Genomic DNA, 70,806 nt, shown 5'->3' with positions numbered 1-70,806 from the left:
GCATCCGCAGTTATTTCAGTTTTCAATTCACCAGGCAGTCAGTAACATCAAATGGTTGTGTATCACATATTTACCAGTCAGACTCAAACACGCCAAACTCGTTCGCTCACGTGGTCTGAGAGAACAAGGTGTCGAGCCGGATGAACACAGCAGGCCAAGCAGCAGGAAGGCTGACGGTTCGGGCCGAGACCCTTCTTCAGAAAAGTGGTCACTTGTTAATCTTGTAATCTTTGCCCCTGAATATCCTGTGGTCTGCCCTGTTTACTCATATCGGTTAGCACTCAACAAGGCTTCCGGAGGCTGGCTGGTGTGTCTTTAGTGATACAGGGCCAATCGCCTTCAAATATCCTTTTGTGTGGTTTTTGTGTGACATTATATCATAAGCCTCTTTACTGTTGCACTAAAGGTCCTCTTGACCGAAGCACCCACAGCGCTCCATGTGACCACTATCGCGCTCTCATTCATTCATAACTTTACTGGCCACTCACTAGGGTCCTCTGTTTACTGTCAGCGCATTTCATTCATTCATTCATAAAATTGCGATCTTGCCATACTTTTCACTAATAAAGGGAGACTATAAATTAAAATGTTCCTTCCACGCATTACTGCCTTTTCACAGTTTGAACTCGTGTTGCTGACAGTGTCCAAACCTGTGTCTACATCAGAGTCAATCCCTGACTATGTGTTAATTTTCTAATCTATTCAGAACAATATCTTCCCATCCATCGTGTCACCCGAAACTATGAATAATTATAATATTAATCAGCCCTCAACAAACGTCTCCCAGGACTTGAATAGCTGGCGGGACATCAAACAAGTTTCTGCTTTACCTGTTTCTCTGTTAGATACATATTGACTAGGGCCCGCGATCACTTTCAGAAAGTTCCGACTCTCTCTCAAAACAGCTCTTCCGTGAAATTGAGCGAGAAGAATGAGAAGGTCGGCAATAGTGAAATCTCAAGTCCCGGCCGCGGTAATCAGGCCACTGACCTTTCTGCTGTCATCAACTGATTGTCAGCCCAATCACATCACATCGGGTTGATAATCTTTCTGGTGTCGTCTAATTTTTAAAAAATAAAAAGGATCCACACCAGTCATTGCCCTATTTCAAATACCTCAGTCCTGTCCCTGTAATAGCCCTCAATCCTGACCCGATTGGCCGTCAGACAACACTGCACGTCTACGGTACTGACCCTCTGACGATGAGGTACTCTCACAATGAGATGTTATTGTATAACATCCCATTGATTTCGATACTTCTACAAATTAAAGTCTTTCATCTGCCTACGCACAGGGATGCAGGCACTGCCCTGAAGCTTCCTGCCCAGCTAGGAATTCAGTGTAAAACTTTTGTAACTCTTTGTCTTCCCACACATCGGTATGCAGACACTGTCTTAAGCTTCCTGACTGAATACAATTAGAATTAAACTGTGTCAAATAGGGTTCGGTGGGGAACATTTGTAAAGGTGTGAAACTTCTAAAGCATGCAATTTCTGTCGCTGACAAAGGGGTCAGGGCACTGAATTTGTGATTTCAAGTTGCCAGTGTGTCTGGCTGGCTGGAACAATCTGTCCGGATAACTACTTGAAATCGCCTCATGCCATCTGCAGCCACTTCAAGAGCAATCGATACTATATCCTGTGAAAATGGGAACTGCAGATGCTGGAGAATCCAAGATAATAAAATGCGAGGCTGGACGAACACAGCAAGTCCAGCAGCATCCTGAGATGTGCTGTGTTCATCCAGCCTCACGTTTTATTATCTTCGGGACTATATCCTGGTCTTTTATGTTCTTGATATAATAATTGTTTGGTATCCTGTCTTTGTCTGTTGTAGTAATTGTTTTATGTATCATGTCATTGTAAAATGTGTAATTATTTTATGTATCATGTATTTTGTAAAGTTTGAAGAGCGGGTCTGTCCGCTGCTCGGGGAGAATTACCTGCGAGACTCTGCGCTCTGTGCCGGGTTAAGTGCTGTGATTCTCCACAGCTTGTACTTGCTTGGTAATAAAAGGATTCGTGTTTTTCTAAACAGGTCAGTGTCTTGTTATTGCAACAAATCCGTGAGGGTCTCCGAAAACGAACATGACAACAGTACTGATTCTCTGACAGTGAGGTCCTCCATCAGTACTGACCCTCTGACAGTGAGGTTCTCCCTCAGTACTGACCCTCTGACAGTGAGGTTCTCCCTCAGTACTGACCCTCTGACAGTGAGGTTCTCCCTCAGTAGTGACCCTCTGACAGTGAGGTACTCCCTCAGTACTGATTCTCTGACAGTGAGGTACTCCCTCAGTACTGACCGTCTGACAGTGAGGTACTCCCTCAGTACTGATTCTCTGACAGTGAGGTACCCCCTCAGTACTGACCCTCTGACAGTGAGGTGCTCTCTCACTCCAGTACTCTCACAGTGCTGCAATAACCATCATCCAATGGTACTCCCTCAAATCTGACTCTTTGACAAAGAGGCCCTGCCTCAGAACTGACTTGCTGACTGAGGTACTAACTCAATCCGACTAATTCGCAGTGCTGCAGTGGGAGCTGTGTTTTTTCATGTTGATTTACAGTGGGCCTTCTGTTTTAGGCTTTATTAACTGGATGTCCTGTGTTTTGGGGTTTGTTTGCAGTCGCCTCTGCGAGTTTATTTGCAGGAGGCTTAGTTGAAGGGAGGATTTGCTGGGGGCACTGTGTTTCAGGATTTATTTACTTGGAGCTCTATGTTTTACACTTTATTTACAGGGACTCTGGCTTTTATGGTTTCTTTTACATTTTATTTCCTGAATGACCCTTCTTAGGATTTATTTAAAGGGGTGTCTGTGCTTGAGAGCATATTTACAGGGTTAACAAGGTGTAGAGCTGGATAAACACAGCAGGCCAAGCAGCAGCAAAGGAGCAGTCAGGCTGGCGTTTTGGGCGAGACCCTTCTTCAGAAATGGTAGGGGGAGGGGGATCTGAAATATATAGGGAGAGGGGGGAGGCAGACAGAAAATGGATAGAGGAGAAGATTGTTGGAGAGGAGACAGACAAGCCAAAGAGGCAGGGATGGAGCCAGTAAAGGTGAATGCAGGTGGGAGTTAGGGAGGAGATAGGTCAGTCCAGGGAGGATGGACAGGCCAAGGGGGCAGGATGAGGTTAGTAGGTAGGAGATGGGGCTGGGTTTTGAGGTGGGAGGAATGACAGGTTAGGGACCCTGTACCCCACTGGTGTCAATGTGGACTTGACAAACTTCAAAATCTCCCCTCCCCTGACCGCATTCCAAAACCAGCCCAGCTGGTCCCTGCCTCCCTAACCTGTCCTTCCTCCCACCTATCCCGTCCTCCCACTTAATTTCTCCTCTATCCGCCTTCTATCGGCCTCTCCTCTCTCCCTATTTATTCCACAACCCCCTTCCCCTCCCCCATTTCTGAAGAAGGCTCTCGGCCCGAAACGTCAGCTTTCCTGCTCCTCTGGTGCTGCTTTTCCTGCTGCGTTCATCCAGCTCTTCACCTTGTGACCACAGTCACAATGATCTTTAATTGTAAACTAATCTGTCATATAATTTGATCTGTTAAGGTTACAATGGTTCCCGTGCCTCCTATGGAATACACAAATGCTCTCCCTCAGCTCTGTCGCTGGGAATGCAAAGCTGCTTTCTTCCACGCTCCCCTCAGAGATAACACCAGCTTTAAACCTAAGCCTAGCCTCAGCCCTAATGTTCACACTTGCATAAACATGAAGCCTAGCCTCAGCCCTAAATCTTATTGACTGGGGGCTGTGCCTTTCTGGTTATGTACTTTATGTACTTGAGCTCTGTGCTTTAGGTTTTATCTAATGTGGGTTCCGTGTTTAATAAGAACCAAAAGAACTGTGGATGCTGTAAATCAGGAACAAAAACAAAGTTGCTGGAAAAGCTCAGCAGGTCTGGCAGCATCTGTGGAGGAGAAAAACGAGTTAACTTTTCAGGTCCAGCAACCCTTCCTCAGAATGGAAGGGTACCCAGGCTCGAAAAGTTAACTCATTTTACTCCTCCACAGATGCTGCCAGACCTGCTGAGCTTTTCCAGCAACTTTGTTTCTGTGTTTAATAGTTTATTTACAGAAGGTTCTGTGTTCTAGGTTTTATTTACAGGAGGTGCTGTGTTTTCGGGCTTTTTACAAGGCACTCTGTGTTTGAGGAAAATTTACGAGCGGCTCTTTGTTCTGAGTTTCTTTTTTACAGTGATCTCCGTGTCTTCGGGAATATTTACAGTGAGCTCTGATTGAGAGCTTGTTTACAGAGGGCACAGTGTTTTAGGGTTTATTTACAGCTAGCTTTGTGTTAGGGTTTATTTACAGGGAGCTCTCTGATTGAGGGTTTGTCGGTAGTGAGATCTGTGTTTAGGGTTTATTTACAGTGAGATCTGTGTTTTTAGAGTTTATTCACAGGGTTTTCTGTATTTCATGGTTTATTTACAGGGTTTTCTGTGTCTTTGGGTTTGTTTACAGTGATCTGTGTTTTAGGGTTTATTTACAGTGAACTCAGCGTTACAGGGCTTATCTTCAGGGCCCTCTCTATTTTGGGCTGATTTACACGGTACTCTGTGTTTTAGGGCATATTTACCGGAAACTCTGTGTTTTAGGGTGTACATAGATATTCGAGGGTCAGTATGGAGGGAGTGCCAGGCATCAGCCCTCACCCTAACCTCAGCCCAAACCCTAACCTTCACCATCGGCCTAACCCTAACCAGAACAGGAAAGAGCCTGAGGGGCCAAATTGTGGGTACGCACCCTTCAATGGAAGGAGAGGGGCACCTTCTTCCCCCTCTCCCCCAACTCGACCTACACCCCCACCCCCACACCCTATCCCATCCCCCATCCCAAAACCCTATTCACACTCCCCCTCTACTTTTTATTCGAAAGAGGAATCCAAAATTAGCGGTGTGCACCCATAATCCCTATTTCTGGGGGCGCGGGGGTGCTAGATAACCCCCAGATTAGGGTTGCGCCAAAATAAATGCAGCCTCTGGCACCCTCTCGCCGTGCCCCCCAACCCCGCAACCTGACCTTTATGATAAGGGGGTGGGTGCCTTCCGCCTTTAAAGGGTTGGTTTGTCGGGAGGGCGGGGATGGGGAACCGATGCTGCCTTTCGGGGACCGAGCCGGCAGATCGCAGCAAAGATGAGCACCACCACGGGCGGGCCGCCAGGGGGCTGCAGTCAGAAGAAACATCGCATGGGCCCAAGCTGTGCCTGCCTTTTTGTGGGTTGCATGGAACAGTCCCTCTTCCGAAGTAACACTGGCCCGAAACCCACCTCTTCCTCCATAACATTAACGACTGTATCGGCGCCGCCTCGTGCTCCCACCAGGAGCTTGAACATTTCATCCCATTCACCAACACCTTCCACTCCAACCAGAAGTTGGAAGTATTTCTAATAGCTGTTCACCTGGACTATTTCTAATACCTGTCTCACCTTCCTGGACCTCTCTGTTTCCATCTCCGGCAACCACCTAGAAACTGATATCTATTTCACCGACTCCCACAGCTACCTAGAATACATCTCCTCCCACCCACCTTCCTGCAAAAATAACATCCCCTGTTCTCAATTCCTTCACCTCCGCCACACCTGCTCCCAGGATGAGGGCATTCCACTCCAATACATCTCAGGTTTCCGAATATTTCAAGGACCGCAAATCCTCCCCCCGACCCCCACAGTGGTCGAGAACGCCTTTGACCGCGTCTCCCACATTTCCCGTAATTCGTGCCCCCTCTCCGCAATAACAACCAAAACACAATCCCCCTCATCCTCACGTACCACGCCACCAACCTCTGGATCTAACGTATCATCCTCCAACCATCATCTGCAATCCGACTCCACCAAAGACATTTCTCCCTCCCCACCCTTATCTGCTTTCTGTAGGGACCACTGTCTCTGTGACTGCCTTGTCTGCTCCGCACTCCCCTCCAGCCCCAATACACCTGGCACATTTTTCCCTGCAACTGCAAGAAGTGTTACACCTGCCCCTACACCACTCCCCTCACTCCCCATCCCAGGCCCTAAGAACACTTTCCACCTCAAGCAGATGTTCACTTGCACATCTGCCAATGTGGTATACTGCATCCACTGCTCGCATTGTGGCATCCTCTGCATTGGGGAAACCAAGTGGAGGCTTGGGGACCGCTTTGCAGAATACCTACACTTAGTTCGCACTGAACAACTGCGCCTCCCAGTCGCGAACTGTTTCAACACCCCCTCCCATTCCTCAGACGACATGTCCATCTTGAGCCTCCTGCAGTGCCACAATGATGTCACCCGAAGGTTGCAGGAACAGCATCTCATATTCCGCTTGGAAACCCTGTGGCCCAATGGTGTCAATGTGGGCTTCATAAGCTTCAAAATCTCTCCTCCCCCACCGCATCCCAAAACCAGCCCCGCTCACCCTTGCCTCCCTACCCTTGTCCTTCCTCCTACCTCAAGCCCCAACCTCCGTCTCCTACCTACTAACCTCATCCCGCTCCCTTGACCTGTCCATCCTCCCTGGACTGACCCAGCTCCTTCCTACATCCCCATCTACACTCACCTTTACTGGCTCCATCCCCACCTCTTTGACCTGTCTGTCTCCTCTCCACCTACCTTCTCCTCTGTGTATCTTCTATCCGTCTCCCCCTCTCTCTCGTTATCTCAGAACCTCCTTCCCCTTCCCAATTTCTGAAGAAGCATCTAGGCCTGAAACATCAATCTTCCTGCTCCTCTGATGCTTGATCTGCTGTGTTCATCCACCTCTACACCTTGTCAGCTCAGATTCTCCAGCATCTGCTGTTCCTACTATCTCTGCTAATGCAGAAAACTTGTTTGATATCCTGCAAGCTATTCAAGTCCTGGGAGACGGTTGCTGAGGGCTGATTAATATTATGCTTCTTCAAACGATGACACGATGGTATTGTTCTGAATAGGTTAGAAAATTAACATGTACTCAGGGATAGACACTGATGTAGACACACGTTTTGCAGCTGTCAGCAAAATAAAGCCGTGAGGATTAAAACTGTGAAAGGGCTGTAAAAGAGGTGGAAGGAGCATTTTAATTCAGTCTCCCTTTCATAGTGAAAGGTATGACTAGCTGGCAATTTTTTGAATGAAATGCGGTAATATTAAACAAGCTATGCCAGTAAGAGGTCAGTAAAGTTATGAATGAATGAGAGCGCTAATATGTAGTGCTTGTGGGTACATTGGTAAAGAGGACCTTTAGTACAACAGTATAGTAAAGAGGCTTGCACCAGTAATTATTTACCAAAATTCACTGGAATCTGGGCTGGTTGTAGACTTGTAAACTTCCTTTTTAAACAGTGGTGTCACATTGGCTGTTTTCCAAAAAGCACATAACTATAGGCCAGTTGGCTTAATTTCGGTTGTTGGGAGAATGCGTGAATCCATCATTAAGGAAGATAATAGCAAGACAACTGGATATCAATTGTCTCATTGGGAACAGCCAGCATGGGTTCATGAAGGGGAGGTCATGTTTAATTAATTTGGTGGAATTCTTTGAGGACATACTTGCATGGTGGACAATGGGGAACCTGTGGATATCATGTATCTGGATTTCAAGAAGGCATTTGACTAGATGCCAAGGCTGCGACATGAGATAAAGTTGCATGACATTACAGGTAATGTATTGGCATGGACAGAGGATTGATTGACTAGCAGAAAACAAAGAGTAGGGGTAAATGGGTGTTTATCTGGTTGGCGGTCAGTGGCTAGTAGTGTGTCTCAGGGATCAGTGTTGGGACTGCAATTGTTTACAATTGATACAGATGATTTATAGTCGGGGATGAAGTGTGGTGTGTCAACATTGGCAGATGACACTAAGATGAGCGGTAGAGCAAAGTGTGCAGAAGAACTGAAGGCCTGCAGATGGTTATACAGTCTAAGTGAGTGGGCAATGGTCTGGCAGATGGAGTTCAATGTCAATAAATGTGAGGTCATCCATTTTGATAGGAATAACAACAAAGTAGGCTATGGTTCAAATGGTAAAAAAATTGCAGCATGTTACTGTGCAAAGTGACTTGGGTGTCGTTGTGCAGGAATCGCTAAAAGTAACATTGCAGCAGGTAATTATAAAGGCAAATAGAATTTTGTCTGTCATTGCGAGAAGGATGGAGTTTAAAAACAGGGAGGCTATGCTGCAGCTGTATAGGGCCCTGATGAAGCTCCACCTGGACTACTGTGTGCAGTTTTGGTCTCCTGAATTGAGAAGGGATATACTTTCACTGGAGGGGGCACAGAGGAGACTGACTTGGTTGATTCTAGACTTGAGAGGCTTGGAATATGAGGAGAGACTGAGTTGGCTGGGATGATACTCATTGGAATTCAGAAGAATGAGGGGAGAGCTTATAGAAACATACAAGATTATGAAGGGAATAGATAAGGTGGAGACAGGGAGGTTGTTTCCACTGGCAGGTGAAACGAGGACGAGGCGGGTATAGCTCAAAATAAAAGGAAGCAGATGTCAGACTGAGGACAGGAGGAACTTCTTCACCCAAAGGGTTGTGAATCTGTGGAATATCCTGCCCAGTGAAGCAGTTGAAACTACCTCGCTGAATGTGTTTAAGGCAAGACCAGATCACGTTATGAACATGAAAGGAATTTAGGTTGATGGTGAGCGAGTGGGTGAGCGGAGCTGAGTCTCAAAAAGATCAGCCAGGATCTGGTTGAACAGCGGGGCAGTCTCGAGGGGCCGGATGACCTACTCCTGCTTAGTTCTGATGTTTTTCTATTATAATGTGATAGAGCCTCACAGAAAAAGGATATTTTAAAGCAATTGACCCTGCATGACTGAAGACGCGCCAGCCAGAGGTTCAGAGGAAGGATCACCTGACCCAAAACGTTAACTCTTTCTTTTCCCTCACAGATGCTGTCAGACTTGCTGAGCTCTTCCAGCAACTTTGGATATTTTCCCTGATTTGCAGCATCCGCAGTTCTTCCGGTTTTTACTGTGTGTTTTGGTATTTATTTACAAGGGGCTCTTTACTTACAGCCAGCTCTGTCTTTTAGGGTTTATTTGTAAGGGGCCCTGTTTTATGGATAATATACAGGCCGGCTCGATGTTGGGGTGTATTGACAGGTGCTCTGTGCCTTCGGCTTTGTTCAGAAGGAGCCCGGTATTTCACCTTTTACTTCCTGGGGGATATGTGTTCGTGTTCGTTTAAAGGGGTCTCTGTATTTAAGCGTATAATTACAGGGGGTGAAGTTGATATTGTAGAAGTTTGTTGAAACAGGACTCTGTGTTTTAGGGGTTATTTACAGTGAAGCCCGCTTTTTACGGATTATAGACAGGTGTTTGAGGGCCTCTGTGCAGGCGGCTCCGTGTGTGAGGGCGAGGAGTGCGGCTGAAACTTGGTTTAGTTTGGGCCTGAGGCTATGGTGAGTGTCGGATTGGGCTAGCGTGAGGGCTGAGCTTTTCCAGCAATTTTGTTTTTGTTCCTGATTTTACTGTATCCACAGTTCCTTTTAGTTTTTACTTTTTTTTAGTGTTTATCTACAGGGGGCTCTGAATGTCAGGGTTTATACACTGGGGTTCCTGTGTTTTGGGCTTTATTTCACGGGTGCTGTTTGTTTTAGGAGGCTCTATTCTTTAGTGTTCATTTACAGGGCCATCTGTGTTTGGGGTTTATTCACAGTGAGCTTCGTGTTTTAGGGGTAATTTCGTGGGTTCTGTGTGTTCGGACTTAGATACGGGGGCTCTGTTTTCGGGTTTAGTTAAAGGGGCCTTTTTTTAAGGAGTTATTTACAGGGCGCTCTATGTTTTAGGGTTGGATATCAGCGACCATCTCACAATGATCACTCCCACAGATCTGACCCGCCGACAGTCCTGCAATCTGTTAGTCCTGAGCATCTCATCATGTAGCACTCCCATCAATTCTGACCCTCTGATAAAGAGGCACTTTCTCAGACCAACACAGTGACAATGCCACAATTCCTCACTACTGACAAAGTACGAACTTCTGACAGAGGTAATTCCTCAGTATTGAGCCTCCAATAGAAATGCAATACTTCCGTACTGACCTTGTGAATGTGTTGCTCACCATTAATTCTGAACCCGTTCCAATGAAGCTCCTCCTCTGTGTTCAGTCTCTCATAATAATGCACTCTGGCTGTTCTGATCCTCTGACAATGCTGCAATTATGTATGAATTATTATCTTGTATTATCAGTACAGGACTCCCTCAATGCTTCCTCCATTACACTGAGGTCTATCGTTTACATAGGCTCCAACAAATCTGCTCTTATTTAACGGGCCAGGCATTGCTTCACTTGAACAGATTTTGTCAAGTCCGGCTGATGTTTCTGGCAGGACTTCTTCTGACACCTCAGAATTGACCCCTGACAATGTTGCACTCCCCCCTCACTTATGACCGCACCTGAGCTGCAATACCTCGGGGCTAACCTCCTAATTATGTAGCACCCATGAATTCTAAGCCCCTAAAATGAGATACTGCCTCAGTATTGACCCTCTGTTACTCATGCACTGAGTCAGAACAACCCTCCAGCAATGTGACCCTGCCTCAGAACTGACACTGAGAATGAGGCACTCCTTCAGCACTGCATCTCTAATCGTACATTACATTGAGACATTCCTTGTGTACTGACCCTTTGAACAATCAGGCATTCCCTCAGTACTGACAGTCTGACGATTGTGCACTCCCTCAGGACTGGACCTCTGATAATGAGGCACTCCCGGAGTACTGACCTCTCATCGACCTGGAACACCTCAGCCCTTATGCTCTGACAGTGTTTCAATACCTCAGTGCTGATCTCCTGACAATGAGGAGCTCCATCAGATTTGACCACCTGACAGAACTGCAATACCTCAGTCTTGCCCCTGTAATCAAGTGGCACTCCCTCAATTCTGACCCGATCACAATGAGGCTCTGCCTCTACGGAGTGCCTGAAAATGATGAAATCGCTCAGTGCGGACCCTGTGACAATCAGGCCCTCTCTCATTCTGACCATCTCACAATGCTGCAATACATCATTACTGATTGTGTAATGTGTGGGTCTCTCGCAATTCTAACCCATTTTTCATGAGGCACTGCGTCAGTTTTGACGCTGTGACAATAAAACAGCCCCACAGTTCTGATACGCTGACAGTGATTCAATACCTCCGTACTGACCCTCTGACAACGAGTCAGTGCCTCAGAACTGCCCCCCTGACAATAAGGGAAACCGTCATACTGACCCACTGCTTCTGAGGCCCTCCCTCCACACTGACCTCCCTGTGCAAAACTATTTCAGTCCTGGCCCTTGAAATGTGAGCAACTTCCTTAATTCTGTCCCCCTTAAATGGCAGCACTCCCTCAGCATTGACCCTTTGACAATAACGCACTCCCACATTTCTGACCCTGAGACAATGAGGCACTCCCTCACCCCTGATGCTCAGACAGCGTTTCAATACCTCAGTACTGATACTCTGGCAATGAGGCTCTCTGTCAGGACTGACCCCAGGATAGAACTGTAATATGTCACAACTGACTTGATAATTGTTTAGCAGCCTCTCAGTCTGACCCCACTACAATGAGCCACTGGATCAGTATGGATCGCCTCTGACAAATGCGCTCCATCAGAACTAAACCTCTCACAAAGAGGGACTGCCTCAAGACAATGCTGTGATTGAGTCAATCCCTTCGCCCTGAATCTCTGATCATGTGGCTCTGTCTCAGCTCTGTCACCATTACCTTGAGACTTACCCTCCGTAATGTTCCTGTAACAATGAGGCACTTCCTCAACACTGACCATCCAGCATGGAGTCTCTGCCTCAGCACTGACCACTTGACAACGAGACACTGGTTTAGAACTGACCTGCTCACAGAGCTGCAATACCTCAGTACTGACCCTCTCATCAAGGGACACTATCTGAATTCTGACACCTGCATAATGAGGCACTGCCTCAGCGTTCACCCTCTGACAAACTCCTGACGACCCCCTGTAAAGACTGACAGTCTCCCTGGACGTCCTATAAATACTGACAGTCTCTCCTGGACCCACAATGAACACTGACACACTCCCCAGGGACTCTTTGTAAATACCCACAAACACACACACACACACATACACACACACACAGGGACACTCTGTAAATATTGACACACACACACAACCTGTGACACCCTGTAAATATTGACACACGACCTGGTAATCCCCTGTCAAGACCAACAGAGTCCCCGGGGACACACTGTGAATATTGACACATCTGTGTGACCCCCTGGAAATACTGACAAAGCCCCTGAAATCACCTGTAAAACTGACACACTCCGTGGGACCCCCTGGAAATATTGACACAGTCCCAGCAAATCCTGAAAATACTGACAGTCCCTGGGACCCTCTGCAAAGACTGACGCATTTCCCGGGGCCCCCTTTAAATACTGAAAAATTCCCGCGATGTACAGGGGTTCAGGGACTGTGTCAGTATTGACAGGGGCTCTTGGTGAGAGCGTCAGTAGTTACAGGGGGGCCCGGGGACTTTGTTTTTTCAGCGGGTGCCAGGGAGAGCTACAGTATTTCAAGGTGGTCCCAGGGAGTGTGCCAGTATTTACAGGGATTCCAGGAGTGTGTCAGTATGCACCGAGCCCCTATAAATTCTGACACGCTCCGCAGGACTCCTTGTAAATACTGACATAGTACCTGAGAATCCCTGAAAATGCCACCACACTCCCAGGGACCCTCTGTAAACGCTGACACATTTCCCAGGGCTCGCTTTATACACTGAAAAATTATATAATATATAATTATAACTGGAGGGCATAGGTTTAAAGTAACAGGGGAAAGATCGAAAAGGGATTTAAAGTACATTATTTTCATGCAGAGGGTGGTGTATGTATGAAATGAGCTGCTAGAGAGAGGATTGGAAGCTGGTACAATTTCAACATTTAAAAGCCATCTGGACGGGAAAATGAATAGGAAGAGTTTAGAGGGATATGGGCCAAATGCTGGCAAATGGGACTACATTTATTTAGGATATCGAGTCAGCATGAACAAGTTGGACCAAACGGTCTGTTTCAGTGCTGTCTGTCTCTGACTGTTATTCTCTCTTGCTCCACAGTGCAGACCCTGAACCGCAAGATTATCTTGGAGGCCTCCAAGGCAGAGAGTGGGGCTTCCTGCCTCCACACCTCCTGGGGCTCCTTCGTGACATTGACCCGATTGTCTGGAGTAAGAGTAGGTTTTGCACGGGTTTCTGGAGTTTGAACAGTTTTGCCCAACTCTCTCTCACCTTCTGAACACTTTTCAGGACAAAGAACTTCTTGGTGTTCGCTTTGACTGCCTCCCACCAAGTGCAAAAAGGGTCTTCATCGTTCTCCAACCTGTGTGCTCTCTTTTGAGCTTCTTAATGTTTTTCTGGGGTCAGCTTCCATGTTCCCTTGCCAGCCCGCTGGTCATCCTGTAGGTGACAGTCAGCCAGCAGGAGGCAGTAGTCAGAGAAGAACACCGGCTTGACTTCAATGGATATGATCGAGGACGTGTGGGCGCAAACAGGAAATCTATGCAATGGGTGGATAGACCCGTCTCGCTCTGACCAGGCGTTTCTACTCTATGCTCAGTCTGCAGGGGTGCTGAAGATGTTATGCAGCTTGGCAACTTTAACCGTTTCCATCAGAAATCTGGACATCGAGTCCAGTTCACTGTCATACCCTCCATATTGTTCATTCATGCCGATGATGCAGCTGAAGTCTCTGGCCAGAATGACTGGCCTGGACATCACCAGCAGCAGTGGAAGCAGGACGGCCAACCCGTCACTCTTTCCCAGTGGGGTCTCCATGTTAATTACTCCGGGAAGCGTTTCTCTATGAGCCTGGCCTGATCTACACATCTCCCACAAACTATATGGTAACTGTAAACAGTCTTAAAGTGAGCCCGATTGATTCACCCTCCTATCAGTAACTTGCCAATGATTACTGCCTGTTTCACAGTCAGTCTAGTCTGATCTTCTCTTCCTCTGAGTGAATCCTTTCTGTCCTCTTCCATTCAGCCCGTGCCTTTGAGACTACAGCCAGATTCCCCTTTCATTGCATTTCATTCTCCTCACTGTCTCGGTGCTGCCACATACATCACCTGTCTCTCCATTTCCCTCTGTGATACTTCTTGTGAAACCCATCCCCCTTCCTGCCCCACCTTCCAGCTGCAATGTTGGAAGATCACCACATTGGGCATTGCCATTAGTGCTCCAGCTCATTCATATTTCTTCACCAAACAGAAACACAACTCATCAACAAGACTAAGTGGCAGGCAAATGAGATACATCAGACATCTAAAAGCAGTTTGTTGTTCAAAAGTGGAACTAACTTTAATTTGTATGCGTACAATAGAATCAGGAAGAATAATACATAAATAGCATGCAACTCATTTCACTGAACACATTTGTGCAAATAAATAATATCTCTGCAGTTCAACCAATTCCAACAGCATAACATTAGAGACAGAGCATTTGGAAATGATACAGAAATTTCAGATACTAATGATTTAAAGAGGAGTACAGATTAAGATCGGGGAAACTGAACATGGTGTATACTCAAAAATCCATTTCGCAATTGGAATGCCTCATTCAGGCAATTACATCTCTCTCCCTCAGTCTCAAATGGTCTTCTTCCCATTCGATTTTCTTTTACTCTCTGGGCCACCCCAATAAGCAGTTCCCTTCCCTCCCCAGTTTAGCCTCATGCCTTCCTTTACACTGGTATGGAATGGTATCTTTCTAGTACGTTTGATTTTCGATGAACACACCGCACTGGTTTGTGACCAGGTCGGCCAGTTGAACCTCACAGAATATGAGTTGCCTGATTGTTCCATATTAACAGCCCAAATCAGGGAGCCCTGGCTGACAGATAAGAAGTGTGAGCATCAGAGATGCTGACACCCTGTCAACTATCTCTGAATGAGGCAGTGCTAAAGTTGAAGACAGTTCATTTGTAAATAAAAGTTGAATTGGAGATCGACACTGGCCTCCGTGTATTTAAAATACATCTCCAGCACGAGGTTTGAATATTATTGTTATCCTTTTGTTATCAAACATCTCTGTGTGCAGTGATCAGCAGGGTTATAACATGGAGATGTGGGAACAGGTTTGTTTAGATTCCCTAAAGTGTGGATACAGGCCCTTTGGCCCAACAAGTGCACACCAAACCTTGGAGCATCCCACCCAGGCCCACGCCCCTGAACACTACGGGCAATTTAGCATGGCCAATCCACCTAGCGTGCACATCTTTGGACTGTGGGAGGAGACCGGAGCACCTGGTGGAAACCCACGCAGACACAGGGACAAGGTGCAAATTCCACACAGACAGTTGCCTGAGGCTGGAATTGAACCTGGGTCCCCAGTGCTGTGAGGCTGCAGTGCTAACCGCTGAGCCACCGTGCCGCCCCATATCGTGTTGCTTTTGCACAAACTTTGATGAAGAGGAAAATGCCACTGATAATGGGAACTGCAGATGCTGGAGAATCCAACATAACAAAGTGTGGAGCTGGATGAACACAGCAGGCCAAGCAGCATCTCAGGAGCACAAAAGCTGACATTTCGGGCCTAGACCCTTCATCAGAGAGGGGGATGGGAGAGGGAACTGGAATAAATAGGGAGGGGGGGGATGCGGACCGAAGATGGAGAGAAAACAAGATAGGTAGAGAGGAGAGTACAGGTGAGGAGGTAGGGAGGGCATAGGTCAGTCCAGGGAAGACAGACAGGTCAAGGAGGCAGGATGAGGTGTGGCTTGAGGTGGGAGGAAGGGATGGGTGAGAGGAACAACATGTTAGGGAGGTGGAGACAGGCTGGGCTGGTTTTGGGATGCAGTCGGGGTAAGGGAACAGCTGGGCTGGTTTTGTGATGCAGTAGGGGGAGGGGAAGAACTGGGCTGGTTTTAGGATGCAGTTGGGGAAGGGGAGATTTTGAAGCTGGTGAAGTCCACATGGATACCATTGGGTTGCAGGGTCCCCAAGCGGATTATGAGTTGCTGTTCTTGCAACCTTCGGGTGGCATTATTGTGGCACTGCAGGAGGCCCATGATGGACATGTCGTCTAAGGAATGGGAGGGGGAGTTAAAATGGTTCGCGACTGGGAAGTGCAGTTGTTTGTTGCGAACCGAGTGGAGGTGTTCTGCAAAGCGGTCCCCAAGCCTCTGCTTGGTTTCCTCAATGTAGAGCAGGTCAGGAGTGAGGGGGCAGGTCACTGTAAGGGGGTCAGGACTGCAGGGGCAAGTCACTGTGAGCGGGTAAGGACGGAGAGGGCAAGTCCTTGTGATTGGGACAGGACTGAAGGGGCGAGTCGCTGTGAGCGGGTCAGGACTGCAGGGGCGAGTCGCTGTGAGCGGGTCAGGACTGCAGGGGCGAGTCGCTGTGAGCGGGTCAGGACTGCAGGGGCGAGTCGCTGTGAGCGGGTCAGGACTGCAGGGGCGAGTCGCTGTGAGCGGGTCAGGACTGCAGGGGCGAGTCGCTGTGAGCGGGTCAGGACTGCAGGGGCAAGTCGCTGTGAGCGGGTCAGGACTGCAGGGGCAAGTCGCTGTGAGCGGGTCAGGACTGCAGGGGCAAGTCGCTGTGAGCGGGTCAGGACTGCAGGGGCAAGTCGCTGTGAGCGGGTCAGGACTGCAGGGGCAAGTCGCTGTGAGCATTTCACTCAGTCACTGCGTCCCATTTCACTCAGTCACTGCGTCCCATTTCACTCAGTCACTGCGTCCCATTTCACTCAGTCACTGCGTCCCATTTCACTCAGTCACTGCGTCCCATTTCACTCAGTCACTGCATCCATGCTGCATGGCCCATGCTATGTATAAATGTGGCATAAAATCCTTACTTGTATGTTCATTTCCTCTTGTAATAACATGTGGCATCAGTAGCATCCTTAATCACTTGCATTTCATCGGAAAGCCTGGTACAAACACCAGATATCATGACAGTCCGAACAGAACGCTTTTTCCAATGCTTGAAACATATAGTCATGTGTGTCTCAGTGAATAAAAATCCTCATTTTACCGCAATTAAATCTCATAATAAAGGGAGTATGTCTGAAAGTCGTCTCATCCGAAGGAAAACAGACTTGCTCCAGGAAAGCTGCTAAAATATATCAAGAAAAATACATATGAAATGATTCTAGAAATTTCTGCAACACAAAGATCAAAGGAAACAATAGTTTGATGAACACACTGTTAAGTGTTGCACTTACACATCACATTTTGGAAAACAAACCACACTGATTTTCTACTTTATAAAAAAAAATTGTTCCAAGTCTTCATTATGCAGCAGAGAACTGAAAAGGTGTAGACTTTTAACCTGCATAGAAAGTATGTGCGGAAGTTAAAACAAACAAAAAAAGCCACTTCTGTCCTAAAAAGACAATATTATATGACAAAAAGGCAGGAAAGTTGGAGAATGCAGCATCATGCTTCCTGGAGAGATCAAGTTTTGTCTGTGTCGTAAAAAACAAAAGAACTGTGGGCACTGTAAATCAGCAACAAAAGCAGAAGTTGCTGGAAAAGCTCAGCAGGTCTGGCAGCATCAGTGAAGAGTGAGATCTGAGGAAGGGTCACAGGACGCGAAACATCAACTCTGACATTGTCTACGTCATAGTGAGTTATGTCTATTGCTTCAGCAAAATCCAACCAACTCTGAATGAAAATCAATGCTGAAGAAATATCCAAAACATCCGCTGTCCCCGTTGTGGCTTCCTCTACATTGGGGAAACGATGCAGAGGCTTGGGGACCGCTTTTCAGAACACCTACGCTCAGTTTGCCATAAACAACTGCACCTCCCAGTCACTAACCATTTCAACTCCCCCTCCCATTCCCGAGAGGACATGTCCAACCTGGGCCTCCTGCAGTGCCATAATGACGCCACCCCAAGGTTGCAGGAACAGCAAATCATATTCTGCTTGGGAACCCTGCAGCCCAATGCTATCAGTGTGGATTTCACAAGCTTCCAAATCTCCTGTCCTGCCACTGCATCCCAAAACCAGCCCAGCTCGTCCCCGCCTCCCTAACCTATTCTTCCTTTCACCCATCGCCCCTCCCACCTCATACCGCACCCCTATTTCCCCTCATCCCGCTCCCTTGACCTGTCCGGCCTCCCCAGACTGACCTATCCCCTCCCTGCCTCCCTACCCATACTCTCCTCTCCACCCATCTTCTCCTCCATCCATCTTCCATCCGCCTCCCCCTCTCTCCCTATTTATTTCAGAACCCGCACCCCCTCCCCATTTTCTGAAGAAGGTTCTCGGCCCGAAACGTCAGCTTTTGTGCACCTCAGATGCTGCTTGGCCTGCTGTCTTCATCCAGCTCCACACGTTGTTATCTCGCATTCTCCAGCATCTGCAGTTCCCATTATCTCTCCAAAACAAAGGCTGCTGTCTTTCAAAACCCAATCTCAGATTTTGAAGATAGTCCTGACCCTGAAAAAAATACCAAATATGTATAAAGAGGAAAATTGGAGGTGAAACCATTCAAAAAATTTTCATTGGCACAACAAATGTTCCAACTGTAAAAGCAGGTTAAGCACCTGTATATAAGGAAACTGGACTCAAACTTTAAACAGACACTTACAGCCAACAAATGTGAGAAATATCCATTTCTTGCTGGATTACCAATTTTGCTGTTGGGAAAATAGGCCTAGGCTTAGCAATGTACATTCAAACAAGATAGCACCCTCTCAGAACTCAACACTCACAGTCGTAGAGTTCTGTTTTCACAGGTTGGAGTATAATAGCATCAAGCACAATACACCAAATCTTCTTTGGTGCCTTTTCCTTCCATAAAACTGCTTTTAGTAGATGTGCACAGAATTCATTTTATACACATTGAACAGTTGCTAAGTTCAAGACGCCAGTTCCAGCACTTGGACTTGCATCTGCTTCATCATCAAAACAGAACAAAATAAAGACCCACTCCTTCTAAGTCACGTTTTCCATTTTTAGTGACAAGGTGAAGTGCGAGAACTGCTCACTTGATGTTAAAATCTCTTAAGTATGTACCTATATATTTCAATTCTGTGAAATATGTGGAATGAGTTCGAGAGAAGGATTAATTTTCTTGTGCTGGGAGAGAGCTGGGACAGTTAAAATAGGTTGAATGGCCTCCTCCCATGCTAAAAATGTCCATAACTGTTCTTGGCCCTGCTAAATTGAAGTGGCCATCCTTTCATTGTGACTGTGAGATGCAGCATGTTACCATAGATGGCATAATGAAGAAATCCTTTGTTATTAATGAACTTTTCAGCACTCGGCATTCTTCTGAAGTCAAATGTTCGATATGTACCTGTTGCACTGACTTGGTTCCAAACAGTTATAATGTGGAGGTGCTGGTGTTGGACTCGGATAGACAAAGTCAGAAGTCACATGACATCAGGTTATAATCTGACAGGTTTATTTGAAATCACACAAGCTTTGGGAGTGCAGTCCCTTCATCAGGTGCGGTCAGGGAGGAAAACACACAGTCACACAATTGATCAGCAGACAGATCAAAACATCATACAACTGGTGTGAGTGGAGTGTCAGATAATAAGTCTTCATCCAGGATGTTTGTTGGTTTGCAGATATTTTGAAGAAACATACAACTTGTAGTTACAGTCAGTGTGGTATCTTATAAATTCTTGCTTTTGAAATAAAGGTTAAAACTCTAAGACAGATTCTGAACACAAGCCTCGAAACTACAAGTCAGAGTCTGACCTGAGATGTCACCTTTTGTACATTCCTGTTGCGTTGCCTGATTATCATGACAACACAGCACTGACATGGACTTTATAAACGCTTTACTTGCCTCTCACACTCTTGGTCACCTGCATAGAGTTATTATCTGACACTCCACTCACGCCAATTCTATGATCATTTGATCTCTCTGCTGATAAGCTGTCTCTCTCTGTGGTCACCTCACTAACTGCACCTGATGAAGGGGCTGCACTCCAAAAGCTTGTGTGATTTCACATGAACCTGTTGGACGACAAGCTGGTGTTATGTGACTTCTGACTTCAAACAGTTATAGAATGTGTTTTCAATCCTATCGTGACTTGACAATAAGTCAACTTCTTAAAATTTATAAAATGAGAATGTCAAGTGAACTATGTCTAACCTTGAGCGCTTAAAAAAGGAAATATTACAACCATAGTCTAGTCAGACAGTAAAGACAGAAGGAATGATTTCATCGACTGTGTCTGACACCACACAATTAATCCCCCTGATGGAAGAAAGGTTGGCTGCGTTCTCTTTCTTCAGGAACATCCAGCTAATACCACCTTACTACTGCTTGTTTTATTCATCTGGTGATCCATTGAATTCCTTGCAGTCTTGGTCAAACCTTCATGTAATTTATTTAAATTTTCAATAAAATAAATTTAACTTCATATTCCACAATTTTAACATTTCCTTTTAAGGTTTGAACGGTTCACTTCGTACAGTGCACATGTTGTGTCAATAATTGGAGAACATGGTGGAAAAATCAAGATATATTGACAAGTAAACAAATGGCTAACTTCTGTTTCCTTGTCAGTAATGCCTTTTGAACAGAACATAAAGTTGCGCAACTATGTAGAGATAACAATTTCAAACTGGGAAGACCACTTTGTGGTCCCCACACCAATCTCTATTCACGACCTACTGATTGCATTACTCCGCCTTGGCAACAATGTAATATTACACTTGTCTCAGCACAACCTTGGCATCTTGTTTATCCCATGATGAACGTCCGACCACACATTCATGCAATCCCTAAAGCTGTCTCTTTACATCTTTTCAATCCTGCCTACCTGTCTCTTGTCTCGGCTCATTCGCAGTGAAACCTTCACCTGGAACTACTTCACTTCTGGACCTGACAATTCCAATGCATTCCCTGATGGAGACCCACATTTGTCCATTGAACACTTGAGGTCGTCTAAAACTCCACTGCCTGAGTCTCAACTTGAACCAATTCCTATTCTCTGTACTTTCCACCTGACTGATACCATTAACAGTAATTTTATTAAATTCTAATTTTTGTTTACAAATCGTTACTTGGCTACGCCTATTGCTATTTTGGTCATCTCCACCAGTCCAACCATACTTCAGGATAACTGCACTCGTCTAATTATGTCCTCTTGCCCACTCTTGATTTTAAACGGCCCACTACTAGTTGCCAAACATTTAATTGTGTCGGCTTCAAACCCAACAAGAGACTTCCTACACCTTCAGCGAGCAAACTCACATCCAGAACCTCAACCCAAGCAACAAATCCTCTCAAAACTCGCTAACTTCCTACACCTCTTAGCCTCTGTACATTTCCTCTTTTAAGGCACTTTTTCAAACAATCCTCTTTCATCAAGCTCTTGATCATCTGAACTAACAACTTAATAAGGCTCAGTTGTATTCTGGGATCGTTAACACTCCAATCACACGCCTTCAAAGTTTCCCTCCATTAAAGAGATTTTATAAGTGGTTGAAGTCATTGCCAAGCAGAGGGGGACGAATTGGGGAGTTATTTCAAAGAGCTACGATATGCCAAACGACCTCCTTCCACACTGGCCAACTTTGATTGTACAAAAACAAAAATGATTTTCAGACTTGGGAAGATCCCTCAAAAATGTCACAAGTCACCAGCTTTTGGCAGAGTCGAGCTGCTGAGATGATAGACCAGGATTTCGGGGTACCAGGAGTGATAATATGCTGAACACAATCAAATTTTGAGGTTGTAGAATGATGCGGTCTTCGGCATTTTTGACACTTGGACCATTTTCCTTCCTTTCCACAGAACAAGTCAAATAGTGGCAGCACAATGTTGCATGGCCACTCAAGCTTGCTCCACTGTCGATGATGATTGTGGCTGGTCTTCCACATCAATTCAACTTTTGCTCATATCTCATCCTCTTTTCAAAACATCGATCTATTCACGTGTAGTATCCCTCTCGCTAACTTAATGAGAATTCATTCCAATCAATGAACTCCTAACGCTGACCCACCCCAGGTCAAAAAATTCAGCTGAGATCAGGAACTGATCTCGCCTGGATGGCTGAGCTGGCTTTTAAAAAGTTTCCCGGTGAGAGAGTCCCAGTGAGAAACATTCATTCAAAAAAAATAATTGCATGGATGGCTCTCCAATCCTAAACTCTATTCAAATTCGGTTGGCTTGTGATGCAGACTGATGCCCTGCAGAGAGGGCTCAATTGCCACACCAGTGAGCTGACCACAAAGGGTCTTCGCCTCAACTCCTCTACTTGACTGAGGCATGGTGATCTTCAGGTTAAATCATAACCAGTTGTCTCTCTCTAAGGAGTCGCCAAATGGCCTGCTAAGACTTTACCTTTAACCCTGATAACATGGCAACAAGCAGATAACTCAGCTGATGTCACTGACTAATAGAATCCTCAACTATACTAATATTAATGATGTGATATCAGAAGGCATGCTCAACTAAGTTTTAATTTGCAAATTAAGTTAACAACCATTCAATCAATATTACTGAAGTACTCATATTACTGATCGTCTCGATACAACATTGTGGTTACATCTGTTCATAAGTGAAGTGTAATGTAATTGCACTTACTGTGGTTTTATCAATGTGATCCTGCAATGAGTCAATAAGCAGGTCACTCACAGGTTGCCAATCAGTGTGGACCCCCTCAGCTGTTATCACATGAGCCTCAAGATCATCCAGAACTTTCTCCAGTTCTTGAAGTTTCTCCAACGCCTTTTCCACCTGTTTCTGCCAGTTGCTCGCACGGATTTTCAGTTGTTCCCAATTTTCCTTCACTTCTATTGACTGTTTGCGGACAGCTTTGGCAATTCTCTGGGCTCTCTCTTCCGGGGCAGGTTCTGGAAATATGGAATGCAAATAATTTATCAACTATTCATGATTTTGATCGATAGATTTTCTTTCTAATCCCCTTTCCTTTAAAAGGTCTCTATGGACTTTCTCCTGAAATTGGGATATATAGTGTAAGATGAAAGATTTTGGTACAGGCACATCAATGATAAATTCTGTAATTAGCTGGCAGGTCGCGGAGCCATTAACAGAGAATCACAGAGAACCAATACAAAGCCAAATAAAATTCGGCAGATATTTGAAATTTGTCACTACCATGGAAACTTTAAAGAAGGAAAAGGATTACTGACTAAATGGGTACAATTCTCAACAAAAGATTTGAAAAATCCTTTCAGGATATCTTTCATAGCTATGAGACAAACATCCAACACAAACCAACTTTCATCTTTCAGGACTGGCAAGTTAGAATGATAAACCCAAAGTCTACCCTGCATAGTTCGCTCTGGAACTCACCTCATGAGGTTGTTAAGAGATGTAGAGAAAACAAAGTGTGCAGCTGGATGAACACAGCAGGCCAAGCAGCATCTGAGGAGCACAAAAGCTGACACGTTGGGCCTAGACCTTTCATCAGAAAAGGGGGAGGGGGAGAGAGTTCTGAAATAAATAGTGAGAGAGGGGGAGGCGGATCAAAGATGCATAGAGGACAAGATAGGTGGAGAGGAGACAGACAAGTTAAAGAGGTGGGGATGGAGCCAGCAGAGGTGAGTGTAGGTGGGGAGGGAGGGAGGGGATAGGCCAGTCCGGGGAGGACGAACAGGTCTCCGGGGCGGGAAGAGGTTAGGAGGTAGGAAATGGGGGTGGGGTTTGAGGTGGCAGGATGGGATAGGTGGGCTGGTTTTGGGATGCGGGAGGGCGAGGGGTGATTTTGAACCTTGTCAAGTCCACATTGATACCATGGAGTGCAGGGTTCCCAAGCGCAATATGAGGTGCTGCTCCTGCAACCTTCAGGTGGCATCGTTGTGGCACTGCAGGAGGCCCAGGATGGACATGTTACCTGAGGATTGGTAGGGAGAGTCGAAACAGTTCGCGACTGGGAGGTGCAGTTCTTCAGTGCAAACTGAGCACAGGTGAAGCGGTCCCCAAACCTCTGTTTGGTTTCCCCGATGTAGAGGGGGCCACAATGGCAACAGTGGATACAGTCTACCACATTAGCAGATGTGCAGGTAAACATCTGTTTGATGAGGAAATTCTTCCTGGGGCCTGGGATGGGGGTGAGGGGGGGGGGGGGGGGGTATCGGGACCAGTGAATTTTAAACGTTGTGATGACAACATTTATGGATATGCAGGGAAAAGTGCTGGGTGTAGGGAGTGCTAGAGGGGAGTGTGGAGCGGATAAGGGGGTCACCTAAGGGTGGTGGGAAAAATGTCTTTGGTGGTGGGGTCGGATTGCAGATGGCAGAAGGGTCGGAGGACGACGCATTGAATCCGGATGTTGGTGGGGTGGTACGTGAGGGCGAGGACGACACTGTTTTGGTAGTTATTATGGGGTGCGGGTGTGAGGGATGAGTTGTGGGAAACGCGGGTGACACGGTCGAGGGCGTTTTTGACCACTGAGGAGGGGCAAGTTCCGGTCCTTGAACAACCCTCAACAGTTTCTCTTTCAATTCCTCCCACTAACTACAGACAAAGGGGGTGGCCAGGGTAGCCAAATGGGCCCAAGCTATGCCTGCCTCTTTGTAGGTTACATGGAACGCTCCCTCTTCCGTACCTACACTGGCCCTCAACCCCACCTCTTCCTCCGTTACATTGATGACTGTATCGGCACCGCCTCGTGTTCCCACAAGGGGCTCTAACAGTTCATCCGCTTCACCAACACCTTCCTCCCGAACTTGAAGTTAACCTGGACAATCTCTGATACCTCTCTCTCCTACCTGGACCACTCTATTTCCAACCACTGAGAAACAAATATCCATTTCAACTCCACCAATTCCCACAGCTACCAAGATTACACCTCCTCTCACCATATTCCTGCAACAATTCATCCCCTATTCCCCATTCCTTTGCCTCTGCATCTGCACTCCCAGGATGAGGTATTCTATTCCAGTATATCTCAGATGTCCTCATTTTTCAAGGACCACAACTTGCCCCGCTCTGTGGTTGATAACGCCCTCGACCGTGTCTCCAGCATTTCCTGCAACAAATCCCCTCACCCCACCCCGCAACAACAACCAAAACAAAGTCTCCCTCGTCCTAACGTACCACCCCAACAACCTCCAGATACAACGCATCATCCTTCGAAACTTTCAGATTCTCTGGGAGGCTACGGAGGAGGTGGCGGAGCCTTTGGCCTTGATCTTTGAATCCTCATTGTCTACAGGTTTCGTACCAGAAGGCTGGAGGGTTGCAAATGTTGTGCCCTTGTTCAAAGAGGGCAGTAGAGATGACCCAGGTAATTATAAACCCAGTGAGCCTTCCGTCTGTTGCAGGAAAAGTTTTGGAAACGATTATAAGAGAGAGGATTTATAATCATCGAACAAGCACCAATTTGATGGGAGATAGTCAACATGGATTTGTCACGGGCAGGTCGTGTCTCACAAGCCTCATTGAGTAATTTTGGAAGGTGACCAAGCAAGTGGATGAGGGTCGGGCAGTTGACGTGGTGGACATGGACTTCAGTAAAGCCTTCGATAAGGTTCCACATGGTAGGCTATTGGAGAAAACATGGAGACATGGGATTGAGGGAGATTTAGCAGGTTGGATTAGAAACTGGCTTTGGCTAAGGAGGCAACCAGTGGTGGTTGATAGAAAATATTCAGCCTGGAGTCTGGTTACTACTGGTTTGTCTCAAGGATCTGTTTTGGGACCACTGCTGTTTGTCATTTTTATAAATGACTTGGACGGAGGCATTGGTAGATCGGTTAGTAAGTTTGCAGACTACACTCAAGTCGGTGGAGTGGTGGACAATGTGGAAGAATGTTGCAGGTGACAGGTAGACTTGGATGAACTGCAGAATTGGGCGGAAAGCTGGCAGATGGAGTTCAATGCGGATAAATGTGAGGTGATTCACTTTGGGATGAATAATAGGAAGGCAGAATATTGGGTCAATGGAAAGATGTGCAGAGGGTGTCCATCTATGTCGATCCCTGAAAATTGCCATCCAGGTTGATAGTGCTGTGAAGAAGGCTTACGGTGTTTTAGGTTTTATTGGCAGTGGGATTGAGATCCAGAGCAACTGTCCAAACAGCTGGTGCGGTCTCATTTGGAATATTGCGTACAGTTCTGGTCGCCCCATTACAGGAAGGATGTGGAAGCATTGGAAAAGGTGCAGAGATGATGTTGCCTGGTCCGGAGCGAAGGTCTTCTGAAGAAAGGCTGAGGGACTTGGGTCTGTACTCATTGGAGAGAAGGTGGTTCAGAGGGGATTTAATAGAGACATACAAGATGATCAGTGGATGAGACAGGGTGGACAGTGTGGGTCTTTTTCCGAGGATGATGACGTCAGCTTGTATGAGGAGGCACAGCTCAACAGTGAGGGATAATAGATTTGAGATAGATATCAGAGGCAGGTTCTTTACTCAGAGAGTGGTAAGGATGTGGAACCCCCTGCCTACCAATGCAGTTAGCTCAGCCACATTAGGGGCATTTCAACAGTCCTTGGATAAGCATATGGATGATAATGGGATCGTGTAGGGGGATGGGCTTAGATTAGTTCACTGGTCCATCCACATCATCGCAATGAGCAAAAAAGCACACCGTTGTCTCTACTTCACAGGAGGCTAAGGCAATTCCGTGTGCCCACAAGGGCAACTTTCACTCATGTACCACAGAAAGCATCCTATCTGGATGCATATCACAGCACGGTTCCTCTAGCAAAACAATCCCTAATTATTATGGCTCCTGCCTTTCTTCTTCCAGGCAGAATTGGTTCTGCTTTGTCGTAACTAATTTGGGAGAAAATCCACGCTCAGTCTAAGTTAATTCTTCCAACAATTCAGATACCATGGAAAACTGAGCAATGAGTTGGTATGTGAGAAAAAGAGAGAGAGAGAGACAAAGCCAGAGAGGTTGGGGGGGTGGGGGAGGGAGACAGAGACAGAGAGAGAGCGCGCGCGAGAGCGCGAGAGAGAGAGAGAGAGAGAGAGAGCGCGCGCGAGAGAGAGAGAGAGAGAGAGAGCACGAGAGAGACAGAGCGCAAGCGAGCGAGAGAGAGAGCGCGAGTGAGAGAGAGATGGGCGATGAGGGAGAGAGGGAGAGACAGACAGACAGAATAGGTGACACAATGTGAGTGTGTGAGCGCCTGCATCAGACAGTGAGAGAGATGTTGCTGAGGTGGAGATAGTTGAGAGTGTCGATCACCAACAATCTCTCCTGGTCCACCCAGATCGTCGCAATGGGCAAAAAAGCACACCAAATGTCTCTATTTCCCCAGCAGGCTAAGGTAATTTGGAGTGTCCGCAAGGTCAACTTTCATTCATGTACCAGAGAAAGCATCCTATCTGGATGCATGTCACAGCATGGTTTGGCAACAGCTCTTCCTCAGACCACAAGAAACTACAGAGTCATGAACACAGCATAGTCCATCATGCAAACCAGCCTTCCATTCGTTGATTCCACCTCTACTTCCTGCTGCCTCGGGAAAGAAACTGACATAATCAAAGGCCCTTCTCACCCGCCAATTACACTCTCTTCTCCCTTCTTCTGAAGGGAAGATGTAAAAAAAGTTTGTATACATGCGTGAAAAGATTCAAGAACAGCTTCTTCACCGCTGTTATTGGACATCTGAATAGGACACTGAAAAGCTTCAACCTAATTTTGATCTTGCTCTCTGTGCATCTTCTCTGTAGCTGTCACTATGTTCCGTTTCACTAATGCGCCTTGTTTGATATCACCTGTCTATGCTGCATGCAGAAGAAAACTTTTCACTGTACCTGTGACAATGATGACTCAAATCAAGATAATAAAATGTGAGGCTGGATGAACACAGCAGGCCAAGCAGCATCTCAGGAGCACAAAAGCTGACGTTTCGGGCCAAGACCCTTCATCAGAGATGCTGCTTGGCCTGCTGTGTTCATCCAGCCTCACATTTTATTATCTTGGATTCTCCAGCATCTGCAGTTCCCATGATCTCTGACTCAAATCAAATTGACTGTGTGCAAGAGAGAGGTGAGCATATGATTGTGCTCAAGAGTGCAAAGACAGTGCATGAAAGTGTGTGTGTGCGCACGACAGAATGTGTGTGCCAGTGACTGTGCTTGAGAGTGTGTGAAAGGGAGTTAGCACAAGAAGGGAGTGTTACAGCATGCATGAGGGAGTGAGTGTGTCTGTAAGTGTGAGTGAGCTTGACAGCAAGTGAATTTGCGAACCTAAGTGTGTGAGGGAGAGATTTGTGGTCGTGTGTGTGTACTTGAGAGTAAGAGCATTGGCAAAAGATCCTGCGACAGTGCATGCAAGTGTGCCACAGAATGTGTGCAAGACCGTGTACGACTGTGTGATAGTATGGAGTATGAATGAGTGAGAATGTGACAGAGTGTGTTCGTGAGAGACTGTGTTCCTGACTTTTTTTTGTGTGTGTGTAGTGTGTTTGTGCATGAGGGACAGAATATGCATGTGCAACATAGTGTGACTGTGAACCTCTGAGATAAAGACCGCGAGAGCGAGAGAGCGAGCGAGAGAGCGAGCGAGAGAGCGAGAGAATGAGAGAGAGATGAGATGAGGAATTAGAAATGATGAGTGGTCAATACCTGGAGGAAATAAAGAACAATGTGTGAGTGTCAAGAGAAGCCGCTGGATGTAATATGGAGGCTATTGTTTTATTGATTGTACTAAATGAAAAGCAAGTGTCACCTCTCAGTGTCAGTGGACAGGAGATACGCATTAGAGAAGGAGATATAGTCAGCCTTGTGAGAGACAGCAGACAAGTTGCAAATGCATAGAAACTGACATTAAAGCTTTCTTGTCAATGTGTAAAGAGGTGAGACAAATATGACGAGTCAATATTGTACCTTTGCACTCAGTAAAATCATAGAATCATGAATCAGAGAACCCTTACAGTGTGGAAACAGGTCCGTCAGCCCAACACGTCCACGCTGCCCCTCACAGCATCCCACCCAGACCCATCCACCTATAACTCACCTAACCTACACATCACTGAACACCTTGGGAAATTTTGCATGGCCAATCCACCAACCTTGCACATCTTTTGACTGTGGGAGGAAACTCAAGCACCCAGAGAAAACCCATGCAGGCACATGGAGAATGTGCAAACTCCACACAGAAAGTCACCAAGGGGTGGAATTGAGACAGCGGTGTTAACCAGAGCCACTATGCTCTATATTATGCTCATTCAGCTGCAAGCATTTTTTCTTCAAGAAGGGAAACTTACCAGCGACACAGGACGAGAGTGGTTTCAATCTTCTATCAGCTTTGAGAACCTTATCCATATCTGCCTTCACAAGGGCAAGGTGATGGTAATGGTGTGAGACCGGTTAGTATTCAGCAGCTCGCCGTGCAAAACATGAACGGCACTTTCATTGCTTTTTTCCTAGGGGCATAACAGAAAGACAAGAACATGAAAAAATCATGAAATCTTTCTCCAATTTCAATCTCAAAGGGACCATCCATTCCTCAAAAGACAAAACCAAACTGAACATGGGCCTCCTGCAGTGCCACAAATGATGCCACCCCAAAGTTGCAGGAACAGCAACTCATATTCCGCTTGGGAACCCTGCAGCACAATGGACATGGCTGACAGCTCTGTCAACCACGAATGCAAGGAATGCTCAGTTGAGGAAGAATGTCGACATTTCGGAATCCCTCCAGCAGAAGATGATATCATGAGAACAAATGGATCTGTCTGGACAGTCCTGTTTGTAGATTTTGGGAAGTAAGACTCTATTGTTTGTCATCAAGGATATGGTTGAGTGATCATATTCAGACTGAAGAGACCAAATTTGTGAGGCTGGAGAATGGGTGCAGAACCATGCCTCTCGGAATTCCTGTGCGTGTCTATGCTTGGCTTGGGGACTACGGTTACCTTGTCGCAGTGTCCTCTGAGAGGCGTGATTCTCCATCCAGAATGCAACCAACAAACAGATACAATTGGACCCCCACACACAAACCCATACAGATCAAAACCGGAAATGACAGTACTCATGGTAACAGACTGGACAGTGTCAATTCCAGACAGAGTAGAATAACATCGTTTCATTGGAGGCTGTACCCATGATGTCACCGATCATGGTGACGAAACGTCTGAATGAGAAGAAGCCAGCTCGGCGAGCAAGTTCACAACCTCAATCAGAGAACTGGCTGTTTTGAACTACCTTGTTCAAGAGTTTCAGTTTTGATTTTGAATGTTAAATCTCGCTCCCACATCGGGATGGAGGATTACTGTTAACAGCTGCATTCTGACTAATTCATATCGAATCATTATTCTTTTGACCAGTCTTCGGGTCAGGCTCCCTCGGTGACTGAGTCTCCCAAATTGTTAAGTTCCCTCGTGAAAGACTCCCCTTCTTTACACACCCAATTAGATCCACCTCAGTTGGTACGAATTAAGCTGATTGAAAAGGATCTTGGTCTTGTGGATACCTTCCTATGTTTCAGAAGGAGTCAAGATAACTCAGGGTGACACGGTGACTCAGCAGTTAGTAACGCTACCTCACAGCACCCGGGACCTGAGTTCCATTCCAGCCTCGCATGATTGTCTGTGTGGAGTTTGCACATTCTCCCCTTGTCTGTGTGGGTTTCTGCTGGGTGCTCTGGTTTCCTCCCACAGTCCAGAGATGTGCAGGTTAGGTGGATTGGCAATGCTGAATTACCCACAGTGCCCACGGATGTGTAGGTTAGGTACATTAGCCATGGGAAATGCAGGCTGACAGGGATAGAGTCGGGGAATGGGGATGGGTCTCGGTGGGATGCTCTTTGGAGGGTTGCTGTGGGCTTGTTGAACTGAGTGGCCTGTTTCCACACTGAGGATTCTATAAAACTAGCTTCTCCTGAACTCGTGAGAGAGTGAGTTTATCAATTGCTAAATGCAAGAAGTCATAAAGCACCACAAATATGCACAAGTTAGAAAAAAGAAATTAGCTCAAAAACCATAAAAGTTAAGAGGGATACGGATACTTCAGCCTTTGGATTGTTTGTGAAGAATAGAAAGTGGGATGTTGTGGCCACTAAGTTGGGCGATCCCCGTAATGTTGATATGAATTCAGCAGTTAATTTTGAGGTTCTTGTTGAAATTCTTTTGACCTTGTTTCCCTTTTGACATTGCCCAGGTTTGCAGAGCTCAGAGCAAGAGATTTTCTTTTCTTCTTACCTGCAGCATAGGGCGATGAAACGGCTGTCCCAGAGCCGTGACCTCCGCAACTCCTGAGACCACACGAGCACATTCGCCCGGGAATACACACGGACTGAGACGAAAGAACTATCGGGATAACAATACTCAGCGTGGTACTGGAAAAAACAGCATGTACAAACAGAAAACAGCTGTAAAGAGTGTCAAGAGGTGAAATCAAGTGATAAAGCTAAATTCATGGCTCTTTGCTTGCGTGCTCATTGTATTCAGAACAAAATCAACAAATTAATAGCACATTTCTAGGTTGACGGGCATGATTTTACAGCTATTACAAAGACATGGTTACAAGGAGATCAACACTGGAGCTAAGTGCGCAGGGCTATACGACATTCCAAAAAGACAGGCAGGAGGGAAAGTGACTGTAAGCGAAGAAATTAGTATGAGAGCAAGAAACGATCTTGGATCGGAAGATGTAGAATCCAATTTTATTTATTTGTTAATGGGAGGAGGACATCCCTAGCTACGCAGTGTTTGTTGTCCATCCCTAATTGCCTCGGGGACAGTTCAAAGTCAATCATATTGCTGTGGGTCTGCAGTCACATGTAGGCCAGATCATGTAAGGGTGGCAGTTTCCTTCCCTAAAGCACATCAGTGAACCAGCTGACTTTTTCTGACATTTGGCAATGAATTCATGGTCATCATTATATTCTTAATTCATGATTTTCTTTTGTATTGAATTCAAATTCCACCATCTGCTGTGCTGGAATTTGAACACAGGTCCCCAGAATGTTATCTCAGTCTCTGAATTAACAGTCCAGCAATAATACCACGAGGCCATTTCCTCCCCCATCGTGGAACAAGAAAGCCTGTAGCTGATTCCCACTTGGGAAAAACAGCGAACCAGGAGCTTCTTAAATGGGCGATCGCATCTCCTTACATTTTAAGACAGCCATGGATAATCAGGACCTTGTGGGAAGGGACGAAATTGGGGGAGGGAAAATTACATCAGTGTTAGGTAGGAGCTGAGCAGTATTAATTGGGAGGAGCTTTTATTGAACAAGTCAACATTTGATACGTGGGAGTTATTTAAAGACCTACTCTTCAGTTCAGAACTGGCCGATTCCAGGGAAGGAGGAATGACAAGGATGGCAATCTAAGGACATACGGACATAAGAAATAAAACAGGAGTAGGCCATCTGTCTCTTCCAGCTCGTTCCGCTGATCTTTTTTGCGGACTCAGCTCCACTTACCCTCCCATTCACCATAACCCTCAATTCCTTTCCTGTTCAACGATCTATCTGTTTTGGCTTTCAAAACATTCAACAAGGGAACCTCAACTGTTTCAGTGGGCAGAGAATTCCACAGATTCACAACCCTTTGGATGAAGAAGCTCATCCTCAACTCAGTTTTATATCTGTTCACACTTATTTTGAGGCTGTGCCCCCGAGTTGGAATTTCGCCCATCAGTGGAAACAATTTCCGATCCATTTGTTTCATAATTTTAAAAGTTTCTATTAGATCACCCCTCATTCTTCTAAATTCCAGTGACTGCAATCCTAGTCTACTCAATCTCTCCCCATACAGCAACATTTTTAATTCTGGAATCAACCTCGTGAACCTCCTTTGCACCCCCTCCAGTGCAAGTACATCCTTTCTCAAGTGAGGAGACTAAAACTGTACAAACTACTCCACACCAAGCCTCACCAGCACCCTATACAACTGTAGCATACCCTCCCGATTTTTAAACTGCATCACTCTCGCAATGAAGGACACTATTCCATTTGCTGACTCAATTACCAGCCGCATCTGCAAACTACCTGATTCAGACACAAGGCTGCCCAGCTCACTCTGCGGAGCAGCATGCTACAATTTTTCACCATTTAAGCAAGACTCCATTTTTCCATAATTGCTACCAAAATGGATACCCTCACATCTACCATCATTGGACTCCATCTGCTAGACCCTTGTCCATTCACTTAAACTTTCTGCATCCTTCCGCAGATTTTCATTGTCCTCTTCAGACTTTACACTCTCACTCATTTTAGTGTCATCTGTGAACATAGAAAAATACAGTGCAGAACAGGTCCTTCGGCCCTCCATGTTGCGCCAACCTGTGAACTAATCTAAGCCCGTTCCCTCACACTATCCCATCATCATCTTTCTGCTTATTCAAGGACTGTTCAAATGCCCTGAATGTGGCTGAGTTAACTGCATTGGCAGGCAGGGCATTCCACGCCCTTACCCCTCTCTGGGTAAAGAACCTGCCTCTGACATCTGTCTTCAATCCATCACCCCTCAATTTGTAGCTGAGCCCCCTCGTACAAGCCAACATCATCATCCTAGGAAAAAGACTCTCACCGTCCACCCTGACTCATCTTTCTCTGATCGTCTTGTATGTTTCTATTAAAGGCCCTCTTAGCCTTCTTCTCTCCAATGAGGACAGACTCCAGTCGCTCAGCCTTCTCTCATAAGACCTTCACTCCAGACCAGGCAACATCCTGGTAAATCTCCTCTGCTCCTTTTCCAATCCTTCCGAATTCGTCCCGCAATTGAGCGACCAGAACAGGTCGCACGAGCGTTTTGTGCGGTTGCAGCATGACATCACGGCTCTGGAACTCAATCCCTCTACCAATAAAGTCTAACACACCGTATGCCTTCTTCACAGCACTATGAACATGAGTGGCAACTTTCAGAGATCTATGTACATGGACGCCAAGGTCCCTCTGCACATCCGCACTACCAAGAATCTTTCCATTGGCCCAATATTGTACCTTCCTATTATTCCTCCCAAAGCGAATCACCTCACATTTAACTCCATTTGCCACCTTTCCGCCCAATTTTGCACTTTATCCAAGTCTCCCTGCAACATGCGACATTCTTCCACATTGTCCACCACTCCACCGACTTTAGTGTCATTTGCAAACTTACTAACCCATCCACCTATGCCTGCGTCCAAGTCATTTATAAAAATGACAAACAGCAGTGGGCCAAAAACAGATCCTTGAGGCACACCACTAGTAACCGGACTCCAGGCTGAATATTTTCCATCAAACACCACTGGTTGCCTTTTTACCGAAAGCCAGTTTCTAATCCAAACTGCTAAATCTCCCTCAATCACATGGCTCCGTATTTTCTCCAATAGCCTACCGTGTGGAACCTGATCAAAGGCTTTACTGAAGTCCACGTACACTACGTCAACTGGCCTTCTCTCATCCACATGCTTGGTCACCTCTTCAAAAATCTCCATGACGTTTGTGAGACACGACCTGCCCTTGACAAATCCTTGTTGACTATCTCCAATCAAATTGTTGCTTCCGAGATGATTATAAACCCTATCTCTTATAACCCTTTCCAAAACTTTTCCTGCAACAGACGTAAGGCTCACTGGCTGTAATTGCCTGGCTCACCTCTACTGCCCTTCTTGAACAAGGGCACAACATTTGCAATCCTCAGTCCTCTGGTGTTAAACCTGCAGACAATGAGGACTCAAAGATCAAAACCAAGGGCTCCGCCACCTCCTCCCGAGCTCTCCAGAGAATTCTCGGAAAAATCCTCTCAGGCCCAGGGGATTTATCGAGCTTCACACCTTCGAGAATTGATAACATCTCCTCCTTACTAACCTGAATCCTTTCAAGTCTAATAGCACGTATCTCAGTCGTCTCCTCGATGATATTCTCCTCTTCCTCAGTGAAAACAGATGAGAAATATTCATTTAGCACCTCTCCGATCTCTACCCGGTCCACACACAACTTCCCACTTGTCTTTGATTGGCCCTATTCCTACCCCAGTCATCCTTATATTCCTCACATACCTTGAGAAAACTTTACAGATCTCCTTTATTCTACCTGCGAATGACTGCTCAGGACCCCTCCTTGCTCTTCTTAACTCTCTCTTTAAATCCTTCCTTGCTCATCTGTAACTCTCCATCGCATCAACTGATCCATCTCATCTCAACATCACATAAACCTCGCTCTTCTGCTTAACGCGAGATATCATTTCTTTAGTAAACCAGGGTTCCCCTACCTTATCACTGACCCCTGCCTGACAGGGACGTACCTATCAAGGACACGCAATATCTGTTACTTAAACCAGCTCCCCATTTCGATTGTCCCCATCCCCTGCATTTTGCTGCCCCATTCTTTGCCTCCTCAGTCTTGCCCAATTATAATTGCCTTCCCCCATCTGTAAGTCTTGCCCTGTGGCATGTTCCTCTCCCACTCCATCGCTAAACTAAACGTAACCGAATTATGGTCACTCTCTCCAAAGTGCTCATCTACCACTAAATCAAACACCTGGCCTGGTTCACTGTCAAGTACCAGATCCAGTGTGGCCTCCCCTCTTGTCGGCCCTTCGACGTACCGTGTCGGGAAACGCTCCTGCGTGCATTGGACGAAAACTCATCCATCCGACGTACGAGGGTTACAGCATTTCCAGTCAATGTTTAGCAAGTTAAAGTCTCCCATAATGACGACCCTGTTCCTTTCACTCCTGCCCAGAATCGTTTTGCCAATCCTCTCCTTCAGATCCCTGGAACTTTGCAGAGGCCTATTAAAAAACTCCCAGCAGCGTGGCCTCTCCTCTCCTGTTTCTGACATCAGCCCATACCACCTCAGTAGACCAGTCCTCCTCAAAAGTTTTTTCAGCCTCCGTTATACTGTCCTCGACAAACAAAGCCATACCTCCCCCTTTTTTCCCACCTTACCTGATCTTACTCAAAGATCTGAACCCTGGAACCTGCAACATCCATTCCTGACCCTGCTCTATCCATGTCTCCGTAATGGCCACAACATCGAAGCCCCAGGTACCTATCCATGCTGCAAGCTCACCTCGCTTATTCCGGATACTCCTGGCAGTGAAGTAGACACACTTCAATTCAGCTTGCTGTTTGCCAGCACACTCCTGTGACACTGAGATCCTGTCCATGTCCTCCCTATTCTCTTTCTCCTGTGTACTCAAACTACACCACAGTTTCCCATCCCCTTGCTAAGCTAGTTTAAACCCACCCGAACAGCACTAGCTAATTTCCCGCCCAGGATATTAGTGCCCCTCTGGTTCAAGTGGATACCGTCCTGTTTGTAGAGGTCCCACCTTCCCCAGAATGAGCCCCAATTGTCCATGTACCTGAAGCCCTCCCACCTGCAGCATCCCTGCAGCCACGTGTTCAGCTGAAATCTCTCCCTGTTCTTTGCCTCGCTATCACTTGGCACGGGTAACAAACCAGAGATAACCACTCCATTTGTTTGAGCTCTCAGCTTCCAGCGGAGCTCCCTGAAATCCTGCCTGACATCCCTATCCCTCTTTCTACCTATGTCGTTGGTACCTATGTCGTTGGTACCTATGTGGACCATGGCTTGGGGCTGGTCACCCTCTCCCTTCAGGACCCCAAAGACACTATCCGAGATAACACGGACCCTAGCAACTGGAGGCAACGCACCAATCGTGAGTCTCTTCGGTTCCAAACAAGCCTTCTATCTGTCCCTCTAACTATTCAGTCCCCAATGACTAACACTCTCCTCCTATACCCCCTTCCCTTCGTTGCAAGAGCGACAGACTCTGTGCCAGAGACCTGCACCCCAGTCAGTATTGAGGTAATGCCTCATCGTAAGGAGGTCAGAATTGACGGAGTGGCAGATATTTAGAGGGTCAGTACTGAGGCAGTGCACAACCGTCAGAGGGTCAGTACTTCAGGAGAACCCCATTATCAGAAGGTCAACACGAATGGAGAGTCACATCGTCAATGGTTCAATCCTGAGGAACACTTCATTATCATAGGGTCAGTCCTGAGGCAGTGCTTCATTGTCAGAGGGTCAGTATTAAGGTTTAGAATTGAGGGAGTGCTATCTGATTATGTCACTCTGACAATGAGGCACTGCCTCAGGAATGAGCCTCTGACAATGAGGCACTTTCTCACTTCTGAATCTCTGACAAGGAAGCATTCCCTCAGTGCAAACCCTCTGTATGGACCCAATGTCAATGAGGCACTCGCTGAGTACTGACCCTCTGACAAAGTTCCAATAGCTTACTACTGACCTTCTAATCATGTGCCCCCTACCCCATTTCTAAATCTGTTACATTGAGGGCACTGCCTCAGAACTGACACACTGGCTATAAGGCAGTCCGTAAAGACTGACCCGCTGATCACGAGGCTGTCCCTCAGTTAATGACCCTCTAACTATGAGGCACTCCTGTAATTCTGACCGTCAGGAGCTACCTCAATGTTGACTCACTGATATAGAGGCACTGCCTCAGAATTGACATGCTGACTATGGGGCACTTGCTCAGGACAGACCCTCTGATAGAGCTGCAGGTTTGATATTAGAGCAGTGATGCACCGCGAGCAGGTCAGTATTAAGGGAGTGCCACACAGTCAGTGGACCAATATTAGGGGAGTGCCACACTGTCAGAGGATCACTCTTAATGGAGTGCTGCACTTGTGGTGAGTGAGTACTGAGGCAGTGCGGCACTGCAAAGGGTCAGTAATGAGAGAAAGCTCCATTTTCAGAGGGTTAGCACAGAGGAAGTGCTTAATCAGAGAGTTATTTCAGAGAGAGTGCTGTATTGTCAGAGTTTCGCACTGAGGGAGTATCACACAATCAGAGGTCCAATATTAAGGAAACACTGCACTGTTGGAGGGTTGATATAAAGGGAGGGCTGCACTGTCAGAGGGTTAATGATGTGGGAGTGCTGAAATATCACAGAATCAGTCCTGAGAAGTGCTGCACATTCAGAGAGTTAGTGCTGAGGGAGTGGTCTCATGTGAAAAGATGGATATCAAGGGGCACTGCCGAAGGATCAGCAGTGCAATACTGTCAGAAAAACAATATTGAGGGAGTTCTGCTGTGTCAGTGGGTCAATATTACAGGATTGCTACACGATCCACGTATCAATGTCAGATGGTCAGTCCTGAGGGAGTGCTGCACTGTTGGAGGGCCAATATTGAGTGTGTGCGACACTCAAGAGGATCATTTTGTTGGACTTGTGCACTGTCAGAAGTTCAATTGTAAGCAAGTGCCACACTGGTAGCGGGTTAATATTATGGGAGTGCTGCACTGTCAGACGGTTAAAGATGAGGGAAAGCTCATCATCTGACAGGGCATCACTCCCTTCAGACGAACCCTCAGGCGGTGCAGCACTCCAACAACTTAGTTTCAGAGGCATGTTGTCCCATCAAATTGACCCTCTGAGACAGGAGCATGCACTTAATATCGACCCTCTCACAATGCTGCACTGGCTTAACATAGGCCCTCTGGCAGGGCGGCTCCCTTTCAGTACACACCTTCCAACAGCACAGCACTCTCCCATCATTGACCCTCTGACAGTGCAGTACTCTCTTAATACTGAATGTGTCACGCTGCTCTACACTGTTGGAAGGTCAATACTAAGAGTGTGCTGCACTGTTAGACAGTCAATGATGAGCTAGTGATGCATGTGCGACATTCCCTCAATTCTTGTCCCATTACAATGAGGCACTGCATTAGTATGGCCCTCTGACAAAGTAGCACAGCTTTCGAACTGACCCATTGATCATGAAGCTTTCCCTCAGTACTGGACCTCAGAGTGCTCCTCAGCCACAACACTGACTCTCTAATCCTGCAGTACTGTCTCAATTCTGACCTCAGTCCCGACCCTGTTGCATTGACATTGCAGTTCTTCCTTACCATGGACACTCTGGCCATGGGACAACACTCTTGGCCCTGTTGCAGTGCAGAATTCACTGACACTCACCCTCTCCCAGACCTTCAATACTGAATGTCTGATAGGACTGCGGGCAGCTGACTCTGACAGTGCAGCATTCTCTCAGTATCGACCCTCTGACAGTAATTAGGGGACTGCTGCATTGTCAGAGGGTCAGGACTGAGGAAGAGCTGCACTATCAGAGGGCAAATATTAATGGAGTTGTGCACTGTCACAAATTCAATATTAACAGAGGGCTGCACTGTCAGAGAATCAATGATGACGGGGCAGTGCGTTGTGAAAAGACCTGTAATAAAAGGCATGCGGCCTGTCAGAGGGACTAAACGGAGAGCTTCACTGTGAGAGGGCCAACATTAGTAAATGCTCCAGTCTCAGAGGGTCAATGTGATGGGAGAACATCTCTCTGACATTATCTTGTTGGCGGGTCAGCGCTGACGTAGTGCTGCACCGTCCGAGGGGTCGGAGAAAGGGAGTGATGCACGACCAGGTGATCAGGGAGTGCTGAAGTGAGGGGGTCATCAGCTATAAGTGGGTGAGCTCTGAGGGAGTGCAGCACAGTGTGGGGTCAGCACTGCGGGAGTGCTGTTCTGAGGGGGATCAGTTCTGAGGGGGATCAGGACTGAAGGGGGTCAGCACTGAAGCAGGTCAGCGTTGAGGGAGTGCTGCACTGAGGGGTTCAGAATAAAGGGTATGCTACACTGAATGGGTCAGAAATGAGAGGGGGGTCAGCACTGAGGGAGAGCGGCACTTGAAGATGTTCAATATTACTGTGTCCTGCACTGTGAAAGGGTCAGTATGAAGGCAGCACTGCAATATCAGAGAGGCAATGATGAGCGTGTGCTGCACTGCTGAAGGGTTAAATTTGAAGTGGTGTCCCACGGCCAGAGTGTCAATGGTAAGGGAGCATGGCATTCTCAGAGTGTTATTGCTGAGAGAACACCAGTATGACGGAGGGTTAATACTGTGGCAGAGATGCACCGTCAGAGAATCAGTCATCAGAGAGTACGCAGTGTTGGAGGGTCAGTACTGAGGGAGTGTTTCACAATCAGAGCGTCAGTTGTCTGGCAGTGCTGGAAAAGCTCAGCAGGTCTGGCAGCATCTGTGGAGGCAAAAACAGAGCTGACATTTCGGGTCCAGTGACCCTTCCTCAGAACTGTTCTGAGGAAGATCCCCAGTTCTGAGGAAGGGTCAATGGACTCGAAACGTTGAATCTGTTTTCTCCTGCACAGATGCTGCCAGGCCTGCTGAGATTTTCCGGCAACTTGCTTTTTGTTCCCGACTTACAGCATCCGCAGTTCTTTTGTTTTTTATGTCTGGCAGTGCTTGTTTGCTTGTGACCTTCTGAAAGCACAGCACACCCATAATCTTGGCCCTGTGACAGTCCAGCACTCCCTCGGTACTGATCCTCCAACAATGGAGCATTCCTTCAATACTGACCAGCAGCGCAGCACTTTATTTCTGAGAGCAGTCTGAAAGAAACTACCTTTGCTTACCGAGAGACACAGGGAGAGCAAGTGCGTATTCTGTAGGTGACTCAGGGTGTATTGTAACCTTAACAAGTCAAACAGTATTTCAGATTAGTTTATAATTAAAGATTATTCTAACTGTCTTCCTGGAAAAGTACAGTCCCTACAACATGGGGCTGATACTAATACACTCACTCAGAAGTGACCCTCCAGCAAAGCAGCCCTGCCTCAGAACTGACCTTGTGACAATGAGCTACTCCATCAGCAGTGAATCTGTAATCACGTGGCACTCCCTCAATTCTGAAAACATGACACTGAGGCACTCCTACAAAGGCCTCTGCGTTTTAGGGATTATTTACAGTCATCCCTGTGTTTTACAGGTTATTGAAAGGGGTCACTGTTTTCGGGTTTATTTTCACCCTCCAATCTTGCAGCACTCCCTCAATTCAGGCGTGCAGCAGTAATGTCTCCAGACTGAATCTCGAGAAGTGTTGCAAACCCTCAATTCTGATCTGCTCAAAATGAGCCACTGACTGAGTATTGGCCTTCTGACAAAAAGTCACTTATTCAGAACTGGCCTTCTGACAATGTGACACTCGTCCACATCTGACCCTCCAGCAATGAGGTACTGCCTCAGAACTGATCCGCTGACAGTAAAGCACTGCCCCCTCAGTTCTGACCCTCTGACAGAGCTGCAATACTTCAGGAATGAACTTCGAATCATCTTGTACTCCATCAACTCTGAATCCAATGCACTGAGCTACTGACTCAGTATTTACAGTCTGCTCCTCATACACCCTCAGAATTGACCCTAAGGCAATGTGACCCTGCCTCAGAACTAACTCTGTGACAATGAGGCACTTACTCAGCGCTGAATCTCGAATTGTGTAGCACTCTCTCAGTTTTTAGGCACTCCTTCCAGACTGGCACACTCTCAAGGCTGATCCTGCAGCAATGAGGAATTGCCTTACAACACAGCCACGAACAACAAGGCCCTCTTTAGGACAGTGTCTGATAACGAGGCAGTCACTTGGTTCTGAGCCTCTGACAATGAAGCACTTGCTCAAGTCTGACCACATTAAAATGAGGCACCCTCAAACTGATCTGAAACACCTCAGTTTCGACCTTCTGATGGCTCTGAAATGCCTCAGTTTCTATCCTCTGACCGGTCTTTTAATTCTGACACAATTACAGTTAAGGTCAGCCTCCGTGCTGACACTCAGAGTACATCACTCCCTCTGACAGTGTTGCACACCCTGAGCATCACTGACAGTTTCAGCGTTCCCTTAATATGGACCAACTCACAATGCAGCACTCCCCTGACATTATTATTTACATTGACGATCTGACAGTACAGCCCACCTCAGTGCTGACCCTCCGACAGCGCAGCATTCCCTCATTACTCACCCTCTGATACTGTAGCCCACCTTTGACAGTGTCACACTCCCTTACTATCGGCCCTTAACAGTGCAGCACTCCCTCAATGATGACACCGGAACGATGCAGGATTCCCTCAGTCCTGGCTCTGCAACAGTCAAGCATTCAATCAACACTGACCCTCTGTTAGTGCAGCACACCCCTAATATTGATCCTGTGACAGTGCAGCACTCCCTTAATATTGGCCTTCCGACAGAGTGGCACTTTCTTGACGAAGACACTCTGACAATACAGTTTTCCCTCATTGCTGATCCTCTGGCAGTGCAGCATTCTGTCATCACTGGCACCTTGCCAGTGGAGCTACATGCTTCTTATTGACCCTCCACAGTGCAGCACTGCCTCTCTACTGACTCTACAACATTAATATTGATCCCCGAACGGGAGGTTCTCTTTCATACCCACCCCAACAAAGAGAAGCCCTCCCTCATCTTTAACCCTCTGACAGTGCAGCACTCCCTTAATATTAACCCGCTGCCGGTGTGGCACTCCGTTACAGTGCCGAACTCCAACAAAGTGATCATCTGAGGGTCGCGCACACACTCAATATCAACCCTCCAACAGCGGAGCCCTCCCTCAGAACTGACCGTCTGACATCCATACACTGATAGTGTCGCAATTCTGTAATATCGACCCGCACCGACGCAGCAGAACTCTCTCAATATTGGCCTACGGACAGTACTGCGCTACTGATCCTTCGGCGGTGCCTCTTGATATCAATCCTCTGACATTATAGCACTCCCTCAGTACTAACTCTCTGAACGTGCAGCACTCTCTCAGGTCTGATTCTGCGCTATTTCAGCACTCCCACGTCATTAACCCTCTGACAGTGCAGCACTCCCCTTATATTATATTGTATTTATCAACCCTCCAACAGTGCACTATTTCCTTAATATTGGACCTCTGATTGGACAAGCTGACAGCATCTCATGTTCTTTATCGACAGAGAGTCAGTTCTGTGGTAGTACCTCATTGTAATGGGTCAGAGTGGGTCTAATCAGTCCAACCCCAAACCTAACCGCGGCTTCAGGCCTAAGCCTAGCCTCAGGCTTAACACTCACCCTCAACCTAAGCAGAAGCCTCAGCCCCAAACCTAAATGTTGTCTGAGCTCTAACCCTAACCATAGACTCAGCCCGAAGCCTAACCTCAGCCTTAACCCAAAACCTCTCCCGAGCCCTACCCCGAACTCCAAACTTAACCTCATTAGTCACCCTAACACAAGTCTCATCCCTCACCCTAACTCTACCCTCATCCAAAACCTCGTCCAATCCTCACACCTAACCCCTAGCCTTGGTCCTAACCCAAACCCTAACCCTCGCCACCCTCTCACGCTAACCCTCATTGTTAATTAGTGAGTACTGAGGTATAGCAGCACTGTCAGAGCATCAGAATAGTGTGAGTGAACTATTGTCAGACTGTCGATACTGAGGCAGTGTCTCATTATAGAAGGGTCAGAATTGAAGCAGTGCCACACTAACAGAGACTCAGTACTGAGGTACTGCAACAGCGTCAGAGAATCTGAACTGTGGGCGTGCATTATTGTCAGAGGGTCATGATCTGAGGCAGTGTCTCCTTGTGAGAGGGTCAGTACTGAGAGAGCCTTCCTTGCCTGACGGTCAGTACTGAGGCACTGCTTCTTTGTCAGGGGGTCTGGAGGGATAGTGTCTCATTGTTGGTCAGTCCAGTGTGAGGCAGTAGCTCATTGGTGGAGGGTCAGTCCTCAGGGTGGGCGAATGATGTGGAGGTGCTGGTGTTGGACTTGGGCGGACAAGGCTGAGTATTGACACTCTGCTACAAATGCAGTCTCTAGTTCTGACCCTCTGATAAAGGCAAACTCCCTAATTGCTGACACTCTGCCAAGTCGGCACTGGCTCAAACAGACCCTCTGACAATAGGCCACTGACCCTCTGATAGAGTTGCAGTACCTCAGTGAGGCAGTGGCACTCCTTGAATTCTGATCCCATTACAATCAGGCACTGCGTCAGTACTGACGCTCTGCCAAAGAGGTACTGCCTGAAAACTGATCCAATGACAATGAGGCACTCCATCAGGACTTACCTCTGACAGTGCCAGATTACCTCTGCACTGACCTTCTAAAATGGGTGGCACTCCTTCAATTCTGACCCCCTTACAACATAGCCCTGCTGCAGTGCCGACCCTCTGACAACAGTGCATTCTCTGAAGCCTGATCCCCTCAAGATGAGGTCATACTTCAGTATTAACACTGACAAAGAGTCACTTCCTCTATATTGACCCTCTCATCGTGCGGCACACCCTCAGTTCTGATCTTACGACAATGGGGCACTTTTGACCAGCTGACAATGGTGCTCTCCCTCAGTTCTGACACCTCCACAGTTCTGCACTACCTCTGTACTGACTCTCAGTACTGACCCTATTCTGATCCATTACAATGAGGCGCTGCCTCACTTGTGGCTGTATAACAATGATGCACTCCATCGATTCTGCGCCGCACACAGTGCTGTAATACTTCCGGACTGCCCTGTAATTGTGTGGCACTCCCTTAATTTTGACCCCCTTACACTGAGGCTGTGCCTCAGTATTCACCTCTGAAAATAATGCACTCCTACAGATCTGGCCCTCTGATGCTCCTGCAATAACTTAGTTTTTATCGGCTCGTCACGTGGTTGGCTTCAATGCTGATGCCATTACACGGAGGCATTTTCTCAGAACTGACCTTCTAACAATGGCACTCCCTTCGGACTGTCAGATACAGCCACACTACCTCCGTTTTGACCCTCTCATCACGTGGCAGTCCCTCAATTCTGAACTCCTCACAATGAGTCGCTAACTCAGTACTGACCCTCTGACAAAGAGGCACTCCCTTAGGGCTGACCTTGCACCAATCAGATACTGCCTCACACCAAACCCTCTCGAATAATGAGGCACTGCTTCAGTACAGACCCTCTGACAAAGACGCACTGCCTCAGAACTGACTCTCCAGCTATGGCGACCGGCCACAAAACGGACCTGCTGACAATGAGGCACTTCCTACCATCTCCAATCATGTGGCATATCTCTAATCCTGTGGCCCTCTCTCAGTTCTGTCGCCATTGCATTGAGGCATTCCCTCTTCGTTGATCCTCTGAACTCCCTCAAGACTGACCATCCACCGTTGATGCACTACCTCAGATCTGACCCACCGACAGTCCTACAATCTGTCACCATTCCATGTAGCATTCCAGCAATTCTGACCCCATTTCAATGAGACGCTGTTTCAGATGGTCACTCTGAAAACGAAGCGCATTCTCAGGACTAAATCTCTGAAACTAAAGCACTTCCTCAGTACTAACTCTCTGGCAGGCAAGTATTGGGGGTTAGGTTAGGGCTGAGGTTAGACTTGGAGCTTAGGCGAGGGTTGGGGTTGAGGCTAAGCGTTAATTGGGGCTGTGTGTTACGGTTCATTTTAGGGCTGAGGCCATAGCTAGTGGTAGGACTGAGGCTCACTTTAGGGCTGAGACTAGATGTTCGGCCTGAGGATCAGCATTAGGGCTGAGGGCAGGGAAGGTTTACGCTGAGGAGAGGGTTAGGGTTAGGGTTAATGCTGAGGTGAGGGTTAGCCTGAGGCGAGCGTTTGTACGGGTTTAGGGCTGAGGCTGGGTTTAGAGTCAGGGTTCGGGCAAAGAGACGCTGCCTCAGAACTGACCTGCTGACAATTAGCCAGTACCTCAGGTACTGATGAGCTAATAAAAAGGCCCGCTCTCAGCACTGACACTGCAGCAATGAAGTCTTGCCTCACAACTAACTCACAAAGGGCTCATAATTGAGCAAGTGCCGAATGATGAAAGGGTGCGGACTGAGGTGTTGCATAACTGTCAGAGGGTCAGAACTGAGGTATTGCATCATTATCAGATGGTCAATACTGCAGCAGTGGCCCACTGTAATAGGGTCAGAAAGGTCATACTGAGGTCTTGCAAGATAGGGTCAGAACTGTTGGAGTGATTCATTATCAGAGGGTAGGCACTGAGGCATTGAAGCATTGACAGAGGGTCAACACACTGTCTGTATTGAACATGTGGCAATAATGTTCTGACTCCATAACATCAAGGCACTGCCTCAAAACTGACCCTTAATCCTGACCCTCGCACAGTGCTGCATTGCCTCAGTCGTGATGCTGCATTCGTGTGGTACTGGCAGTTCCAACTCCATGAATAGGATGGGCTGAAGGGTAACATTTCTTGATATTTGAGAAATGGTTGACTTTGAATGAGTCCTGTCAGCATTCCTGTTTTACAGTTAATTTTATTTCTGTAACTGGTTTTTTTCTTTGCCAAGTCGTTTGTTACACCAGAGCAGAGGGAGCATTTTGTTCCTCGGCACTGGACGTCATCTCGGAATGAGACCGCGAACGGTGCCAGCAACAACCTCAGCCTCCAGGCCAGCCGTTGATTGAGGGGTCCCTCACGGCCACAAGAACATGAGGCTTATTCTTTTTTACTCTCTACTTGTTATTCTTTTTAATTACTCTTTCTCCATCTTTTATTTCCTCAATAAATGTTCATCTTTCAGAAAATTGGCAAGCATTCCTTTAACTGCACTTGATAGACTCACAAAAGAACCACTTCGATGCACGCTGTCATCAAAAACACACCATTATTTTGAGGCACTGCCTCAGCATTGATCCTCTGATAATATCGCACTCCCACAGATTTGACCCTTTGACAACGAAGTAAGGCCTCAGTATTGAAGCTCTGACAATGCTTCAATCCCTCAGTTCTGACCATCTGACAAGGAGGCACCTTTATTTCTGACCCTCTCACAGTAGCAATATCTCAGGACTGACCTTCTATTTGTCTGGCATTGCCTCACCTTAGAATGAGGTGCTGCCTCAGTCTTGACCTTCTGACAATAATGCACTCCCACAGTTCGGACCCTCTCATATTGCTGCATTTCCTCAATACTGACACTAAAAACGTGTGGCAGATCTTTAGTGCTGATCCTTTTACAAGGAAGCATTGTCTCAGTATTGACCATCTGACAATGATGAACTCTCACAGGGGTCAGGACTGAACCCCTGTCAATGAGGCACTTCTTCAGTGCCCGCACTCATTATTCGCCTTCTGACAAAGCTTCAATACCTCAGTACTGACCCTCTCACAGGGCCGATCTTCTGTCAAATCTAGAGAATTAATACAGAGGAAGTGTCTCTTATTAGAGGGTCTGCCTGAACTCTTGGTTGAAGTGTTCAATAAATTGCTACAACCTGAAAGAAGTAATTCTTCCCTGAATTAATAGGCAACCAATTTGAAAATGTGGCCTCTGGTCGTAAAATCTTTCACAAATGAGAGTAATCTCTACGGATATACACTATCAAGCCTCTTAAGAATCTTAAATGGCGAAAACATAAGATTTTTTCAATCTTATAAACTCCAATGAATGTAGCCCAACTTTCCTAAGCATAGCAATCCCCTCCGCCATTTCCGAAATCGACCCAGTCAACATGAGGTGTCCGGCCTCCGCAGCACTCGCTCTGTGGCTGTACATGACTTGGAAGTTACCATCCTGCTGCTACGACTCTCCTTCTATTTACGATGCAGTCCTCCGTCCATCCGAACATACTACCCTTGAACACACGGGCTCTTTTCTTTTGAGACACCTTATGAGCTGTACCTTATCAAACGCTTTGTTGAAATCTCAATGTACTACATCAACTGGTGGTCCTTCGTCAGTAATGTTTGTTTCCTTCTCAAAGCACTGTAGCAAGTTTGTCAAGTATTATTTCCCCTTTAAGAAAGGATGTTAACTCTGTAGGATGTTATAGCACACTCAGTACCCTGTTATTTCATCTTTCATTGCCGGCATGAACATCTACCCAGGTTGACCTAAATTGGCAATACTTGCTTACTATTTTGTCCAAGTATCTTTGGAATAATGGTGTTATGTTCACGATCTTTCAACCCTCTGAGAATTTTCCACAATCTAAGGATTCTTGGAAGATTATCATCAGTGCCTCCATTGTATCTGCAGCTGCGTTCTTCAACATGAGAGGATACAACTCATCACACCCCTTGGATATTTTCTGTACTGATTGGAGTTATGTTTGGAATTCTGTGCAGTGACATTCACTTTTAACAGTTTGCTAAATACTACCAGGAACAGAAATTGTCATCCAGCTGCAACTGAACTAAAGCTTTCAGCACAGAAGGAAGTCTTTCAATTCATTATGAACCTATTAACTCCTGAAAAGGGCAATACGATTTGCCTCAGTCCATAAATGTTCTTTCTCCAACATCCTGAGATGCATTATCCGTATTTCTTCAAATTTACCACAGAATCTGTTTCACTCACCCTTTCAGCAATACGCATGACAACAAATCGGCATTTTTAGTCCCCCGATAGCCTCCGTTGCACACGTGCATTGTTCGATGATTATTTAGTTGTGTGCCTGCTTTTTTGCTCGAATGGATAAAGGTAAATTTCTGTTCTTTTGTCATCAGAACTATTGCCTCCTCACTCTCATCTTCCTTGTTTTATCCTGTGCTGGAATATTTAATTTGTTGACATATCTTAAATATGTTGTTGAATGGATCGGGTTTTGTAACATTGCATTCCCCGAAGACCATCTACCGATACTGTTGCTTGTTCTAACAGTTATTATCTCGCAGAGTGGAAAATGCAGTTTGAAAGCAATGGAACGTTATCGATGAAGAAGTTGATGCATAAATTGCTGCGATCTTCTAAACTACAAACTCACCTTCAATTCTTTCTCGGTCAGAGCATTATGCCGGCTCAAATGAATCGTGTTCTCAATGGGACTTCCAAAACCATGGAATTGAATTTGCACATTGCATTTCTGAAGAGGGAAGAAGAATCAAAGTAGTATCGTGATGAAGCTTCCAAGGCGATGATTGTGTCCTTCAATGAACGGAAAAGTGACTATTAGATTCATGGAAATATTTCACTACTTCTATAGACATGAAAGGCAAACATTCTCCCTGCAAATGACCCAGTCTCATTTTATCGTATCTTTCTGATTTTACACGCCATGGGATAATCATTGCAGTGTAACAGAAATGTTGATCATGGAAATTTATCACTGTTTTCATAAATAATGGCAAATTTTCAACATCTTGCAATTGTATGAAGGTTCAGTCTCATCACACCTCGCCTGCTGCACAAAGACATTCTTACACTGCTTTGAATGTAAGGGCTCAAACAAAACACAAACATGACACAAATGCATCAACACACTACTTTCAATAGGATCTGATATCCTTGCCAGGCACTGGAGGGGTTGCGGAGACTGGTGAGTGGACAAAGTCGTTCCTCTGTTCAAGCAGGAAAACAGGGACTTTCCAGGAAACTGCAGACTGGTGAGTGTCTCATGTCTCACAAGTATGGGCTAATAAGGGACAGCCAGCATGGCATTATGCGGTCCAGGTTATGTCTTACCAAGTCAGTTGAAGTTTTCAAGGAGGTGACAAGGGTGATCAATTCAGGTAGAACAGTTGATAACATATACATGGATTTTACGAACGTTTTTAACAAGGTTCCTCATGGTATGCTCATCCAGAAGATTAGGATCCATGAGATCCATGGTGACTTGGCCTGCCCATATAAGGCAGACGGGGGCGGTGGAAGGCTAACAAAGATAACACAGTGTAGGGCTGGAGGAACACAGCAGGCCAGGCAGCATCAACAATGTCAGCTTTCCTGTTCCTCTGATGCTGCCTGACCTGCTGCGTTCCTCCAGCTCCACACATGGTTAACTCTGATTCCAGCATCTACAGTTCTTGCCGTCTCAGTGGTGGAAAGCTGTTTTTCTGGCTGCAGCTCAGTGACGAGTGGTGTTCCGCATCGATGTGACTTCTGCTGTTTGTGATATATGTAAATGTCTTGGTGGCAAATGTAGACGGGGGAGGAGTAAGTTTGCAGATGATATAAGGACCAATGGACTTGTGGACAGCATGGAAGGTTGTCAAAGGACACAGCAAGATACAGACCAATTGCAAACTCGAGCGGAGAAATGGCCGATGGAATTTAATCTGGGCAGGCATGAGGTGTTGCATTTTAGGAGAACAAGTGTTAAGGAAAGGGATACACAGTTAATGGCAGGACCCCAAACAGCAGTGAAGTCCAGAGGGATCTTGGGGTCCTCGATCATAACTCCCTGACAGGAGCCACACAAGTAGACAGGGTGGTCAAGAAGGCATATCACATGCTTGCCTTTATGCTGAGGGAAACTCAGTGCAAGAGTCAGGATGTCACATTGCAGCTTCACAAGACTTTGTTGAGACCACACAGAGTATTGCATTCAATTCTGGCCGCCACATTACACTAAGGATGTGCAGGCTTTGGGCAGGGTGCAGAAGAGATTTACCAGCATGCTGACTGGAATAGAGGGTATGAACGAGGAGGAGGAGCTGGAAAAACTCTTCGTTTTCTCTGGGGCAGGAGAAGCTGAGGGCAGGCTTGATAGAAGTCTATAAAATTAGGAGATACATAAATACAGCTAACGGTCAGAAAATTTCTCCCCCGGAGTTGAAGTGTCCACTATTAGGGGGCATGCATTTAAGCTGAGAGGGGGCAAGTTCAAAAGAGATGTGAGGGGCAAATATTTCACACTGAGCATGTTAAAAGTGTGGAATACATTGCCCGGGGTGGCAGTGGATGCAAATACGATGAAAGCATTTGAAAGGGTCTTTTAGTTCAGTGCACGAATATGCAAGGAATGGAGGACTACGGATCAAGGACAGGCAGAAAGGATTATTTCATTTGTTGTCATGTTTGGCCCAACACGGTGGGCCAAAGGGCACATTCCTGTTGCTGTCGTGTTCCAAGTTTTATGCTCACTTGTATCATGATTACAAAAAGTAGGATTGGGAAGCATTTTTGAGAAGCGTTTGAGAACATTATTTCATGTAAGGACAAACGGGATAAGGATTAGGTGACACAGCACAAACAGATTTTGGAGCCCATGATGAATCATGGGGACCTCACAAGCACCAATGATCAGAGGGATCTCAGGATCTTGATGTGTATGCCTGTTGATCCCCCAATGTAATGGACGAGGTCGTTGAAGTGGTTTGGAAGGCACATTGGATACTTGTCTTTAGTAGACTTAATATTAAGTGATAGAGTTTCAGAATAGGCAGGGTATGTACAAAATGTTGGTTAGACCCAACAGTGAAGTCAACGATGAGAAAATACAGTGAGACTTGGACAACGATCAGGCTTGGCCTGATAAAGGATAAGTAACATTTGCACCATAGAAGTGCGAAGCAGCAATCAGCTCCAACAAGAGAGAATATGACCATATCAAAAAAATTCCATGTCCTTACACTCACTTCATCCTTACATTTATTTTTTTTTAAATGTGCAAGTGCTATGCAAGCCATGCAAGGCTACGGGCCAGGTGTTGGAAATCAGGTTAGAACAATTCAGTGCTTGTCCTTGACTGTCACAGAATCCGTGAGCTTAAGAATGTATTTCTCCTGTATTGTAGACTACTGAGGTGCTCGGCTATCCACTAAGCTAAGGTTAACACTGATCTAAAACTAAACTGGGTCAGTTATAGAACCAGCAGTAGCCAGGTCCATGGTACAAACCACCCTGCTGTGGGACAGGGTCAGGTAAATCCAAGTGAGCGAGCGTGGTTGGAGACTCATTCATTGGGGGCAGAGATTCTGTCGCCACATTTGAGACACCAGGGCTGTGTGTTGCTTCCCTGGTGCCAAGGTCAAGGACATCTCTGAGTGGTTGCAACAAATTCTGAAGGTGGAGGGTGAGCAGCCAAAGGCCACCGTGCACGTTGGTACCAATGACATAGGCAGAAAGAGGGAAGACATCCTGCGGACTATGGACAAGGAGTTAGCAAACAGGCTGAAAGGCAGGACCCAGAGGGTAATAATTTATGGGTTGCCACGAGTGCCACATGTTAGAGAGTTGTCATAGAAAGACAGGTGAGATGAATGCATGGTTAAGGAGCTGGCACAGGGGGCAGGCTTTCCGGCTCATGGATAATTGGGACCGTTTCTGAGCAAGGGGTGACCTGTGCAAGAGGGATGGGAGGCAAGACTCTGTGAGCGGGACAGGACAGAGGGGACAAGTCGTTGTGAGCGGGTTACGACAGAGGGGACAAGTGCCTGTGAGCAGATCAGGAAGGAGGGGCAAGTCGCTGTCAGCGGGACTGGGCTGCGGGGAGCCAGCCGCCGCGAGCGGGACTGGGCTGCGGGGAGCCAGCCGCCGCGAGCGGGACTGGGCGGCGGGGAGCCAGCCGCCGCGAGCGGGTCAGGGCTGCGGGGGCCAGGCCGCCGCGAGCGGGTCAGGGCTGCGGGGGCCGGCCGCCGCGAGCGGGTCAGGGCTGCGGGGGCCGGCCGCCGCGAGCGGGTCAGGGCTGCGGGGGCCGGCCGCCGCGAGCGGGTCAGGGCTGCGGGGGCCGGCCGCCGCGAGCGGGTCAGGGCTGCGGGGGCCAGACCCCGTGAGCGGGTCAGGGCGGCGGGGGCCGGTCCCTGTGAGCGGGTCAGGGCTGAGGGGGCCGGTCCCTGTGAGCAGGTCACGGCTGCGGGGTACAGTCCCTGAGAGCGGACACGGCTGCGGGGGGGCAGTACGCTGTGAGCGGGACAGGGCTGCGGGGCCCAGTCCCTGTGAGCGGGATAGGGCTGCGGGGGCCAGTCCGCTGTGAGCAGGTCAGGGCTGCGGGGGACAGTATCTGCGAGCGGGAAAGGGATGCGGGCGACAGTCGATGTGACCGGGTCTGGGGTGCGGTGGCCAATCCGTGAGAGCGGGTCAGGGCTGCGGGGGGCAAGTCGCTTTGAGTGGGACAAGGCTGCGGGACCCAGTCCCTGTGAGCGGGTCAGGGCTGCGGGGGACAGTCCCTGTGAGCAGGACAGGACTGCTGGGGGCAAGAAACTGTGAGCGGGTCATGGTTGCCGGGGCCAGTCCCTGTGAGTGGGTCAGGGCTGTGGGGGCCAGTCTCTGTGAGTGGGACACAGCTGCGGGGGGCAGTACGCTGTGAGCGGGACACAGCTGCGGGGGGCGTGTCTCTGTGAGCGGGTCAGAGCTGCGGGGGGGCAGTCCCTGTGAGCGGGATAGGGCTGCGGGGCCCAGTCCACTGTGAGCGGGCACGGCTGCGGGGGGCAGTACGCTGTGAGTGGGACTGGGCTGCAGGGGCCAGTGCCTGTGTGCGGGACAGGGCAGCGGGGGGGCAGTACGCTGACAGCGGGACAGAACTGCGGCGTCCAGTCCCTCTGAGCCGATCAGGGGTGCGAGGGCCAGTCCCTGTGAGCGGGTCAGGGCTGCGGGGGACAGTCCCTGCGAGCGGGATAGGGCTGCGAGGGCCAGTCCTGCGAGCGGGTCAGGGCTGCGGGGGACAGTCGCTGCGAGCGAATGAGGGCTGAGGGGGCCAGACCCTGTGAGCAGGTCAGGGGTGCGGCGGCCAGTCCCTGCGAGCGGGATAGGGCTGCGAGGGCCAGTCCCTGTCAGCGGGTCAGGGCTGCGGGGGACAGTCCCTGTGAGTGTGTCAGGGCTGCGGGGGACAGTCCCTGTGAGCGTGTCGGGGCGGCGGAGCCAGTCCCTGCCATCGGGTCAGGGCGGCGGGGCCAGTCCTTGTGAGCGGGACAGGGCTACGGGGGACAGTCCCTGTGAGCGGGTCACGGCTGCAGGGGCCAGTCCCTGCGAGCGGGTGAGGGCTGAGGGGGCCGGTACCTGTGAGCAGGTCACGGCTGCGGGTGATAGACGCTGAGAGCGGACACGGCTGCGGGGGGCAGTACGCTGTGAGCGGGACAGGGCTGCGGGGCCCAGTCCCTGTGAGCGGGATAGGGCTGCCGGGGCCAGTCCGCTGTGAGCGGGAAATGGCGGCGGGGGGCAGAATGCTGTGGGTGGGACAGGGCCGCGGGGGGCAGTACGCTGCCAGCGGGACAGGGCTGTGGGGCCCAGTCCCTGTGAGCGGGTCAGGGCTGTGGGGGCAGACCCTGTGAGCGGGACAGGGCTACGGGGGACCCTCCCTGTAAGCAGGTCCGGGCTGCGGGTGCCAGTCCCTGTGAGCGGGTCAGGGCTGCGGGGGCAACTGGCTCTGAGTGCGTCTGGAGAGAGGGCGCAAGTCGCCGTGAGCGAGTCAGGACGGAAAGGAAAGTCGCCGTGGATGGGTGAAGAGGCTGGGGACGGGTAATGACAGAGGAGGCAAGTCGCTGTCAGTTGCTCAGTCCTGCAGGGGCAAGTGGCTGTGTGCGGGTGAGGACGGAGGGGGCAAGTGGCTGTGAGGAGGAGGGGGTGGCAGAGGGTGGGGGGAATAGGAGGTGGAGCAGGAGGGTGGGGGAAACGAGGAGTAGGAGAAGGGTATGGTCAAAGGAGGGGGTGGTGGGGCGGGAAGAAGGAGCAAGAGGGTGGGGGGGGGAAGGAGGAGGAAGAGGGTGGGGGGGGAAGGAGGAGGAAGAGGGTGGGGGGGGGGAAGGAGGGGGTGGAAGAGGGTGGGGGTGAGAGGGGAGGATGGTGGGGGGAGGAGGAGGAGGAGGGTGGGTGGAGTGGAGGAGGAGGACGAGGATGAGGAGGGTGGGGGGAGTGGAGGAGGAGGAGCAGGAGGGTGGGGGGAGTGGAGGAGTCGAGGAGGAGGAGGAGCAGGAGGGTGGGGGGAGTGGAGGAGTCCGAGGAGGAGGAGGAGCAGGAGGGTGGGGGGAGTGGAGGAGTCGAGGAGGACAAGGACGAGGACGAGGATGGAGAGGGAGAGGGAGAGGGAGAGGAGAGGGAGAGGAGAGGGAGAGGGAGATGAGGAGGAGGGTGGTCGGTGGGAGAGATAATGGAAATGCAGATGCTGGAGAATCCAGTTTAACAAAGTGTGGAGCTGGATGAACACAACAGGCCAAGCAGCATCTCAGGAGCACAAAAGCTGACGTTTCGGGCCCAGACCCTCTATCAGAGACGGGGATGGGGTGGGGGAACTGGAATAAACAGGGAGAGAGGGGGAGGCGGACCGAAAATGGAGAGAAAAAGCAAGCTTCAAAATCTCCCCTTCCCCCACTGCATCCCAAAACCAGCTCAGCTCGTCTCCTCCCCCACTGCATCCCAAACCTGTTCTTCCTCTCACCCATCCCTCTGTCCCACCTCAAGCCACACCTCCATTTCCTACCTCTACCTCATCCTGCCTCCTTGACCTAGCCATCTTCCCTGGACTGACCTATCCTCACCCGACCTCACCTCTACTCTCCTCAATACCTATCTTGTTTTCTCTCCTTCTTCGGTCCGCCTCTCCCTCTCTCCCTATTTATTCCAGTTCCCTCTCCCCATCCCCGTCTCTGAAGAAGGGTCTAGGCCCGAAACGTCAGTTTTTTGCTCCTAAGATGCTGCTTGGCCTGCTGTGTTCATCCAGCTCCACACTTTGTTCACGTGGATTCTCCAGCATCTGCAGTTCCCCTGATCTCTCCTCCTCCTCCTCCTCCTCAACTCCTCCATTGCCCCCAGCACACCACTCCTCCTTCCACCCCACCCTCCTCCTGTTCCATGATAACAAAGGAGGAGCAAGAGGGGGGTTGGGGGGGAAGGAGGAGGGTGGGGGGGAGAAGAAGGGTGGTAGGAGGTGGAAGGACGAGGGTGGTAGGGGGGGGAAGGAGGGTGGTAGGGGGGAAAGGAGGAGGGTTGTGGAGGGAAGGAGGAGGAGGAGGAGGGTTGGGGCAATGAGGAGGAGGATAGGGGGTGGAAGGAGGAGGGGGATAGGGGGTGGAAGGAGGAGGGGGATAGGGGGGTGGAAGGAGGAGGGGGATAGGGGGTGGAAGGAGGAGGGGAGTAGGGGGTGGAAGGAGGAGGGGAGTAGGGGGTGGAAGGAGGAGGGGATTAGGGGGTGGAAGGAGGAGGGGAGTAGGGGGTGGAAGGAGGAGGGGAGTAGGGGGTGGAAGGAGGAGGGGAGTAGGGGTGGAAGGAGGAGGGGAGTAGGGGGTGGAAGGAGAACGGTGGTCGGGGGAAAGGGGGGGTGGGGGGGAAAGGGGGGGGTGGGGGAAAGGAGCGTTGGGGGGGAAAGGAGGGGGGGTTGGTGGGGAAAGGAAGAGGAGGGTGGGGGGAAAGGAGGAGGAGGGTAGGGGGTGGAAGGAGGAGGAGGGTGGGGTTGGAAGGAGGAGGAGGGTGGGGTTGGAAGGAGGAGGAGGGTAGGGGGTGAAGGAGGAGGAGGGTAGGGGGTGGAAGGAGGAGGAGGGTGGGGGGGAGGAAGAGGAGGGTGGTGAGGGGGGAGGTGGGAGGGTGGGGGCAAAGGAGGTTGTGGAGGAGGGTGGTGGGAAAGGAAGAGGAGGGTGGGGGGTGGGTGGAGGAGGAGGGTGGGGGGGTGGGAGGAGGAGGGTGGGGGGGGTGGAAAGAGGAGGAGGGTCGGGGGGTGGAAGGAGGAGGGTGGTGGGGTGGAAGGAGGAGGAGGTCGGGGGGTGGAAGGAGGAGGGAGGTCGGGGGGTGGAAGGAGGAGAGTGTTGGTGGGGGGGGAAGGAAGAGGAGTGTGGGGGCGGGGCGGATGCAGGAAGAGGGTCGGGGGAGAGAAGGAGGAGGGTGGGTGGGGAGGAGGAGGAGGGTGGGGTGTTTGAGAGTGGGTCAGGACTGCAGGGGCCAGTTGCTGTGAGCGCGTCAGGGCTGCGGGGGCCAGAGACTGTGAGGGGGTCAGGGCTGCGGGGGACAGTCCCTGTGAGGGGGTCAGGGCTGTGGTGGCAAATAGCCGTGAGCGGGACAGGGCTGCGGGGGAGGGTCCCCGTGAGCGGGTCAGGGCTGCGGGGGAGAGTCCCCGTGAGCGGTTGAGGGCTGCGGGGGCCGGTCCCCGTGAGCGGGACAGGGCTGCGGGGGAGGGTCCCCGTGAGCAGGTCAGGGCTGCGGGGGCCGGTCCCTGTGAGCGGGACAGGGCTGCGGGGGCCGGTCCCCCGTGAGCGGGACAGGGCTGCGGGGGCCGGTCCCCGTGAGCGGGACAGGGCTGCGGGGGCCGGTCCCCGTGAGCGGGACAGGGCTGCGGGGGCCGGTCCCCGTGAGCGGGACAGGGCTGCGGGGGAGGGTCCCCGTGAGCGGGTCAGGGCTGCGGGGGAGGGTCCCCGTGTGCGGGACAGGGCTGCGGGGGCCGGTCCCCGTGAGCGGACAGGGCTGCGGGGGAGGGTACCCGTGAGCGGGTCAGGGCTGCGGGGGAGAGTCCCCGTGTGCGGGTCAGGGCTGCGGGGGCAGTTAGCCGTGAGCGGGACAGGGCTGCGGGGGAGGGTTCCCGAGTGCGGGTCAGGGCTGTGGGGCCGGTCCCGTGTGCGGGTCAGGGATGCGGGGGCCGGTCCCCGTGAGCGGGACAGGGCTGCGGGGGCAATTAGCCGTGAGCAGGACAGGGCTGCGGGGGAGGGTCCCCCTGAGCGGGTCAGGGCTGCGGGGGCCGGTCCCCGTGAGGCGGGACAGGGGTGCGGGGGCGGTTAGCCGTGAGCGGGACAGGGCTGCGGGGGAGGGTTCCCGTGTGCGGGACAGGGCTGCGGGGGAGGGTCCCCGTGTGCGGGTCAGGGCTGCGGAGGCCGGTCCCCGTGAGCGGGACAGGGCTGCGGGGCATTAGCCGTGAGCGGGACAGGGCTGCGGGGGAGGGTCCCCGTGAGCGGGTCAGGGCCGCGGGGGAGGGTCCCCGTGAGCGGGTCAGGGCTGCGGGGGCCGGTCCCCGTGAGCGGGTCAGGGCTGCGGGGGCCGGTCCCCGTGAGCGGGTCAGGGCTGCGGGGGCGGTTAGCCCTGAGCGGGACAGGGCAGCGAGGGAGGTTTCCCGTGTGCGGGTCAGGGCTGCGGGGGCCGGTCCCCGTGAGCGGGACAGGGCTGCGGGGGCGGTTAGCCGTGAGCAGGACAGGGCTGCGGGGGAGGGTCCCCGTGTGCGGGTCAGGGCTGCGGGGGCCGGTCCCGTGTGCGGGTCAGGGCTGCGGGGGCCGGTCCCGTGAGCGGGACAGGGCTGCGGGGGAGGGTCCCCGTGTGCGGGACAGGGCTGCGGGGAGGGTCACCGTGTGCGGGTCAGGGCTGCGGGGGAGGGTCCCCGTGTGCGGGTCAGGGCTGCGGGGGCAGTAGCCGTGAGCGGGACAGGGCTGCGGGGGAGGGTTCCCGTGTGCGGGTCAGGGCTGCGGGGGCCGGTCCCCGTGTGCGGGTCAGGGCTGCGGGGCCGGTCCCCGTGAGCGGGACAGGGCTGCGGGGGCCGGTCCCCGTGTGCGGGTCAGGGCTGCGGGGGCCGGTCCCCGTGTGCGGGTCGGGGCTGCAGGGGCCGGTCCCCGTGAGCGGGACAGGGCTGCGGGGGAGGGTCCCCGTGTGCGGGACATGGCTGCGGGGGAGGGTCCCCGTGTGCGGGACACGGCTGCGGGGGAGGGTCCCCGTGTGCGGGACACGGCTGCGGGGGAGGGTCACCGTGTGCGGGACACGGCTGCGGGGGAGAGTCCCCGTGAGCGGGTCAGGGCCGCGGGGGAGGGTCCCCGCGAGCGGGTCAGGGCCGCGGGGGCCGGTCCCCGTGAGCGGGACAGGGCTGCGGGGGGCCGGTCCCCGTGAGCGGGACAGGGGTGCGGGGGCGGTTAGCCGTGAGCGGGACAGGGCTGCGGGGGAGGGTTCCCGTGTGCGGGACAGGGCTGCGGGGGAGGGTCCCCGTGTGCGGGTCAGGGCTGCGGGGGCCGGTCCCCGTGAGCGGGACAGGGCTGCGGGGGCATTAAGCCGTAAGCGGGACAGGGCTGCGGGGGAGGGTCCCCATGAGCGGGTCAGGGCCGCGGGGAGGGTCCCCGCGAGCGGGTCAGGGCTGCGGGGGCCGGTCCCCGTGAGCGGGACAGGGCTGCGGGGGCCGGTCCCCGTGAGCGGGACAGGGCTGCGGGGGCCGGTCCCCGTGAGCGGGACAGGGCTGCGGGGGAGGGTCCCCGTGTGCGGGTCAGGGCTGCGGGGGCCGGTCCCCGTGAGCGGGACAGGGGTGCGGGGGCGGTTAGCCGTGAGCGGGACAGGGCTGCGGGGGAGGGTCCCCGTGTGCGGGACAGGGCTGCGGGGGAGGGTCCCCGTGTGCGGGTCAGGGCTGCGGGGGCCGGTCCCCGTGAGCGGGACAGGGCTGCGGGGGCATTAAGCCGTGAGCGGGACAGGGCTGCGGGGAGAGTCCCCATGAGCGGGTCAGGGCCGCGGGGGAGGGTCCCCGTGAGCGGGTCAGGGCTGCGGGGGCCGGTCCCCGTGAGCGGGACAGGGCTGCGGGGGCCGGTCCCCGTGAGCGGGACAGGGCTGCGGGGAGGGTCCCCGTGTGCGGGTCAGGGCTGCGGGGGCCGGTCCCCGTGAGCGGGACAGGGGTGCGGGGGCGGTTAGCCGTGAGCGGGACAGGGCTGCGGGGGAGGGTCCCCGTGTGCGGGACAGGGCTGCGGGGGAGGGTCCCCGTGTGCGGGTCAGGGCTGCGGGGGCCGGTCCCCGTGAGCGGGACAGGGCTGCGGGGGCATTAAGCCGTGAGCGGGACAGGGCTGCGGGGGAGAGTCCCCATGAGCGGGTCAGGGCCGCGGGGGAGGGTCCCCGTGAGCGGGTCAGGGCTGCGGGGGGCCGGTCCCCGTGAGCGGGACAGGGCTGCGGGGGCCGGTCCCCGTGAGCGGGACAGGGCTGCGGGGAGGTTTCCCGTGTGCGGGTCAGGGCTGCGGGGGCCGGTCCCCGTGAGCGGGACAGGGGTGCGGGGGCGGTTAGCCGTGAGCGGGACAGGGCTGCGGGGGAGGGTCCCCGTGTGCGGGACAGGGCTGCGGGGGAGGGGTCCCCGTGTGCGGGTCAGGGCTGCGGGGGCCGGTCCCCGTGAGCGGGACAGGGCTGCGGGGGCATTAAGCCGTGAGCGGGACAGGGCTGCGGGGGAGGGTCCCCGTGAGCGGGTCAGGGCCGCGGGGGAGGGTCCCCGTGAGCGGGTCAGGGCTGCGGGGGCCGGTCCCCGTGAGCGGGTCAGGGCTGCGGGGGCCGGTCCCCGTGAGCGGGTCAGGGCTGCGGGGGCGGTTAGCCCTGAGAGGGACAGGGCAGCGGGGGAGGTTTCCCGTGTGCGGGTCAGGGCTGCGGGGGCCGGTCCCCGTGAGCGGGACAGGGCTGCGGGGGCGGTTAGCCGTGAGCAGGACAGGGCTGCGGGGGAGGGTCCCCGTGTGCGGGTCAGGGCTGCGGGGGCCGGTCCCCGTGTGCGGGTCAGGGCTGCGGGGGCCGGTCCTCGTGAGCGGGGACAGGGCTGCGGGGAGGGTCCCCGTGTGCGGGACAGGGCTGCGGGGGAGGGTCACCGTGTGCGGGTCAGGGCTGCGGGGGAGGGTCCCGTGTGCGGGTCAGGGCTGCGGGGGCAGTTAGCCGTGAGCGGGACAGGGCTGCGGGGGAGGGTTCCCGTGTCGGGTCAGGGCTGCGGGGGCCGGTCCCCGTGTGCGGGTCAGGGCTGCGGGGGCCGGTCCCCGTGAGCGGGACAGGGCTGCGGGGGAGGGTCCCCGTGTGCGGGTCAGGGCGGCGGGGGGCGGGTCCCCGTGTGCGGGTCAGGGCTGCGGGGGCCGGTCCCCGTGAGCGGGACAGGGCTGCGGGGGAGGGTCCCCGTGTGCGGGACACGGCTGCGGGGGAGGGTCCCCGTGTGCGGGACACGGCTGCGGGGGAGGGTCCCCGTGTGCGGGTCAGGGCTGCGGGGGAGGGTCCCCGTGTGCGGGTCAGGGCTGCGGGGGAGGGTCCCCGTGTGCGGGTCAGGGCTGCGGGGGCGGTTAGCCGTGAGCGGGACAGGGCTGCGGGGGAGGGTCCCCGTCTGCGGGTCAGGGCTGCGGGGAGGTTTCCCGTGTGCGGGTCAGGGCTGCGGGGGCCGGTACCCGTGTGCGGGTCAGGGCTGCGGGGGCCGGTCCCCGTGAGCGGGACAGGGCTGCGGGGGCGGTTAGCCGTCAGCGGGACAGGGCTGCGGGGGAGGGTCCCCGTGTGCGGGACACGGCTGCGGGGGAGGGGTCCCCGTGTGCGGGACAGGGCTGCGGGGGAGGGTCCCCGTGTGCGGGTCAGGGCTGCGGGGGCGGTTAGCCGTGAGCGGGACAGGCTGCGGGGGAGGGTCCCCGTGTGCGGGTCAGGGCTGCAGCGGAGGTTTCCCGTGTGCGGGTCAGGGCTGCGGGGGAGGGTCCCCGTGTGCGGTACAGGGCTGCGGGGGAGGGTCCCCGTGTGCGGGACAGGGCTGCGGGGGAGGGTCCCCGTGTGCGGGTCAGGGCCGCGGGGGAGGGTCCCCGTGAGCGGGTCAGGGCCGCGGGGGAGGGTCCCCGTGTGCGGGACAGGGCCGCGGGGGCCGGTCCCCGAGAACGGGACAGGGCCGCGGGGGTGGGTCCCGTGAGCGGGTCAGGGCCGCGGGGGAGGGTCCCCGTGAGCGGGTCAGGGCAGCGGGGAAGGGTCCCCGTGAGCGGGTCAGGGGCCGCGGGGAAGGGTCCCCGTGAGCGGGTCAGGGCCGCGGGGAAGGGTCCCCGTGAGCGGGTCAGGGTCGCGGGGGAGGGTCCCCGTGAGCGGGTCAGGGCCGCGGGGGAGGGTCTCCGTGAGCGGGTCAGGGCCGCGGGGGAGGGTCCCCGTGAGCGGGTCAGGGCCGCGGGGGAGGGTCCCCGTGAGCGGGTCAGGGCCGCGGGGGAGGGTCCCCGTGAGCGGGTCAGGGCCGCGGGGGGAGGGTCCCCGTGAGCGGGTCAGGGCCGCGGGGGAGGGTCCCCGTGAGCGGGTCAGGGCCGCGGGGGAGGGTCCCCGTGTGCGTGTCAGGGCTGCGGGGGAGGGTTCCCGTGTGCGGGTCAGGGCTGCGGGGGCGGTTAGCCGTGAGCGGGACAGGGCTGCGGGGGGCCGGTCCCCGTGAGCGGGACAGGGCTGCGGGGGCGGTCCCCGTGAGCGGGACAGGGCTGCGGGGGAGGGTCCCCGTGAGCGGGTCAGGGCTGCGGGGGAGGGTCCCCGTGTGCGGGTCAGGGCTGCGGGGGCCGGTCCCCCGTGAGTGGGACAGGGCTGCGGGGGAGGGTACCCGTGAGCGGGTCAGGGCTGCGGGGGAGAGTCCCCGTGTGCGGGTCAGGGCTGCGGGGGCAGTTAGCCGTGAGCGGGGACAGGGCTGCGGGGGAGGGTTCCCGAGTGCGGGTGAGGGCTGTGGGGCCGGTCCCCGTGTGCGGGTCAGGGAATGCGGGGGCCGGTCCCCGTGAGCGGGACAGGGCTGCGGGGGCAATTAGCCGTGAGCAGGACAGGGCTGCGGGGAGGGTCCCCCTGAGCGGGTCAGGGCTGCGGGGGCCGGTCCCCGTGAGCGGGACAGGGCTGCGGGGGCAGAAAGCCGTGAGCTGGACAGGGCTGCGGGGGAGGGTCCCCGTGTGCGGGTCAGGGCCGCGGGGGCCGGTCCCCGGGTGCGGGACAGGGCAGCGGGGGAGGGTCCCCGTGAGCGGGTCAGGGCCGCGGGGGAGGGTCCCCGTGTGCGGGTCAGGGCCGCGGGGGAGGGTCCCCGTGAGCGGATAAGGGCTGCGGGGGCCGGTCCCCGTGAGCGGGACAGGGCTGCGGGGGCCGGTCCCCGTGAGCGGGACAGGGCTGCAGGGGCATTAAGCCGTAAGCGGGACAAGGCTGCGGGGGAGGGTCCCCGTGAGCGGACAGGGCAGCGGGGAGGGTCCCCGCGAGCGGGTCAGGGCTGCGGGGGCCGGTCCCCGTGAGCGGGACAGGGCTGCGGGGGCCGGTCCCCGTGAGCGGGACAGGGCTGCGGGGGCCGGTCCCGTGAGCGGGACAGGGCTGCGGGGGAGGGTCCCCGTGTGCGGGTCAGGGCTGCGGGGGCCGGTCCCCGTGAGCGGGACAGGGGTGCGGGGGCGGTTAGCCGTGAGCGGGACAGGCTGCGGGGGAGGGTTCCCGTGTTGCGGGACAGGGCTGCGGGGGAGGGTCCCCGTGTGCGGGTCAGGGCTGCGGGGGCCGGTCCCCGTGAGCGGGACAGGGCTGCGGGGGCATTAAGCCGTAAGCGGGACAGGGCTGCGGGGGAGGGTCCCCGTGAGCGGGTCAGGGCCGCGGGGGAGGGTCCCCGCGAGCGGGTCAGGGCTGCGGGGGGCCGGTCCCCGTGAGCGGGACAGGGCTGCGGGGGCTGGTCCCCGTGAGCGGGACAGGGCTGCGGGGGCCGGTCCCCGTGTGCGGGTCAGGGCTGCGGGGGCCGGTCCCCGTGAGCGGGACAGGGGTGCGGGGGCGGTTAGCCGTGAGCGGGACAGGGCTGCGGGGGAGGGTTCCCGTGTGCGGGACAGGGCTGCGGGGGAGGGTCCCCGTGTGCGGGTCAGGGCTGCGGAGGCCGGTCCCCGTGAGCGGGACAGGGCTGCGGGGGCATTAAGCCGTGAGCGGGACAGGGCTGCGGGGGAGGGTCCCCGTGAGCGGGTCAGGGCCGCGGGGGAGGGTCCCCGTGAGCGGGTCAGGGCTGCGGGGGCCGGTCCCCGTGAGCGGGTCAGGGCTGCGGGGGCCGGTCCCCGTGAGCGGGTCAGGGCTGCGGGGGCGGTTAGCCCTGAGCGGGACAGGGCAGCGAGGGAGGTTTCCCGTGTGCGGGTCAGGGCTGCGGGGGCCGGTCCCCGTGAGCGGGACAGGGCTGCGGGGGCGGTTAGCCGTGAGCAGGACAGGGCTGCGGGGGAGGGTCCCCGTGTGCGGGTCAGCGCTGCGGGGGCCGGTCCCCGTGTGCGGGTCAGGGGCTGCGGGGGCCGGTCCCCGTGAGCGGGACAGAGCTGCGGGGGAGGGTCCCCGTTGTGCGGGACAGGGCTGCGGGGGAGGGTCACCGTGTGCGGGTCAGGGCTGCGGGGGAGGGTCCCCGTGTGCGGGTCAGGGCTGCGGGGGCAGTTAGCCGTGAGCGGGACAGGGCTGCGGGGGAGGGTTCCCGTGTGCGGGTCAGGGCTGCGGGGGCCGGTCCCCGTGTGCGGGTCAGGGCTGCGGGGGCCGGTCCCCGTGAGCGGGACAGGGCTGCGAGGGCCGGTCCCCGTGTGCGGGTCAGGGCTGCGGGGGCCGGTCCCCGTGTGCGGGTCGGGCTGCGGCGGCCGGTCCCCGTGAGCGGGACAGGGCTGCGGGGGAGGGTCCCCGTGTGCGGGACATGGCTGCGGGGGAGGGTCCCCGTGTGCGGGACACGGCTGCGGGGGAGGGTCCCCGTGTGCGGGACACGGCTGCGGGGGAGGGTCACCGTGTGCGGGACACGGCTGCGGGGGAGAGTCCCCGTGAGCGGGTCAGGGCCGCGGGGGAGGGTCCCCGCGAGCGGGTCAGGGCCGCGGGGGCCGGTCCCCGTGAGCGGGACAGGGCCGCGGGGGCCGGTCCCCGTGAGCGGGACAGGGGTGCGGGGGCGGTTAGCCGTGAGCGGGACAGGGCTGCGGGGGAGGGTTCCCGTGTGCGGGACAGGGCTGCGGGGGAGGGTCCCCGTGTGCGGGTCAGGGCTGCGGGGGCCGGTCCCCGTGAGCGGGACAGGGCTGCGGGGGCATTAAGCCGTAAGCGGGACAGGGCTGCGGGGGAGGGTCCCCATGAGCGGGTCAGGGCCGCGGGGGAGGGTCCCCGCGAGCGGGTCAGGGCTGCGGGGGCCGGTCCCCGTGAGCGGGACAGGGCTGCGGGGGCCGGTCCCCGTGAGCGGGACAGGGCTGCGGGGGCCGGTCCCCCGTGAGCGGGACAGGGCTGCGGGGGAGGGTCCCCGTGTGCGGGTCAGGGCTGCGGGGGCCGGTCCCCGTGAGCGGGACAGGGCTGCGGGGGCATTAAGCCGTGAGCGGGACAGGGCTGCGGGGGGAGGGTCCCCGTGTGCGGGACACGGCTGCGGGGAGGGTCCCCGTGTGCGGGACAGGGCTGCGGGGGAGGGTCCCCGTGTGCGGGTCAGGGCTGCGGGGGCGGTAGCCGTGAGCGGGACAGGGCTGCGGGGGAGGGTCCCCGTGTGCGGGTCAGGGCTGCAGCGGAGGTTTCCCGTGTGCGGGTCAGGGCTGCGGGGGAGGGTCCCCGTGTGCGGTACAGGGCTGCGGGGGAGGGTCCCCGTGTGCGGGACAGGGCTGCGGGGGAGGGTCCCCGTGTGCGGGTCAGGGCCGCGGGGGAGGGTCCCCGTGAGCGGGTCAGGGCCGCGGGGAGGGTCCCCGTGTGCGGGACAGGGCCGCGGGGGCCGGTCCCCGAGAACGGGACAGGGCCGCGGGGGAGGGTCCCGTGAGCGGGTCAGGGCCGCGGGGGAGGGTCCCCGTGAGCGGGTCAGGGCAGCGGGAAGGGTCCCCGTGAGCGGGTCAGGGCCGCGGGGAAGGGTCCCCGTGAGCGGGTCAGGGCCGCGGGGAAGGGTCCCCGTGAGCGGGTCAGGGTCGCGGGGGAGGGTCCCCGTGAGCGGGTCAGGGCCGCGGGGGAGGGTCTCCGTGAGCGGGTCAGGGCCGCGGGGGAGGGTCCCCGTGAGCGGGTCAGGGCCGCGGGGGAGGGTCCCCGTGAGCGGGTCAGGGCCGCGGGGGAGGGTCCCCGTGAGCGGGTCAGGGCCGCGGGGGAGGGTCCCCGTGAGCGGGTCAGGGCCGCGGGGGAGGGTCCCCGTGTGCGTGTCAGGGCTGCGGGGGAGGGTTCCCGTGTGCGGGTCAGGGCTGCGGGGGCGGTTAGCCGTGAGCGGGACAGGGCTGCGGGGGCCGGTCCCCGTGAGCGGGACAGGGCTGCGGGGGCCGGTCCCCGTGAGCGGGACAGGGCTGCGGGGGAGGGTCCCCGTGAGCGGGTCAGGGCTGCGGGGGAGGGTCCCCGTGTGCGGGTCAGGGCTGCGGGGGCCGGTCCCCGTGAGTGGGACAGGGCTGCGGGGGAGGGTACCCGTGAGCGGGTCAGGGCTGCGGGGGAGAGTCCCCGTGTGCGGGTCAGGGCTGCGGGGGCAGTTAGCCGTGAGCGGGACAGGGCTGCGGGGGAGGGTTCCCGAGTGCGGGTGAGGGCTGTGGGGCCGGTCCCCGTGTGCAGGTCAGGGATGCGGGGGCCGGTCCCCGTGAGCGGGACAGGGCTGCGGGGGCAATTAGCCGTGAGCAGGACAGGGCTGCGGGGGAGGGTCCCCCTGAGCGGGTCAGGGCTGCGGGGGCCGGTCCCCGTGAGCGGGACAGGGCTGCGGGGGCAGAAAGCCGTGAGCTGGACAGGGCTGCGGGGGAGGGTCCCCGTGTGCGGGTCAGGGCCGCGGGGGCCGGTCCCGGGTGCGGGACAGGGCAGCGGGGGAGGGTCCCGTGAGCCGGTCAGGGCCGCGGGGGAGGGTCCCCGTGTGCGGGTCAGGGCCGCGGGGGAGGGTCCCCGTGAGCGGATAAGGGCTGCGGGGGCCGGTCCCCGTGAGCGGGACAGGGCTGCGGGGGCCGGTCCCCGTGAGCGGGACAGGGCTGCAGGGGCATTAAGCCGTAAGCGGGACAGGGCTGCGGGGGAGGGTCCCCGTGAGCGGGACAGGGCAGCGGGGGAGGGTCCCCGCGAGCGGGTCAGGGCTGCGGGGGCCGGTCCCCGTGAGCGGGACAGGGCTGCGGGGGCCGGTCCCCGTGAGCGGGACAGGGCTGCGGGGGCCGGTCCCCGTGAGCGGGACAGGGCTGCGGGGGAGGGTCCCCGTGTGCGGGTCAGGGCTGCGGGGGCCGGTCCCCGTGAGCGGGACAGGGGTGCGGGGGCGGTTAGCCGTGAGCGGGACAGGGCTGCGGGGGAGGGTTCCCGTGTGCGGGACAGGGCTGCGGGGAGGGTCCCCGTGTGCGGGTCAGGGCTGCGGGGGCCGGTCCCCGTGAGCGGGACAGGGCTGCGGGGGCATTAAGCCGTAAGCGGGACAGGGCTGCGGGGGAGGGTCCCCGTGAGCGGGTCAGGGCCGCGGGGGAGGGTCCCCGCGAGCGGGTCAGGGCTGCGGGGGCCGGTCCCCGTGAGCGGGACAGGGCTGCGGGGGCCGGTCCCCGTGAGCGGGACAGGGCTGCGGGGGCCGGTCCCCGTGTGCGGGTCAGGGCTGCGGAGGCCGGTCCCCGTGAGCGGGACAGGGCTGCGGGGGCATTAAGCCGTGAGCGGGACAGGGCTGCGGGGGAGGGTCCCCGTGTGCGGGTCAGCGCTGCGGGGGCCGGTCCCCGTGTGCGGGTCAGGGCTGCGGGGGCCGGTCCCCGTGAGCGGGACAGAGCTGCGGGGGAGGGTCCCCGTGTGCGGGACAGGGCTGCGGGGGAGGGTCACCGTGTGCGGGTCAGGGCTGCGGGGGAGGGTCCCCGTGTGCGGGTCAGGGCTGCGGGGGCAGTTAGCCGTGAGCGGGACAGGGCTGCGGGGGAGGGTTCCCGTGTGCGGGTCAGGGCTGCCGGGGGCCGGTCCCCGTGTGCGGGTCAGGGCTGCGGGGGCCGGTCCCCGTGAGCGGGACAGGGCTGCGAGGGCCGGTCCCCGTGTGCGGGTCAGGGCTGCGGGGGCCGGTCCCCGTGTGCGGGTCGGGCTGCGGCGGCCGGTCCCCGTGAGCGGGACAGGGCTGCGGGGGAGGGTCCCCGTGTGCGGGACATGGCTGCGGGGGAGGGTCCCCGTGTGCGGGACACGGCTGCGGGGGAGGGTCCCCGTGTGCGGGACACGGCTGCGGGGGAGGGTCACCGTGTGCGGGACACGGCTGCGGGGGAGAGTCCCCGTGAGCGGGTCAGGGCCGCGGGGAGGGTCCCAGCGGGTCAGGGCCGCGGGGGCCGGTCCCCGTGAGCGGGACAGGGCCGCGGGGGCCGGTCCCCGTGAGCGGACAGGGGTGCGGGGGCGGTTAGCCGTGAGCGGGACAGGGCTGCGGGGGAGGGTTCCCGTGTGCGGGACAGGGCTGCGGGGGAGGGTCCCCGTGTGCGGGTCAGGGCTGCGGGGGCCGGTCCCCGTGAGCGGGACAGGGCTGCGGGGGCATTAAGCCGTAAGCGGGACAGGGCTGCGGGGGAGGGTCCCCATGAGCGGGTCAGGGCCGCGGGGGAGGGTCCCGCGAGCGGGTCAGGGCTGCGGGGGCCGGTCCCCGTGAGCGGGACAGGGCTGCGGGGGCCGGTCCCCGTGAGCGGGACAGGGCTGCGGGGCCGGTCCCGTGAGCGGGACAGGGCTGCGGGGAGGGTCCCCGTGTGCGGGTCAGGGCTGCGGGGGCCGGTCCCCGTGAGCGGGACAGGGCTGCGGGGGCATTAAGCCGTGAGCGGGACAGGGCTGCGGGGGAGGGTCCCCGTGTGCGGGACACGGCTGCGGGGGAGGGTCCCCGTGTGCGGGACAGGGCTGCGGGGGAGGGTCCCCGTGTGCGGGTCAGGGCTGCGGGGGCGGTTAGCCGTGAGCGGGACAGGGCTGCGGGGGAGGGTCCCCGTGTGCGGGTCAGGGCTGCAGCGGAGGTTTCCCGTGTGCGGGTCAGGGCTGCGGGGAGGGTCCCCGTGTGCGGTACAGGGCTGCGGGGGAGGGTCCCCGTGTGCGGGACAGGGCTGCGGGGGAGGGTCCCCGTGTGCGGGTCAGGGCCGCGGGGGAGGGTCCCCGTGAGCGGGTCAGGCCGCGGGGGAGGGTCCCCGTGTGCGGGACAGGGCCGCGGGGGCCGGTCCCCAAGAACGGGACAGGGCCGCGGGGGAGGGTCCCCGTGAGCGGGTCAGGGCCCGCGGGGGAGGGTCCCCGTGAGCGGGTCAGGGCAGCGGGGAAGGGTCCCCGTGAGCGGGTCAGGGCCGCGGGGAAGGGTCTCCCGTGAGCGGGTCAGGGCCGCGGGGAAGGGTCCCCGTGAGCGGGTCAGGGGTCGCGGGGGAGGGTCCCCGTGAGCGGGTCAGGGCCCGCGGGGGAGGGTCTCCGTGAGCGGGTCAGGGCCGCGGGGGAGGGGTCCCGTGAGCGGTCAGGGCCGCGGGGGAGGGTCCCCGTGAGCGGGTCAGGGCCGCGGGGGAGGTCCCCGTGAGCGGGTCAGGGCCGCGGGGAGGGTCCCCGTGAGCGGGTCAGGGCCGCGGGGGAGGGTCCCCGTGTGCGTGTCAGGGCTGCGGGGGAGGGTTCCCGTGTGCGGGTCAGGGCTGCGGGGGCGGTTAGCCGTGAGCGGGACAGGGCTGCGGGGGCCGGTCCCCGTGAGCGGGACAGGGCTGCGGGGGCCGGTCCCCGTGAGCGGGACAGGGCTGCGGGGGAGGGTCCCCGTGAGCGGGTCAGGGCTGCGGGGAGGGTCCCCGTGTGCGGGTCAGGGCTGCGGGGGCCGGTCCCCGTGAGTGGACAGGGCTGCGGGGGAGGGTACCCGTGAGCGGGTCAGGGCTGCGGGGGAGAGTCCCCGTGTGCGGGTCAGGGCTGCGGGGGCAGTTAGCCGTGAGCGGGACAGGGCTGCGGGGGAGGGTTCCCGAGTGCGGGTGAGGGCTGTGGGGCCGGTCCCCGTGTGCGGGTCAGGGATGCGGGGGCCGGTCCCCGTGAGCGGGACAGGGCTGCGGGGGCAATTAGCCGTGAGCAGGACAGGGCTGCGGGGGAGGTCCCCCTGAGCGGGTCAGGGCTGCGGGGCCGGTCCCCGTGAGCGGGACAGGGCTGCGGGGGCAGAAAGCCGTGAGCTGGACAGGGCTGCGGGGGAGGGTGCCCGTGTGCGGGTCAGGGCCGCGGGGGCCGGTCCCGGGTGCGGGACAGGGCAGCGGGGGAGGGTCCCCGTGAGCCGGTCAGGGCCGCGGGGAGGGTCCCCGTGTGCGGGTCAGGGCCGCGGGGGAGGGTCCCCGTGAGCGGATAAGGGCTGCGGGGCCGGTCCCGTGAGCGGGACAGGCTTGCGGGGGCCGGTCCCCGTGAGCGGGACAGGGCTGCAGGGGCATTAAGCCGTAAGCGGGACAGGGCTGCGGGGAGGGTCCCCGTGAGCGGGACAGGGCAGCGGGGGAGGGTCCCCGCGAGCGGGTCAGGGCTGCGGGGCCCTGTCCCCGTGAGCGGGACAGGGCTGCGGGGGCCGGTCCCCGTGAGCGGGACAGGGCTGCGGGGGCCGGTCCCCGTGAGCGGGACAGGGCTGCGGGGGAGGGTCCCCGTGTGCGGGTCAGGGCTGCGGGGGCCGGTCCCCGTGAGCGGGACAGGGGTGCGGGGCGGTTAGCCGTGAGCGGGACAGGGCTGCGGGGGAGGGTTCCCGTGTGCGGGACAGGGCTGCGGGGGAGGGTCCCCGTGTGCGGGTCAGGGCTGCGGGGGCGGTCCCCGTGAGCGGGACAGGGCTGCGGGGGCATTAAGCCGTAAGCGGGACAGGGCTGCGGGGGAGGGTCCCCGTGAGCGGGTCAGGGCCGCGGGGGAGGGTCCCCGCGAGCGGGTCAGGGCTGCGGGGGCCGGTCCCCGTGAGCGGGACAGGGCTGCGGGGGCCGGTCCCCGTGAGCGGGACAGGGCTGCGGGGGCCGGTCCCGTGTGCGGGTCAGGGCTGCGGGGGCCGGTCCCCGTGAGCGGGACAGGGTGCGGGGGGCGGTTAGCCGTGAGCGGGACAGGGCTGCGGGGGGAGGGTTCCCGTGTGCGGGACAGGGCTGCGGGGGAGGGTCCCCGTGTGCGGGTCAGGGCTGCGGAGGCCGGTCCCCGTGAGCGGGACAGGGCTGCGGGGGCATTAAGCCGTGAGCGGGACAGGGCTGCGGGGGAGGGTCCCCGTGAGCGGGTCATGGCCGCGGGGGAGGGTCCCCGTGAGCGGGTCAGGGCTGCGGGGGCCGGTCCCCGTGAGCGGGTCAGGGCTGCGGGGGCCGGTCCCCGTGAGCGGGTCAGGGCTGCGGGGGCGGTTAGCCCTGAGCGGGACAGGGCAGCGAGGGAGGTTTCCCCGTGTGCGGGTCAGGGCTGCGGGGGCCGGTCCCCGTGAGCGGGACAGGGCTGCGGGGGCGGTTAGCCGTGAGCAGGACAGGGCTGCGGGGGAGGGTCCCCGTGTGCGGGTCAGCGCTGCGGGGGCCGGTCCCCGTGTGCGGGTCAGGGCTGCGGGGGCCGGTCCCCGTGAGCGGGACAGGGCTGCGGGGGAGGGTCCCCGTGTGCGGGACAGGGCTGCGGGGAGGGTCACCGTGTGCGGGTCAGGGCTGCGGGGGAGGGTCCCGTGTGCGGGTCAGGGCTGCGGGGGGCAGTTAGCCGTGAGCGGGACAGGGCTGCGGGGGAGGGTTCCCGTGTGCGGGTCAGGGCTGCGGGGGCCGGTCCCGTGTGCGGGTCAGGGCTGCGGGGGCCGGTCCCCGTGAGCGGGACAGGGCTGCGAGGGCCGGTCCCCGTGTGCGGGTCAGGGCTGCGGGGGCCGGTCCCCGTGTGCGGGTCGGGGCTGCGGCGGCCCGTCCCCGTGAGCGGGACAGGCTGCGGGGGAGGGTCCCCGTGTGCGGACATGGCTGCGGGGGAGGGGTCCCCGTGTGCGGGACACGGCTGCGGGGGAGGGTCCCCGTGTGCGGGACACGGCTGCGGGGGAGGGTCACCGTGTGCGGGACACGGCTGCGGGGGAGAGTCCCCGTGAGCGGGTCAGGGCCGCGGGGGAGGGTCCCCGCGAGCGGGTCAGGGCCGCGGGGG

General features: G+C 54.5%; 1 protein-coding gene across 1 annotated transcript; it reads right to left on the bottom strand.

The window, feature by feature from the left end:
• Nucleotides 1–21,537: 21,537 nt before the first annotated feature.
• On the bottom strand, nucleotides 21,538–48,467 carry LOC132207948 (utrophin-like). The gene is made up of 4 exons (XM_059643754.1): nucleotides 48,311–48,467; nucleotides 31,024–31,160; nucleotides 22,602–22,756; nucleotides 21,538–21,564 (listed from the first exon to the last, which is right to left on the bottom strand). Exons 2-4 carry the CDS (start codon nucleotides 31,094–31,096, stop codon nucleotides 21,538–21,540), a joined length of 255 nt encoding a protein of 84 aa, XP_059499737.1. The 5' UTR covers nucleotides 31,097–31,160; nucleotides 48,311–48,467.
• Nucleotides 48,468–70,806: the final 22,339 nt, after the last annotated feature.

Source organism: Stegostoma tigrinum, unplaced genomic scaffold (genome assembly GCF_030684315.1).
Source record: "Stegostoma tigrinum isolate sSteTig4 unplaced genomic scaffold, sSteTig4.hap1 scaffold_220, whole genome shotgun sequence".
Classification (NCBI taxonomy): Eukaryota; Metazoa; Chordata; class Chondrichthyes; order Orectolobiformes; family Stegostomatidae; genus Stegostoma; species Stegostoma tigrinum.
The sequence above is the reverse complement of the archived record's forward strand: the minus strand, read 5'-3'. Positions and strand labels throughout refer to the sequence as shown.

Coding starts and splice junctions, on each gene's coding strand:
- LOC132207948 (XM_059643754.1), bottom strand. CDS start 31,096: ATGTGCTCGTGTGGTCTCAGGAGTTGCGGAGGTCACGGCTCTGGGACA. Junction 22,757..31,023: donor TTCATCGCCCTATGCTGCAG/GTAAGAAGAAAA, acceptor CCATATTTCCAG/AACCTGCCCCGGAAGAGAGA. Junction 21,565..22,601: donor AACTTCAAGAACTGGAGAAA/GTTCTGGATGAT, acceptor CTATCATCTCAG/CAGCTCGACTCTGCCAAAAG.